Below are 70,519 nucleotides of genomic sequence, written 5' to 3'. Positions count from 1 at the left end.
AAGTGAGAAAAAGATATTTAGTAAGTTCAACTGGCAGAGCGCCTGATTAGCACGTACCGCTACAGGTACCATACTCTTATGCCGGTAGCAAATTGTTTATTTGATTTTGAATTTTTTTTTCATGTACAGTAAAAGCTTTAAACACTATCAGGAGCGCTTTGTATGATCCAATGAATAAGCTAAGTAATTGGAATAAAGGAGATCCTTGCACATCAAACTGGACTGGTATTTTTTGTGAGTCGGTAACAAATGACAACTACCTTCACATAACTGAAATGTATGTACAGTACTTTCTATTTGTTAAATAACCATAACAAACTTTTTTCGTTTATGTTTTAAAATAATTTATTATTCTTTTGCTTTTTGTAGACAGTTGTTTAAGATGAATCTTTCTGGAACTTTGTCACCTCAGCTCAGCAGTCTGTCACACATGAAAATACTGTATGCTGTAAATACGAGAAATACTGATCTATACTAATGAGTGAGGCTATGGTACTATGCATAGCGTGGCTTGGTCCGTACTATGGATCAATGTTTTTGTTTTCAATGTCCAAACAGTCGATCTGAGCCGTTCTACATGATCTCCATATAAATTTGTACCTACAGACTAAATTTTATATTTTTTAGATAGGTAGAAAATCACTATTTTTGAATGCTCTAGAATCTTTAGATCAAGTGATTTTCTACCTATCTATAAAAATAGTAAAAAGTTTCTAAAAAATGTAAAATTTGATCTACAAGTACATTTTCATATGGAGATCATGTTAAATGATTCACGTCCATTTTTTGAACTTTGAAAATGAAGATATGAATCCATAGTACAGACCAATATGTGCTATGCATAGTACCATGGCCTCACTCTATATGAATTATTGTATGGCTTCTTTACTAATGTAGCTGTTGTTCGCTGTATGAAGGAGTTTTATGTGGAACAACATAAGCGGAACCATTCCAAAGGAGATAGGCAGCATCCCGTCCCTAAAGCTTTTGTCAGTACTTTTGCTTAATATAAAAAAAGATGAACTTATTTATTTTATTTTTCTTTTTGTTGTTGTTAACACTAAGAACCATATATTCTTCCCTTTTTCTTTGTAGACTTTTGAATGGAAACAAACTGTCTGGATCTTTGCCAGATGAAATCGGGAATCTTCAGAACTTAAATCGATTACAAATTGACGAGAACCAAATCTCTGGTCCAATACCAACATCTTTTGCCAATTTAACCAGCGTCAAACATCTGTCAGTATTTTTTCACTTTTTTAATATAGGGTTTTTTTGACAAATATGTCACTATTATAAGTTTTTAAATGATGATACTTTCTTCCAGACACATGAATAATAACTCATTAAGCAGTCAAATCCCGGCAGAGCTTTCCAAACTACCGATTCTCCTACACTTGTAAGTGAACATGGTCCAATTTTCTCTATTTTCTTTTACATATTATAAAATTAAAACAGGTAAAAGAAAAAAAAGATGATATATTTGAAATTCGAATTTAACAGGCTTGTGGATAATAACAATTTGTCTGGACATCTTCCCCAAGAGTTTTCTGATATGCAGAATATACATATTCTGTATGTACTTTTCCTTCTTCTTTTTAATTGGAAAAATTCCCTGTATTTTGTTCTTTAGTACAAAGGCATGCCTGTAATAATAACAAAATAATGAATTATTTTTTCTATGCAGTCAGTTTGATAACAATAATTTCAGTGGCACATCCATCCCTGCTTCATATGCAAATATCTCCACGTTATTGAAATTGTGAGTTTAGTTTTACACATCTAACAAGTACACAAAAAATTCACGTTGTTAAGTCTATTTAAGATTCTATAAGAAGAAAATTATGAAAAACAATCCTGAAAAGAAAGGCAGAGGAAAAATGAGATATTATTCAGAATGCAATTCATATTTATATGCCTATTTTTAATTTTTAATTTTTATTATATGTGCAGGAGTGTTCGGAATTGTAGCTTACAAGGAAGTATACCCGATGTGACTCAGATACCTAAACTGGAATTTATGTATGTTTTAAGTACAAAATGTGTGAAATACTTGTATACATTGAAATTTAAAAATGCATATTCTAGTTAGCATTTTTATTTGGAATATCATTTCAGAGATCTTAGTTGGAACCAGCTGACAGGGCCCCTACCTACCAACAAGTTCTCTACCAATATTACAACCATGTAAGCGCATTTATTTATTTTGTTTCATTTTGTATTTTTGTTATTTCTATTTTCATGTATTAACTAAATTTTTTCCTTTTTTCTTTTTAGTGATGTGTCACATAATAAGCTCAATGGCACAATTCCTGAATTTTCTGGCCTCCCTAACCTACAGCTCTTGTAAGATCAGACTTTTTTAATTTAATTGAAGAACTAATCATTCGTTTATCTGAAAGATGTATTAATATGGATTTTAACTACTCCCAGGGCATTAGAGGATAACTTGTTTGAAGGCTCTGTTCCCTCGAACATATGGGAAAATATGACACATTCCGCAAACAAGAGTGTTATCTTGTATGATCCTATGAATAAATTTATTATTGTTTGTACTTCTTACCTTCGTTATATAAGATTCTTATAATATATCTTTGTTTACAATTTAGGGATTTTCAAAATAATTTGCTGACAAATATCCCTGCAGATTTTGACCCCCCGACAAACGTCTCTGTTTTGTATGTCTTTTTCTCTTTTTTTTTAGTCATTTATTTTCTTTTCAATATTGTTTAAGAATTAACTTGTAAAAAGATAAATATAAATTCTTACATTTTTTACAGATTGTCAGGAAATCCGTTATGTTCAAACACTACATTGTCAACTCCAACCGGATCATGCCAATATGAAACAATAACCCAGGTTTCTGGATCTGTACAAAACTCTTCGGCAAATTGCCAACAATGCCCGTCAGATCTAGATTACGAATATAACCCTTCATCCACACTCTCTTGTTTTTGTGCGGTCCCACTTGGGGTCGGGATGCGATTAAAGACCCCTGGAATTTCTGATTTTCGCCCGTACTTGACAACTTTCGAGAAAGATTTGACTGGCTTGCTCGACCTCTATGTGTACCAGTTGTACATTGAACGGTACATATGGGAAAAAGGTCCTAGGTTGAATATGCAACTGAAGTTATTCCCAGGTAATACGAGTTTGTTTAATACAAGTGAGATAAATCGGGTGAGGCGCATGCTTGCCGGATGGGAAATTACATTGTTGGATATTTTTGGGCCTTATGAGCTCTTGAACTTCACACTCGGGTCTTATGCTGGTATATTCCTAATTGTAATATTCAATTGTTTATTGCCGGTTGTTAATTGCTGTTACTTGCAATCAAATTCTTTGTAATTGTTCATATTTTGCACTTTTTACTCTTCTCATGAAAATTTCTTTTCCTTTTATTATTTTGTCACATTGATCTGTTATATAATTTTGTATAGAATTATCAAGTGGCTCGCGTTCAGGATTAAGCACAGGTGCAATTGTTGGTATTTCAATTGGTGCAGCTGCAGTTGCAACTGCTGTTTCTGTACTCGCCACCATTTTCATACTAAGGCGTCGCTGGAGATACACCTATTTGTCAAAACGTAGCTCGCGTAAGCTGCTTTACCCTCCTTCTGAACTCATGTTTATTTGAATCTAATAATAACAACCTAAACTGTTAGACTCTTCTTTTACAGTGTCAAGATTTTCAATGAAAATTGATGGTGTGAAATGCTTCACGTTCAAAGAAATGTCCAAAGCTACTAACAATTTTAGTGAGTCAAATGTAGTCGGTCAAGGGGGTTATGGGAAGGTTTATAAAGGAGTTATGGATGATGGTATAATAGTTGCTATAAAGCGGGCTCATGAAGAGTCGCTACAGGGCTCAAAAGAGTTTTGCACAGAAATCGAGCTGCTTTCAAGATTACATCACCGCAACCTCGTCTCATTGGTTGGATTTTGTGATGAATTGGATGAGCAGGTTTTTACTTCACCCAAATAATTTTGATCAATGTTTATTTTACCATATTATGTCTGACTTTTTTACTATTTGATATTTTTTGGCAGATGCTTGTTTATGAGTTCATGCCAAATGGTACTTTGCGTGATCACCTTTCTGGTAATTATACTTCTTACTTCTTTGCATATGAAGATTTTATTTTTCTGTCCATATTTAGAAAATATTTTCTCCTATGCAACAGTTAAGGGCAACGAGCCTTTGAGTTTTCTTAGAAGACTACACATAGCACTGGGGTCTTCTAAGGGAATATTATATTTGCACACTGAAGCAGACCCGCCTATATTTCACCGAGATATTAAAGCAAGTAATATTTTGTTGGATTCCAAATTTGTACCAAAGGTGGCTGATTTTGGTCTCTCGAGGCTTGCACCCGTACCAGATATTGAAGGAACCTTACCCGGTCACGTCTCAACTGTTGTTAAGGGAACCCCTGTAAGTGACAATTTATCTTTTTCCTTTTGAATTTAATGCACCAAATTTAACTAAGTATATTCTTTTTTTATTAACATTTTTTTCTTCCTTTTTCAGGGATACCTTGATCCAGAGTATTTCCTGACGCATAAACTAACAGACAAGAGTGATGTGTACAGCCTCGGAGTCGTTTTTCTTGAGCTATTAACTGGGATGAGACCAATTGCTCATGGGAAAAACATTGTTAGAGAAGTAAGTTACTATTTTCATAAATTCTTCAAAATTTAGGAATGACTAGTAGAGGAGGGTTCAAATGCCTCTATTTTTAAAACTACAATGACTTAAAATTTAAATCGTGAATGTCAAAGCTAGATATGATCTATATCATTTTCTCTATGCACACGTAAGGATCACGACATTTTGATTTTGTTTAGATTAGTGTCAAGAATTTGCAAAAAATACACCGATGTGATAAATCCTGGACCTTAATTTTACAACATATTGATTCATATTAAAATCAAAATTGAAAAGCGATAATTTTTTACGTGCATGTAAAAATAATAATATAGATCACATCTAGATGTTTTATTTTGACATATAAATTTTAGAATTTTTGTTATTAAAAAATTAAAAGCTGGAGGCATTTGAACCCTCCTCTGATTAGTATGCTGTCACATAATAAAAGGAAGATGTATTTTATTTTATGCGGAGGAAACTTGTAAATCTAAACAAGTGACATCACAATTTTGGAATTATAGGTGAGTTTGAAGTGCCAATCAGGCAATACACTGGAAGTAGTCGACAACCGCATGGACCCATATTCAATAGAGTGTATTCAAGAATTCATCTCTCTTGCGCTTAGATGCTGCAAGGACGAGCCTGATTCTCGTCCCTCCATGTCAGAGGTTGTCAGGGAATTAGAGGCGATCTGGCGGATGATGCCTGATGCACATTCATTGACCACAGATGACTCGTCAGATCTGAACCCCAAAAAGATGTTACATTCTAATTCATCGGCCTCGTCAGTGATGGGCAACACCTTCCTCTCATCCAATGAGGCGAGTAGTGAAAACACAGAGAGCGGGTTGCATAATATCACTCCTCGGTGAATCTGTAGACTTTAGTTCTTTTTTTTCATAGGAGGATAGTTTGCTTGTGTGTTTTGATGACAGTGCATGTAAAATGGATGTACATTCTGTTGATTAGGTCTGTTCTAGTGACTGGTGCGGATATAGAATTTTGTACAATAGATAAAAGATGTATCATCATAGAAATTGAGTTTTGAAAATACAGGTTGTAATGTGCTAAAATTTCAGAGAAAACATTCTTGGTTCAAAAGATTCTTATACAATACAGAATTCTATTTGGTATTCTATCTACAAGGACAATTTTTTGATGTTATTGCCAGCATATCGAGAAATTCATTGTTTATAAGCGCATCCGAGAATGTGCACATAAGAATCTGTGGCTTGGAGCTAAATAAATTGAAAGAGATTAAATTTTAGAATATTACATATCAAGGGCCTCAAGGCCAGCAAAGAAAACCCGTATTATTAATACAGTGAAACTTCAGCAATGATTAGATCCTCTCCGTTTCCAGCCAAGCTAAGCAACATGGGTACAGATAACGACAGAGTAGTTTTCGCTTCATGCAGCCCCCCAAACTATAGAGTCAAAACAGCATTACATATGATTCGTACTTTGTATGAAGGAAAAACTGATTTGTCGATATCTTTACCTGTAACATGGTTGAAAGATCAGTCTTCTTTCAAAGAGATACCAGATATCAAAGATCAGTCATTGTATCCGATCAAAATTAAACATTTACATTGATCCGGTCGTGTCATGTTACAGGTTAAACTATTGTCTTCTGATTTTGATCATATGTTACTCTTATTTTAGTATCCTCTGGAAACAGAATATTAAAATATGCCCCTTCTGGAACTGGGGAAACTGAGAAATGCGTTAGCTATCTTCCAGCTGATGCTTTGTTAACAAAATCTGTTAGTAAAATATGGAGTTATACAATTAATATAAATCTTCAAGAATTACTGCAGACAAAACAAACAAACAAACAAATTATGCCAATTAATTAATTAACCAAAACTGAAAATTCTCACTAGCTTATTATTCAAGTAATACAAACATCTCGTTCTCAGTTCTTTTTAGATAGCACTTAAATAACAAAGAAAGAAAGATGAAGAAGAAAAAAATAAATTGAATGTCTTGAGTTATGTAACATTACAGCGCTGCATTCGGTCAAGTCAAGTCTCGTCTGTAAACACTCAAAGGTACAGATAAATAGAAGAAGAAAGTCCGACGAAAAATTATATTATTATAATTATTTAGCGACCTGTTTTAGCCCTTTTCATGCCTCCGTTATCACCAAAAGGACAAACACTACCACTCGGTTGGTGCGGGCTCTCTTCTCTTAGAGAAGAATTTAACATGGCCAATTCTCTCAGCTGTTGTCTCTTGTAGAAATCCTGCGACTCATCCTTGAAAATAATCATACAACATGTTAACTATACAGAAAAGATGATGTACTACTAAACTGGAATTATATTTACCAATGTGCCAGGTTGCATTGCATTTCCAGTTGTTGGTACCCGGGTAAAATGGTACTCAACTATAGGATTAAAATCGAATTGTGGGACAATAGTTAAAAAAATGAGAGAATTAATTCCTGAGCCCTTATGGGTACCTATTGGTACAGCCCAAAAACCTCAACAGCATCCCTAAAAGCAACATTTTGAAAGAACATGCATCCTAGTTCCTAGGTAACAAAAAGAGAACGCAAAATATAACAAAAATAATTTATAAACATATAGTGTCAAGTGTCAAGATGTATCATTATAAAATAGTGTAATTGAATTCCTCATCAACAAATAATTAATAAAAGATAAAATTACCTTAAGTTTTGATAATGTTGTGTTAATATCATTGTTTTTTAATCTGTTTACCTACCTCTACCCAAAATGAACACGGTTGAATACGGATTAATAGTTAATTGAGACATGTTGACAAAACATTTCAGGGCACAAAAAGCAATAAAGTTTCAAATCTTTCCACATTGAGAGAAGAGTCCGCATTGTCTGCATTAACTCAAACGAGCATCTTTTGAGTTAATACATATCAGCCGTCCAATTATAAACGGAGTTCATCCGTTCTCCGTCTAAACTCTAAAACATAGAGGTTTTTTAACATTAGTGTGGATCTAATTCACACAAATTTTGAAAATGATCGGACGGTCCAGATGCATTAACTCAAAAGATTCTTTTTTGAGTTTTTTTTTTTTTTTTTTAAGCCTAGCAGAGGCTGCTAGGAAGATTCTTTTTTGAGTTAATGCAGAGGATACGAATTCTTGAGGAGAGAAGTGGTCGTAAGCTCTGTTCAAAGCCACAAAGGTCATTTTCGAAAAAATAAAGGTCTCTTTAGGACTTTTCAACAGACAACCTCGTGCTCAGTGCTCACAGCTCATCCCATATCCACTTAACTTTTGCAACTTCACAAATTTTCAACAACACGAACCGTACCTCTCCCGCTCTCTTTCTCTCAGTCTCTCTCACCTCACAATCTAACATCATTTGGTCTCTGCTTTTGCTTTCCCTCGCTAGACGCGCCAAATTTTCATTTATTGTGTGGTTACAAATTCTTCCTGGATCTTGACTGTATCGGGCTTGTTTTGGCCTCTCGTTCGTCACTCTCTCGCTACTTATTACTCTCGGAAGGGAGGCTAAATCTTGTTTTCACGCGCTAGAATTGGTTCTCTTCTCTTCTCTTCTGCATTTGTGCCTGGCGGCTGGAGGTATGTAATTCGTTTAATTTCCAACTTGCTTATACTTGATGCCCTCAATTAGTTGTACTTTTTTTTAATTCTTGAAGTTTCACTTTGAAGCTGATATTCTTTTCTTTTTCTTGTTTTGTTCGCGTGTAAATTGAGCAGGATGCTTATGTTGTGGGGTGTTAACTGATAAGCTATCGATAATTCGTCTTGTTTTTGAACTGTGGATAGTTGCAAAATAAGATATGACGAAAGCTGAAATATTTCTTGCAATCTTCACTTTAATCTTTGCATTTTCATCCAAAGTTTTTGTTTATGGAGCGCCCAGTACTGACCCAATTGAAGGTAATATCTCTGTTTTAGTTTTTTTTTTTTTTTTTTAAAAAAGGCTTTTGCTTGCTCTGTAATATAATCTATCGTTACTATTTGTTTATAGAATATTCGGGCCCATTTTAAAATTTGTACTTATTTTTTTCTTGGGCTTTGTGTTCACATGGGACCAAACTAGAACGATACCAACCCCTGATTTCATTTCTCAAATTAAGAAATAATTTATGTATATAATAAACTGGAACGGTACCAACCAATGGTTAGCAACCACCTCTCTCCACCATCCAAAACAGTAAAGAAACATATATATGTAACTTAAAAACTAATACAAAATATTATGTTTTCATTAATAAAATATCATTAGAATTTTTTTTGTTTATTAATATTATTATTAACATTAAATAATAAAAAAATACTCATACTCATACTAATATTAATAATAAATAAATAGAAGAAGAAGATAAAAGTGAGAAAAAGATATTTAATAAGTTCAACTGGTAGAACGCCTGATTAGCACGTACTGCTACAGGTACCGATACTCTTATGCTGACAGCAAATTGTTTATTTGATTTTGAATTATTTTTTTATGTACAGTAAAAGCTTTAAACACTATCAGGAGCGCTTTGTATGATCCAATGAATAAGCTAAGTAATTGGAATAAAGGAGATCCTTGCACATCAAACTGGATTGGTATTTGGTGTGATTCGGTATCAAATGACAACTACCTTCACATAACTGAAATGTATGTACAGTACTTTCTATTTGTTAAATAACCATAAAAAAAATTTCGTTATTTTTTAAAATAATTTATTATTCTTTTGCTTTTTGTAGACAGTTGTTTCAGATGAATCTTTCTGGAACTTTGTCACCTCAGTTCAGCAGTCTGTCACATTTGAAAATACTGTATGCTGTAAATACGAGAAATACTGATCTATACTAGTGACTAGTGAGTGAGGCTATGATACTATGCATAGCGTGGATTGGTCCGTACTATGGATCAATGTTTTTGTTTTCAAAGTCCAAACAATCAATCTGAGCCGTTCAACATGATCTCCATGTAAATTTGTCCCTGCAGGCTAAATTTTATATTTTTTAGATAGGTAGAAAATCACTATTTTTCAATACTCTAGAATCTTAGTATCAAGTGATTTTCTACCTATCTATAAAAATAGTAAAAAAATTCTAAAAAATGTAAAATTTGATCTACAAGCACATTTACATATGGAGATCATGTTAAATGATTCATGTCCATTTTTTGAACTTTGAAAATGGAGATATTAATCCATAGCACAAACCAATATGTGCTATGCATAGTACTGGCCTCACTCTATATGAATTACTGTATGACTTCTTTACTAATGTAGCTGTTGTTCGCTGTATGAAGGAGTTTTATGTGGAACAACATAAGCGGAACCATTCCAAAGGAGATAGGCAACATCCCGTCCCTAAAGCTTTTGTGAGTACTTTTGCTTAATATAAAAAAAGATGAACTTATTTATTTTATTTTTCTTTTTGTTGATGTTAACACTGAGAACCTTATATTCTTCCTTTTTTCTTTGTAGACTTTTGAATGGAAACAAACTGTCTGGATCTTTGCCAGATGAAATCGGGAATCTTCAGAACTTAAATCGATTACAAATTGACCTGAACCAAATCTCTGGTCCAATACCAACATCTTTTGCGAATTTAACCAGCATCAAACATCTGTCAGTATTTTTTCACTTTTTTAATATAGAGTTTTTTGACAAATATGTCACTATTATAAGTTTTTAAATGATGATACTTTCTTCCAGACACATGAATAATAACTCATTAAGCAGTCAAATCCCGGCAGAGCTTTCCAAACTACCGATTCTCCTACACTTGTAAGTGAACATGGTCCAATTTTCTCTATTTTCTTTTACATATTATAAACTTAAAACAGGTAAAAGAAAAAAATTGATATATTTGAATTCGAATTTAACAGGCTTGTGGATAATAACAATTTGTCCGGACATCTTCCCCAAGAGTTTTCTGAGATGCAGAATATACATATTCTGTATGCACTTTTCCTTCTTCTTTTTAATTGGAAAAACTGCAATATTTTCCCTGTATTTTGTTTTTTAGTACAAAGGCATGCCTGTAATAATAACAAAATAATAAATTAATTTTTCTATGCAGTCAGTTTGATAACAATAATTTCAGTGGCACATCCATCCCTGCTTCATATGCAAATATCTCCACGTTATTGAAATTGTGAGTTCAGTTTTACACATCTAACAAGTACATATTTTACCAACTTTAATTTTCTTTTACTTTGCAAAAATTTCACGTTGTAAAGTTTATTTAAGATTCTATAAGAAGAAAATTATGAAAAACAATCCTGAAAAGAAAGGCAGAAGAAAAATAATATATTATTCAGAATGCAATTCATATTTATGTGCCTATTTTTAATTTTAAATATTTATTATATGTGCAGGAGTGTTCGGAATTGTAGTTTACAAGGAAGTATACCCGATATGACTCAGATACCTCAGCTGGGATATATGTATGTTTTAAGCACAAAATGTGTGAAATACTTGTATACATTGAAATTTAAAAATGCATATTCTAGTTAGCATTTTTATTTGGAATATCATTTCAGAGATCTTAGTTGGAACCAGCTGACAGGGCCCCTACCTACAAACAAGTTCTCTACTAATATTACAACCATGTAAGCACATTTATTTATTTTGTTCAATTTTATGTTTTTATAATTTTTATTTTCATGTATTAACAAAAAATTTTACCTTTTCTTTTTAGTGATGTGTCACATAATAAGCTCAATGGCACAATTCCTGAATTTTCTGGCCTCCCTTACCTACAGCTCTTGTAAGATCAGACTTTTTTAATTTAATTTTTTATTTAATTGAAGGACTAATCATTCGTTCATCTGAAAGATGTATTAATATGGATTTTAACTACTCCCAGGGCATTAGAGGATAACTTGTTTGAAGGCTCTGTTCCCTCAAACATATGGGAAAATATGACATATTCCGCAAACGAGAGTGTTGTCTTGTACGATCCTATCAAAAAAATTATTATTGTTTGTACTTCTTACCTTCTTTATATAAGATTCTTATAATATCTCTTTGTTTACAATTTAGGGATTTTCAAAATAATTCGCTGACAAATATCCCTGCAGATTTTGATCCCCCGAGAAACGTCTCTGTTTTGTATGTCTTTTTCTCGTTTTTTTAGTCATTTATTTTCTTTTCAATAGTGGTGTAAGAATTAACTTGTAAAAAGATAAATATAAATTCTTACATTTTTTACAGATTGTCAGGAAATCCGTTATGTTCAAACACTACATTGTCAACTCCAACCGGATCATGCCAATATAAAACAATAACCAAGGTCTCTGGATCTGTACAAAACGCTTCGGCAAATTGCCAACAATGCCCGTCAGATCTAGATTACGAATATAACCCTTCATCCACACTCTCTTGTTTTTGTTCGGTCCCAGTTGGGGTCGGGATGCGATTAAAGAGCCCTGGAATTTCTGATTTTCGCCCGTACTTGACAACTTTCGAGAAAGATTTGACTGGCTTGCTCGACCTCTATGTGTACCAGTTGTACATTGAACGGTACATATGGGAAAAAGGTCCTAGGTTGAATATGCAACTGAAGTTATTCCCAAGTAATACGAGTTTGTTTAATACAAGTGAGATAAATCGGGTGAGGCGCATGCTTGCCGGATGGGAAATTAAATTGTTGGATATTTTTGGGCCTTATGAGCTCTTGAACTTCACACTTGGGTCTTATGCTGGTATATTCCTAATTGTAATATTCAATTGTTTATTGCCGGTTGTTAATTGCTGTTACTTGCAATCAAATTCTTTGTAATTGTTCATATTTTTGCACTCATGAAAATTTCTTTTCCTTTTATTATTTTGTCACATCGATCTGTTATATAATTTTGTATAGAATTATCAAGTGGCTCGCGTTCAGGATTAAGCACAGGTGCAATTGTTGGTATTTCAATTGGTGCAGTTGCAGTTGCAACTGCTGTTTCTGTACTCGCCACCTTTTTCATACTAAGGCGTCGCTGGAGAAACACCTATGTGTCAAAACGTAGCTCGCGTAAGCTGCTTTACCCTCCTTCTGAACTCATGTTTATTTGAATCTAATAATAACAACCTAAACTGTTAGACTCTTCTTTTACAGTGTCAAGATTTTCAATGAAAATTGATGGTGTGAAATGCTTCACGTTCGAAGAAATGTCCAAAGCTACTAACAATTTTAGTGAGTCAAATGTAGTCGGTCAAGGGGGTTATGGGAAGGTTTATAAAGGAGTTATGGATGATGGTATAATAGTTGCTATAAAGCGGGCTCATGAAGAGTCGCTACAGGGCTCAACAGAGTTTTGCACGGAAATCGAGCTGCTTTCAAGATTACATCACCGCAACCTCGTCTCATTGGTTGGATTTTGTGATGAAATGGATGAGCAGGTTTTTACTTAACCCAAATAATTTTGATCAATGTTTATTTTATCATATTATGTGTGACTTTTTTACTATTTGATATTTTTTTGGTAGATGTTGGTTTATGAGTTCATGCCAAATGGTACTTTGCGTGATCACCTTTCTGGTAATTATACTTCTTACTTCTTTGCATATGAAAATTTTATTTTTCTGTCCATATTTAGAAAATATTTTCTCCTATGCAACAGTTAAGGGCAACGAGCCTTTGAGTTTTCTTAGAAGACTACACATAGCACTGGGGTCTTCTAAGGGAATATTATATTTGCACACTGAAGCAGACCCGCCTATATTTCACCGAGATATTAAAGCAAGTAATATTTTGTTGGATTCCAAATTTGTACCAAAGGTGGCTGATTTTGGTCTCTCAAGGCTTGCACCCGTACCAGATATTGAAGGAACCTTACCCGGTCACGTCTCAACTGTTGTTAAGGGAACCCCTGTAAGTGACAATTTATCTTTTTCCTTTTGAATTTAATGCGCCAAAATTAACTAAGTATATTCTTTTTAATTAACTTTTTTTTTCCTTTTTCAGGGATACCTTGATCCAGAGTATTTCCTGACTCATAAGCTAACAGACAAGAGTGATGTGTACAGCCTTGGAGTCGTTTTTCTTGAGCTATTAACTGGGATGAGACCAATTGCTCATGGGAAAAACATTGTTAGAGAAGTAAGTTACTATTTTCATAAATTCTTCAAAATTAAGGAATAACTAGTAGAGGAAGGTTCAAATGCCTCTATTTTTAGTGCCTCCATTTTTAAAACTACGATGACTTAAAAATTTAAATCTTGAATGTCAAAGCTGGATATGATCTATATTATTTTCTCTATGCATATGTAAGGATCACGATATTTTGATTTTGTTTTGATTAGTATCGAGAATTTGCAAAAATACACCGATGTGGATAAATCCTGGACCTTAATTTTACAACATATTGATTCATATTAAAATCAAAATTGAAAAGCGATATTTTTTTTACGTGCATGTAAAAATAATAATATAGATCACATCTAGCTGTTTTATTTTGATATATAAATTTTAGAATTTTTGTTATTAAAAAATAAAAAGCTGGAGGCACAAAAAATGGAGGCATTTGAACCCTCCTTTGATTAGTGATTAGTATGCTGTCACATAATAAAAGGAAGATGTATTTTATATTATGCGGAGGAAACTTGTAAATCTAAACATGTGACATCACAATTTTGGAATTATAGGTGAGTTTGAAGTGCCGATCAGGCAATACACTGGAAGTAGTCGACAGCCGCATGGACCCATATTCAACAGAGTGCATTCAAGAATTCATCTCTCTTGCGCTTAGATGCTGCAAGGACGAGCCTGATTCGCGTCCCTCCATGTCAGAGGTTGTCAGGGAATTAGAGGCGATCTGGCGGATGATGCCTGATGCACATTCATTGACCACAGATGACTCATCAGATCTGAACCCCAAAAAGATGTTACATAGTAATTCATCGGCCTCGTCAGTGATGGGGAACACCTTCCTCTCATCCAATGGGATGAGTAGTGAAAACACAGAGAGCGGGTTGCATAATATCACTCCTCGGTGAATCTGTAGACTTCAGTTGTTGTTTTGTTTCATAGGAGGATAGTTTGCTTGTGTGTTTTGATGACAGTGCATGTAAAATGGATGTACATTCTGTTGATTAGGTCTGTTCTAGTGACTGGTGCGGATATAGAATTTTGTACAGTAGATAAAAGATGTATCATCATAGAAATTGAGTTTTGAAAATACAGGTTGTAATGTGCTAAAATTTCAGAGAAAACATTCTTGGTTCAAAAGATTCTTTATACAATACAGAATTCTATTTGGTATTCTATCTACATGGACAATTTTTTGATGTTATTGCCAGCATATCGAGAAATTCATTGTTTATAAGCATCCGAGAATGTGCACATAAGAATAATCTGTGGCTTGGAGCAAAATAAATTGAAAGAGATGAAATTTTAAAATATTACATATCAAGGGCCTCAAGGCCCGCAAATAAGGCCCGTATTATTAGTACTGTCTGAAATTTCAGCAATGATTAGATCCGCTCCGTTTCCAGCCAAGATAAGAAACATGGGGTAAACATAACGACAAGAGTAGTTTTCGCTTCATGGAGCGCCCCAGACTATCGAGTCAAAACAGCATTACACATAATTCGTGCTCTGTATGAAGTAAAACTGATTTGTCAATATCTTTACCTGTAACATGGTTGAAAGATCTATTCTTCTTTCAAAGATCAGTCAATGTATCCGATCAAAATTAAACATTTACATTGATCCGGTCGTGTCATGTTACAGGTTAAACTATTGTCTTCTGATTTTGATCACATGTTACTCTTATTTTAGTATCCTCTGGAAACAGGAATATTAAAATATGCCCCTTTTGGAATTGGGGAAACTGAGAAATGTGTTAGCCACCGACCAGCTGATGCTTTATTTTGTTAACAAACTCTGTTAGTAAAATATGGAGTTAAACAATTAATAGAAATCTTCAAGAATTACTGCAGACAACAAACAAACAAACAAATTATACCAATTAATTAATTAACCAAAACTGAAAATTCTCACTAGCTTATTATTCAAGTAATACAAACATCTCGTTCTCAGTTCTTTTTAGATAGCACTTAAATAACAAAGAAAGAAAGATGAAGAAAAAAATAAATTGAATGTCTTGAGTTATGTAACATTACAGCGCTGCATTCGGTCAAGTCAAGTCTCGTCTGTCAGAACTCAAAGGTACAGATAAATAGAAGAAGAAAGTCCGACGAAAAATTATATTATTATAATTATTTAGCGACCTGTTTTAGCCCTTTTCATGCCTCCGTTATCACCAAAAGGAGAAACACTACCGCTCGGTGGGTGCGGGCTCTCTTCTCTTAGAGAAGAATTTAACATGGCCAATTCTCTCAGCTGTTGTCTCTTGTAGAAATCCTGCGACTCATCCTTGAAAATAATCATACAACATGTTAACTATACAGAAAAGATGATGTACTACTAAACTGGAATTATATTTACCAATGTGCCAGGTTGCATTGCATTTCTAGTTGTTGGTACCCAGGTAAAATGGTACTCAACTATAGGATTAAAGTCGAATTGTGGAACATCAGAAGAAAAAAAAATGAGAGAATTAATTCCTGAGCCCTTATGGGTACCTATTGGTACAGCCCCAAAAAACTCAACAGCATCCCTAAAAGCAACATTTTGAAAGAACATGCATCCTAGGTAACAAAAAGAGAACACAAAATATACCACAGGCTTGAGTAACTCCTCAATTATTTCTTGAGCATGTCTCAATCTCGCATCTATAACATTTGATGGTAACTCAGCTTCAATCAATATATGCAATGGATCATCTAAATGCTCATACCCTGGTCTCCCCTTAAGTTTCTCCTCCTGAATCAAAATAAAAAGTAAAAATAGAAACATAACACCTTTTTAGCTTGATCTATTTATAATTGGAATGATCCTATAAAATCATATGTTATTTTATTTACCTTATCAGGGTCCTTAATTGAGCCTTTTCCTCTGATGTAAACACGACAACCTGTCGAAGCCTCCACCCGTTTTAGTGAATTCCCCCTTGGACCGAGAAGTCGTCCAACAAAATTGAACTAAATCCAAATAAAAAGAAAAATTAAAATCTCAACACAAAAGGCATTTCAGTTCAGAGGGAGGGAAACTGTTTCTTTTACATAAGACTATTAAACAGTTCACCACACAATAAGTCTTTTCTCGAACAACTATGAGATCGACATTTGAAAAATGTAAGTGGAATTATGAGCAAGATAGAATCTTAAATAAAAAAGTTTAAAAAAGAAAAGAAAAAAGATAACATACATTTGGGTAAGTATCAACTGGTATTTCCAGACGCAAAATTTTCTTGACAATGTAAGAATTAGGGCTTGGTGGTGCTCCTTGCCAGTCCATACCCATTCCTTGAGGAAACCCTAATCTCTGTTAAAGCAAATAATGCATATTCAATTAACCAAATATTCACAATTAATAATCAGGAGTTAAAAAATTTAAATAGAAATGATGTTTATGTTAACAATTGCTTGAATACCTCTGGCTGGGGCCCACCCCACACACCAAAACCAGTTCCACCAAGACTAGAGAGCCGATTGAAAGGAGAAGAAACAGGGCTTGGGCTTCCATTGAGGATCCGATCGTAATCGCCAACTCCATTATTTGGTAGCATGTTTGTTACTCTCATTAGTTCTGCACAAATACAATTTCAATTAATCAATTAAATAACTTGGCAATTTTTTTTACTGTCTGCTCAGATAAAACAGAAATATCATTAGCATACTGCATTGTTACATCTCTAAATAGAACGGAAGTGTTAATTGGTACTAATATTAACAATTGTCTGATTTTGATTAATAGTTTGATCAGCTACCGCTCTAGTTTAGTACCAAAGCAATAATCATACTTGATAGAGGATAGTTTTATTATTCTATATAGTACCATTTTCTCTGGTAAAAAAGAATGTGGTGCCAGTACTAATAGTATCTCTCATTATGGCATAAGTTAACTATGCCATTATGTCTTAACAGAAACAAATTAATGTTAAAGTTTCAGCAACTAGCAATCTGCTTTCAGGTAATGAGCTAGCCACTCTCTGATCAAATAAAAATATGATTAGCATAAAACTCAGATTATTCCTGATAAAATAAATTCAATTAGGATATATTGCTTCCTTCAGTGCTAATCTGGCAAATAGCTATTTCATTGCAAAGAGGATAATTATTAGTAGTGATTTATGTGAAATCAAATAGAATGAGCTTCAAAGGCATACAGAATCAAGATTTGATTATCAATTAAGAAAGGAAATAATGAACAGAGCACCAATGATATAATCTATAAAAAAGTTTGTTTATAAATCGATAGAACAATATGGAGCAAGATTTGATTAGGACAGCGACAAGAATTAATCACGGTAATATCAATTATGCAATTTATGGTAATTAAAAATTGCATTAAAAAGAAGTACCTTGACTCAACAACCGACTACAAATCGGAAGAACTTGCATAAAAGGACCCAGCTTTTGATGCTCCGCTAATAGCTCTGCCAAGTATTGACTAGACGAATAAAGAGAAAATATGCAAATGTTAAACCCAACATTTAAAAATCAAATCAAGTCAAAGATTTCATCTTTGCTCCAAGAAAACGATATTTTTTCATCTCTAAGACTACCTTCCGATATCAGGGGTGGCTCTAATCTGTGGCGATAGGGTTCTCGCCGGAGAGAAGTTGGGGGTGGATAACCCTGACATGGTTTTTCTATAGAGAAAGAGGGGAGAGGGAGAGAGAAAAGGCAAGATTGGGATTAGACAGAGGCAGTAGCAAAAGCTGCTATTTTCGATGCTTTTTCTTTGTTTCTCTTTCTCAATGTAGGAACGACTTGATTTGTAGAGACTGTACAAATTTGCTCATACAAAATGAATAGGAAAGACCCAAAGAGGTAGTAGGAGTAGTAAATGGTGACAATAAAAATGTGTGGTTTGTTTTAGCTTTTAGGTTTTCGCTGTGCGTGGAGGCTATTAGGGATTTTGAGGAGGCGAAGTGTTGGTCTTTCGTAGACTTTTCACACTGTCACTGTGTGTGTGCGTGAGAGAGAGAGAGAGAGAGGGAGAGAGAGGGCTTAAGAGTTATTGCTCATTATGCCTAGACCCATTCCAAACCCTACCATTAGTAGTACGAATTCATATAACCTAAGATAACATAATATTTGAATTTTGATCTGGACCGTCCGATATGTTTTTGCACGAAAATTAAAGAGCTTCTGTGTATTACATTTACATCTGAGTAGGATTGGTTCAGATTTTAATTAGATTATCCGGATTCAAACTCTAAATTTGTGTTACCTCATAGGATCTGGAAAAAATATTTTTCTTTCACCAGGAAGCAAAATAAAGCTATATACACTCTTATAAAGTCAGGCTAGTATAACATCGTTGTCATACGATATTAATTTTAAAATTGATTGAATAGATTTCAAACGACTAATTTAAACCGTTCAAATCGATTTACTTTATGAGTGATACGTTTACGTGCAAAAATTTATATTTTCGAGTTATTTTAGTATCAAATCAAGCGGTAAAAATATTGAAAAATGAATATATTCAAATTAACTTAAGAACTCACGCATTTGACTGCTTAATTTGATACTAAATAAATTAAAAAATATATAAATTTTGCATGTAAACATACAACTAATGAAGTACATTGATTTGAACAGTTTGGATTTACCGTTTGAAGTCGATTCGATAGGTTTTGGAGTTGATGTTATAGAGTAGGGCTGGGCAAAAAAACTCAAACTCGTAACTCGCTCATTTACAGCTCGTTTAACTCGGCTCATTTACAACTCAGCTCATTTACAACTCGAGTTGGCCAACTCGTTTAATAAATAAGCTGAGTTCGAGTTGGCCCCAACTCGCTTATTTATAACTTGAGTTACATAAAATTACATAGTATTGGTCACAATAAATCCCAAAATAATCAAACCCGAATCTCTAGACTGTTATATGTGCTTTGAGATTCGTGTAAAATATGTTTGAACTTGTATTGTAATACTATCACTGGTTAAACGAGTTGTGAGCCAACTCGAGTTGATAACGAGCTGAGTTTAAACTTGTGTTGTAATACTATCACTGGTTAAACGAGTTGTGAGCCAACTCGAGTTGATAACGAGCTGAGTTTGAACTTGTGTTGTAATACTATCATTGGTTAAACGAGTTATAAACGAGTTGTGAGCCAACTCGAGTTGATAACGAGCTGAGTTCGAGTTGGTTCTACAACTCGTTATTATCATCTCAACTTGAGTTGGCTTGCTCATTTATTAAACGAGCTGAGTTCGAGTTGGGGGTAATTCGCTTAAATTTGGCTCATTTACAGCCTTATTATAGAGACTAAAATAACACTGATGTTATACTAGCCAGACTTTATACTATATGTGTATATTTTGACAACAATGATTCTAAAGTATATAAGATTAACGATATTCTCCAAATTAAGTAAAAGGATTTCTTAAGAATAAATTGAAGTTTGTTGGCAGGTTATTATTGTACATGTATATTATTATATATTTTTCCAGTTTCATTCGATATTCTATTTTAAAAACGATTGAATATGAACAGTTACAAAATTAGAATCATTTAATGAGCAATAAATTTATATTAAATTTGATAATTTTCGTGTATAAAATATATATTTCATATGCATCGCATTAAAATGTCAAATATTATGATGACCTCGTAAGAAAAACCCATTAAATCTGTATTAGCTTTAATAAAAGACTACTAAATTTGTGGGTATCACACGCTGATGATAAGTAATCACCTAAATTAAAATATGGAAGTGATAACAACCGATTGAATGTGCAATTCAAAGAAATTAAATTTAGTAGTCATCCTAATTTTTTATTTTCAAAGTCCAAATAGTCGATCTGCGTGATTCAACATGATCTCCATATTAAAATATTTTTTTTTTTAAACCTTGCCAGTGGCTGTCAGGTATAATTTTTATTAATTAAAACGTAAAATACATCCATTGTTCTATATCCAAAACATCATCCAAACTACATCAACATCTAAAAAAAAACATCCACATCTAAACATCACATCTAACAACACAAACAACTAAAACAACAAAAGAAAAAAACCTATCCTTTAGTGGTAGACATCGATAACCTTCAGTATTGGCTGGCTAGCAACCAAAGAAAAGAAGACATCTTTTTTTTTTCTTCTTGTTTTCTATTTGGGTTATGGGCGGAGAAGGTAGGGTGCCACGGTGGTGGGAGTGCAAAGAGAGAGGAGAGCCGACGACTAGGGCTATTACCGCCAACTGTCCTTAGTTCTCCCAACAATGGTGAAGGAATAGAAGGTGTCTATAGACAAGAGAGATGATGACTAGGGCTATTATCGTCAACTTTCAATTTTCCCGATGGATAGGTGCTGGGGTAGGGGGCAAGAACGAGTAGCGTTTGCTAGCGGCTAAGATTTTTTGAAGAAAAAACGGGGTGGACGAGAGTAGAAGAGGGCGCACGAGGTAATGGAGAAGGTAGAGAAGAAGAGGAGGAAGAGAAGAGGCTTGCTGGTGGAGAGATGGGAGGAAAGAGATGGACGAAACTGAGGAGGCTTGCGCCGCAAGATGGAAGAAAGGAGAAAACAAAGGCGGCTAGGGTTTTCTTCTTTATAACAACACTCCATATTAAAATATATACTTAGAGACCAAATTTTATATTCTTTTGAAATTATGTTTTGCTATTTTTTAAATAGGCACAAAAAAAAAAATTAATGGTCCAAAATCTTCAAAAAAGCAGTGATTTATGCAAGAATAATCTGAATTATTCAATTTAACTCTCAGAATAGCAATGTCACAATAAAAAACAATATATGATGCAAGTTTAATTAAGTTTCTACATCTACGTACTTAATAATCTAATTCTTACCCTCAAAATAGTATTTAATTTGAATGAAAATTAATAAATAGGTGATTGAATGTTCAGCATAACATTTCAATAGCTACTTTTTTCGTTTTTTAGAGAAAAAGAATCAAGCCATTCAAATTTCAATATACATAATGAATTATATATTCAGATTTCCAACCGTAACTTCTCACATAAAAAATATTATTCTTTACTTCTAAATCAAAAACTTTTTCTCTCCATAATTATTTTGAGGACTTTTAGAAATTATTTTCAAAATTATCGGATTTCACACAACCGAATCTGGGGTTCTTGTCAAAATTGCAGAGAGCTGGAGAATCCTGTCAGTGTCGGCACACAAATCTTAACCTTGTTTAAAAAATATCAAAACATTGTTTTGTCTATTTCGTATTTTAAAAGAACAGCATAAAAAACTTTCGGTTTTAAAAAGTTTAACAAATCTATATTAGAATTTTTTATTAAATATGATTGAGATAATTTAAATATTTTGTTAGCACGAGATGAAAGAGCATTAGAACAACGTGACAAGCTTTTGTTTTAAGTTGAAATGTAAATGTAAAAATATGAACAATCCTATCATAAACCTAAGCACACACACACAGAGATAGATAGATAGAGAGAGAGAGGGGCTAATATACAAACGTTTGTTTTTGGACTCGGGAATAAACGGTTCGGTTCTCCGATTTCTAAAGTTCAAACAGTTAAATATTCAATCTATATTAAAATGTTCTTAGAGACCAAATTTTACATTTTTTGAATTTATTTTACTATTTATTAAGATGATTTAAAAATCGTTATTTTTATTAAAATTTTGCACCATTTGAAAACAATTATTTTCAAACCATCTTAATAAATAGAAATTTTTTTTCAAAAAAACGTAAATTTAGTCTCCAAGCACATTTTAATATATATTGAATATCGAACAGTTTGGATCGACTGTTTGGACTTTAAAAATCAGAGAACCGAACTGTTTTTTCCTGAGTCCAGAAACAAATGTTTGTATATTAGCCCCCCTCTCTCTCTATATATATATATATATGAACAATCCTATCAGCTTAAATTAATGGTGACACTGAAGGAAACTCATGTGCAGCACCACAGTGCGTATGTGGTAAATTTTCAAAATTACATAAATTAATGATAAAATAAGAATTTTGAAGTATTGAGGTGGTAACTAAAAAGTTTTAAACTCTTTGGATGCGTTTAGATGAGTGAAGAATAGTAACTAACTCGGGTTACCACTATTCTGAGCTACTCCTGTGCGTTTGAGTGTGTTTGACTTAGTAAATATTAACTATTCTTTATTTTTTTCTTGTGGATTTTCTCACTGTTCTTTATTTATAGCAGCTAGGTGAACAGCATGTATGTTTAATACAAGGAGTGACTGTTTATTCAAGAATAGACAGTGTTGTGATGGGAAAGTTTGTTCTGTGACTTATTCTAGAATAGGCCATTTGTTAAGTTTCTGGTTGCTACAGTCGCATAGATCTGACTGGACATATTAGCAAATAATTGAATTCGGATCTGGTTATCTGGTACATGACATAATCAAATTAGATCTCAACTGTTTAGTACAAATCTGTACGAATCTTAAAGCGAAATTCATAAGTTCCTATTATGACATTTGATTTAATTTTAATGAAAAATAAAATTTTAAAAAACAACATATAGTAGATTATTATGAATATTTGATGCTAATCAAAATACCACTGAAATATAAATTTTTATGTGTCAAAAATTGCTACACAGTAACACAAACGGCATATAATAGTTTTCTAATGATATCTGAGTTTCAGATTTTAAATCATGAAAGCTTTAAAATTTATAATACAATGAAAATATTAAAGATGGAGCATTTGATATTTTCTTATTATTGTATGAGGCCGCTTGACAATTTTTTTTTATTTTTATTCTTCTCAAAATCAAGAGATACATTAAAATAAATTACAAAAACAACAACTTGCCTTTTTAAAACAATTTGGAAATTTCAGAAGGAAATATATATAGACCTTAAAGCAATTCATTTCATCCCACCTGCGCTGCAAACGAGTGCGTATCCTCTGAGATATCTCAACTTTTGCGTGACCGACGTGTCCGGTGCCTATTCGGGGATGATGTAGGGGTTAGTATTATGTGTGCTTTGAGATTCGTGCAGAACGCAGTTAAACGGTTGGAATTTTCCATAAAGTCACGCAAAGTTTGAGATATCTCAGAGGATACGAATTCGCTGCAAACTTGGATAGAGATTTTAACAAAGCAGTTTTGGCTTCATACAGCGCAAAAACCATATACATAGTTGTTTTTCTATATTCCATTTGCTGCGTGAAGCCAAAACTACTCTGTTAATATGTTCACCCAAATTTGGCAGTAATATGTCATCTCCTATAAATATGGTACGTAGATGTGGCCATCAATGGCCATGTAGCCATGAACAGTAGCTTGAAAATTAAACAGAAAAAGGCAAAATGGGTCCAGTAACTGGAGATAGAGAAACTCGAGTTGCATTGCTTTCCATGTTCAAGCAAAAGAGCGAGAGGTGGAGCCCAGTAATTAGACATCTTGGTGTATTTTTAGGCAATCTTTTGGTGGGTCTTTTTGCTGTCCTTTTCTCCAGCAGCATGAATAAATCTAATTTTGGTATCAACGAAAGATGAAAGATGAACATTTCTTAATTTATTATATTTTCTGAAAATTATCATATCTTTCAGGTTCATACAAAAAAAAATCAGGAACTTGTTAATTGTAGCATTTTTTTTCTTTAAATAAAACTGGAACCTGTCCGCACCGCTTACGTCTATGCGGTCTCGAATGGTGCACAAACACCGCTGAGTTTTCGCTTTAGCCTTTTCTAGCATTAACTGCGCTACACAGTACACACCGTAGGAAATGGTGGACCAGGTGCAGTGACATTTTATTTGTAGTACATTTTACTTTTGTTCTTTTCCGGAAAGAATGCCATTGTAACCGACATTTTTATTTTTACTCCATTAAAAAATTATTTTAATAATAATAACCAAAATTTAACAAAAGTTTTAAAAATACCCCACCCGTGGAAATTAATTTCCACGGACTGGAATTTTATTCCCTTTTTTTTATATAAAACAGAAATTTGTTTTTATTTTTTATTTTTTGTATTGAAATATTAGAAATGTTGGATATATTTCTTTAAAAATAGATGGAATACAATATAATTTGATTTATTAGAAAGACTGTAACAAATAACCCGGGTCAATATTTTTCAGGTCGGATTTTTCGCGGCTGTAAGAAAAATTAATATATTTCTGTATGTGTTATTGGAAAAAAATAAAAATGCTTAGATTCTGAGTTATTGATCTCGGTTCAAAAGTCACTTCTATGTAATCTAGAAAATATTGTGATCCTTCTAGGACATTTAATTTATAAAAAGTTGTATCTATTTTGAGAATTCTTTTTGAATAATAATTATTAAATAACTTAAAGTTTTTGTTTTTTTTCAAAAATAGATACAACTTTCCATAAATTAAATGTCCTAAAAGGATCACAATATTTTCTAGATTACATAGAAGTGACTTTTGAACCGGGATCAATAACTCAGAATCTAAGCATTTTTATTTTTTTCCAATAACACATACATAAATATATTAATTTTTCTTACAGCCGCGAAAAATCCGACATGAAAAATATTGATCTGGGTTATTTGTTACAGTATTTCTAATAAATCAAATTATATTGTATTCCATCTATTTTCAAAGAAATATATCCAACATTTCTAATATTTCAATACAAAAAATAAAAACAAATTTCTGTTTTATAAAAAAAAAAAAAATTAAAATTCCAGCCCGTGAAAAATTTCCACGGGTGGGGTATTTTTAAAACTTTTGCTAAACTTTGGTTATTATTATTAAAATAATTTTTGAATGGGGTAAAAATAAAAATGTCGGCCATTGTAATGTTGTATGGATTCTAATGTAATTTATAAAAAAAATATATAATTTTTTTTTATGTTATATTTCAAATATTTTTATTTGTCTATTATTATTTCTCCTTTTCTCTCTTATTTATTTTGATAGAGGAGCCTCTAAAGTTCAATGAAAAATTTTAGAAGTAATGCATTTATTTTTATATTTATCTATACTTAGAGCATCTACATCACATCAATTCAAATGAGTTTTTAAATAACTGTTAACTACTTTTAAAAAATTAAGGGCTCTAAAGTTTTTAACTTTCATAACTCTGAAATTAATTTTAGAATTTCTATTAAGTCACGTCAGCAATAAATTAAAAATAAAAAATTATTTGAGTCAATTATTTAGTCATCATGGAGTTCATAAACAATTTCTTAATAATAAATTTTCCTACATAGTTTCTAAATAAGAAAATCTCACACATCTCTGAAACTGGATTATAAACTGCCACATCAAATTAAAAACTCTCATTATACCAGCATGTAGCTGCTTTTAGTGTACAGTTCATCGTATTAATTTTTATTTTACAGGTTTACAATATGTGGAAAAGATATTTGTTTGCGTTCAAAATTTGCTATACAGGATATTTTTTTTATATAAAATTGTCTCATTGCAAAAATTCATTTTTTTCCAATAAACATTTATTTTGGAGCAAAGTCCGAAAAAACAACCCTAGTCTGTTTCATTATCAAAACAAGCTATGGAAACAAATAGAAAATTAATTTCAGGTGCATTGTATATATTATCCTAGAAACTTATATTTTTTATTTTCTTATTCTTATTTTTATTGACAATCATTACTGCTTATGTGAATTCCCAATTTATCGTAATAGTTAGGAAGACATGATTAAAATATTCTGCTGTTCGAGATTAATCAATACATTACAATAAAATTAAAAAAACTAAACTAAATAATATCTTTAAAAATTATAGTTAAGGAGTTGAGAACCAATCTTTAGTCTAATAAAAATGCAATATCCATTAGTTGAAAAGCAATCACATGACCACGTTTATTGAGAAGCAACACTTAGGTTGCGCTCCACAAAATAACAAAATAGTGGTGAAACCTCATTAATGGAAAGGAAAGGGAGGTGAACGACGCTATTTCATCTCGTCTCCACTCCAATTTAGGAGTAAAGGATTTCGCCAAATCAATGCAGTGTTTCCCTCCGCACAATGTCGTTCTCCTCCGCTCGCTCTCCATTTTCAGCTCTTCTGGAGCAGGTGTACCGCCCAATCAGACGTGGTCTGGTGAAATCTCTACTCTGTATAGTGAATTTTGCTTCTCCTCCGTACCCCCAATTGGCGTAGGCTCTTAAGAAATATTCATATTGTGAGAAGTCACATGTTCAAAACTCAGATAGAGGATCCCTAGTGATTATTAAAAACAGTTAGTTGTCTTGATCTCAACTTTACTCAAAAAAATTATAATTAAGGACTCTATTATAATTAAACAAAATGCTATAAAAAATAAGTGATGAAATTTATTACTAATATTCAAAAACTATGAAGTGTTTATTCAATGAAAATGCGCGAAGGCTAAATTTAAAAATTATGAAGTGTTGGTAAACAATAAAAGGAATGATTAAATAAATAAAAAATTCACCTTAAAGACTTCAAATTGAGTTCGAGTTATTTCATGTTACCGATCAGTGCACTGTGCACCGAATTACCAATGTTGTGATCATGCATCTTGAAAAAAAGTTAAGAGGTGGGACCCATTAAAAGATTTGACAAACCAAATGTATCACGAGAATGGTTCAAATACCTTCATTTTTTGTGCCTCCATCATATCTTCATTTTTAAAAACTTTAATAACTCAAAATTTAAATCTTAAAATTCAAAATAAAACCATTGGATATGAACTACATCATTTTATCTATGTACGTGTAAAAAATTATGACATTTCAACTTTGTTTTGATTATTATGTTGAGCTTGTAAATATGTATACTAATGTGGATAATTTATAGACGTTGATTTTTCAACTTATTGATTCATATAAAAGCAAAATCAAAATGTGATAATTTTTTATTGACGCATAGAGAAAATAATATAGATCACATCTAACGGTTTTATTTTGACATTTAAGTTTTAAATTTTGAGTTATTAAAGTTTTCAAAAATGAAGGCATGATGGAGGCACAAAAAATGAAAGCATTTGAACCCTTCTCATGTATCATAGGATATAAATTCTAATAAGCTGAAATTATCATGAAATTTCACAGCGGTGAACCCAAAAGAAGCAAAAGAAGCAGCCGACTAAAAAAAAAAAAATCTGACAGAAAGAGTTTACTTACTCTATAAGTGAAAAACTTAACGTGGAAGAGGAACGGAAAGAAGAGAGGATGAACTTCTTTCAGAAACTTTCTTATTTTGTTCATCTCGATATGATGTACATGTAGAGAGAGTGTAGGAAATTTTTTTATCTATAAACATATTATATTGAGACGTATGAAAATAGAAAGAGTATCTTGTTTTCAACAAATATAAAAAAAAAAAATTGACTTATTGAGTCCGATCTAAAATTTTGGATCAGACTCAATATGGTTGTCACAGGAAATTAGGTGAGAATTGGATCTACTTGATTGGATCCGATCCAAGTTAGTTTTTTTCTTAACTGCAAAAATGTGGAAATGACTGAATTTAAAAAAAAAAAAAATTAGATCGAACTCATTGAGTCTGATTCACTTCTGACTTGATTAAATGTGGCACTCATATTCTCATTTTCTAATGTTTACAAAAAAAAAAAGGTGACAGTGGATCTAAACTATTGAGTCAGATTCAAAATTTTGAATCGGACTCAATAAATTAAATCTTTCCATATTTATTGAAAACGAGGTACTCCTTTTATTTTTGTAGTCTCAATTTAATAATTTCTATGGATAAAAATTTTCCAAAGTGTAACTCGATTTCTTCTCTTTCCTTCTTTTTTTTGAAGTAGGTTTCCTTCTTCTTTTATTACACAATCTTTTTGTAGAGCATATCTAAAGGTTAATTCTCAACAACTTTTAAGAAAAACTTTTGTTGTCAAATACTAGAAACTAGAAAGCAAAGGTACTATTATTATTATTTAAAAAATCAGAAATGACAGAAAATATCAACAATGTCAATTTTATAGCTAAAGCAGATTGCAGCTTTACAATTTTGTACGAAAGAGAGGTCGATGTCTAAATTAGGTGCATTTACAATATATATTTTGAAAGGAACGTAAATTTAATAATTTGTACCACATCTTTTTCTTTTGTCATAAATGTCCCCTGATCTCTGATCTCATAAAATCAATTTGTCTAATTTATTTTTTTATGATAGTTTATTTAGTTGAATTCTACATGTGTAATCTTTCATATGATGTTTTGGCCTAACATATATATCTTTTGTCCGTATGCTGAATATCAAAAGACAATCCTAAATAAGTAAGAATTAATTTTTGATAGAATGATAAAGATAATGTTTTATGTGTGAGATATTTTATAGATATTAAATATTTAAGTAATTTCACCTTTGATTCTTTACTTGAAATAAAAGACCCAAGTAGAATTAGGTCTTAGGAATTCAGTCATGCCTGAATTTTGTTTTACTTTTATTAATTTTGCCTTTTTGGTCACACAAAAAGTTTTTTTTTTTTACTCATTTTACCTTTTTGGGCACACAGAAGATAATTTGAATTCAGATTATATTAACAATGAATTCATATAACAACCGTGATCAAAATTATCACTAGGAGAAATTAAGAAATGGTTTGCTTATTATTACTATGATTTTTTTTTTTTGTTGCTCCCTGCTCGCTCATGGTACGAATCATGTATAGAAGTATAAGTTATGTACAAATTATTCTGATAAAGATAGAAGTATACATATAATTTAAGTTTGCATAGAATTGACATTATATATAATAAATGATGAAAAATGAAAAATTTATAGTTTGTAATTTTTTTTTTTAAGAATTGCATTGTATCCTAACCATATCAAATACATATATTTTAAATAAGAGAATAAAGAGAATCATTCTTTGATCTCAGTGACAAAGACAATACTATATGAATAAGAAAACTTTTTGTAAATAATTAAATATTATAATTGAGTAGCTTAACTTTCAATCTTTACTAAAAATGAAAAATAAAACATAACACGAGAGCCATCTCGTAAAATTAAGTAAGAAGAGAAAAAAAAAAATACACAGATAAAACCATAAATTCACCAAACCATCCCACCTACTACTAAAATCACATTCGACTTTATAGTTCCGTCTCATATGAAATTCTTTTCTGAATAAGACGCAATCTAACAACATATCATTAAATTAGATTACATCTTGTATTATTAGGGGTGTTCATCACATTTAGTTTAATCGGTTTTAAATTGAATCGAGAGAGTTCGGTTTAAACAATTTTATTTTTTTTTTTTTTTCTGGTTGTATAAATCAGTTTGGTTTAGTTTAGAAATTTTAAAACTGATTAGACTGAATTGACCCAAATTTTTAAACTTGTCTCTGTCAAACATTAAAAAAATTCAAAATTAAAACATAATGTATATTATTTGGTTCAACTTAAAAGCAGTTAAACCGAACCAAACAAAATTTTAAATCCATGTTAAAAAGAATCATAAAATTAACAAACATATTTTTATTTTTATGATTAATCTTCTTATTTCGGTTCAGCCGAACAAATTAAAATCTAATTTGATTTGTTCGGTTCGGTTTTAATTTGATTAGCAAGTTTATTTCGTTCAGTTAGATTTTATTTCATTTCGGTTAATTCGGTTATATTTTATTTCGGTTTATCCGAACCGAACTGATGCACACCCTATTTGTATTTGTATTGCTTACTATAATCGCAAGGCGTGGTCATATTTTATTTACCGTACGTATATTTAGATCGGCCAACAAAATTTTAATGCATGTTAAATAAGTAAATATACATGAGAGTACTTTATAATCCTATAATTAATATTTTATAAGTTATTATCTTGTAAGATGTGTTATTAATGATATGCTATTTTTTAAATTATGAAAAAACCATTTAACTTTTTCTATAATTTTTGAATTTTTTTACAATGTTTTCAGATAAAATATCACTGTTTTTAGATGATCCAGAATATTATTATTTTTTTTTTTTGAAAGAGAAACATGGGGGTCTAGCCCCCAGATTCCATTAAAATGGACACCAGAGGTGTCAAAAGGTTGAATATTATGAATCAGCAGATTTTCTACCAATCTAAAGCAAAGTAAAAAAAATCTAAAAAATATATATAAAATTTGGTCTCCACATAAATGAATACAGATACAAAAATGTCTCCATCCATCCACCCGATTTGTACCTTTTGCATTGATTTTAGGAGTCTTTTGAAACTCTTCTTCATGAATTGTCTGTGCTGCTTTATTTTCACTGAATCATTTATGCAATAGGGACTGAGTTAGACTTCTGAATTATAAAAATCAAATAGATCAATTATATAAAATTTTCATATTAAAAATAGAAGTTAATTTACAGTATTCATGATAATTTATTTTAAATTATATAGAAAATCATACGTAAAAAGAATATTAAAAAAAATAGGAGTCAATCATATGATCTATCCACCTCTGTTTGCCAAGATTTAACTTTGGTTGATCCGCTTCCGTGGCCGTGCACATGCTGTCCCTTATAAATGTGCATACTTAGTGTATATATATATAACTACCAATGAGAGAGAAACACAACATAGGATTCTCTCTCTCTCTAGAAAGACAATAGAGAGAGAAAATGGGCAAATTGCACGTTGAGTTAGGCAGAGACAGATAGAGGTTGAGAGGGTCTCTGGCCAAACCAACACAAAAGCCTCCGTTGTGTTCCCCTCGTACCTTTGTGCATCATCATTTTACAACAACAATTTTTCTTTTATTCTTTCCACCTTTCAATAAGGTGAAATTAAATAAGTGTCACGTAATTATATTTTACGAGAGAACTACTACTAATAGTTTTATAGAACTCAAAAAAATTTAAGGATAATTTTTTTCTTTCTTATTCTGCTTTTTTGCCCCTAGGTGAAATAATATCTTGCTTTCTTTTATTATACATAACCTCTTATGATTTGAATATTAGTTCATATAACATAACTATTAAAGAAGTAATTAATTATCAATTTGCTTGCTAACAACTGGTTCATGTTTTTTTTTTTTTATTTATTAATTTTCTGAATTTTGGCCCTTCGTTATGAGCTTTCTCTATTCAGTACTTAGTTTAAGAACCAATTTTTGTTTGGATTTTAGTGTTCACATTTAACAACTGTAAGAGTACCTTAATCATAATTATGTAATTAACCTCTAAATATTAATAAATATATAACCTAAGAGGAGGGCTCAAATGCCCCACTTGTACCCTAACATCTTTATTTTCAATTTCAAAGTTCAAGCAGACAATTCGAACCGCTCAACATGATATCCACATTAAAATATGATTGGAGACCAAATTTTATATATTTTTTTAAAATAGTTTACTATTTTTTAAGATACAAAATTATTATTTATCAGAAAATTGTAGACCATCTAAAAACAATGAATTTGTACTTATTTAAAAAAATAGTAAAAAATTTCAAAAAAAATAAATTTTGGTCTCCAATTATATTTTGACATGGATATCATATTGAGCGGTTCATATCGTCTATTTGAACTTTGAAATTAAAGATAAAAATATTGGAGTACAATTGGAGCATGAAGCAATGGGGCATTTGAGCCCTCGTCATAACGTAAATACTAATTCAACCAAACTACTTACGACAACAATGACATCATCATCATCATCATCATCATCATCATAATAATAATAATAATAATAATAATAATAATAATAATAATAATGCATATTTAAAAATGAAATTATACAACATTTATTTATCCAACTCTTCTATCTAAACTTTTTAGTTTCGCTTTTGTATAACATAGTGCTTGTGTGATGAGTTTTGAAATTGTAACTATATTCAAACATACTTGTTTGTATAGCGTTCGTTAGTAAATACTAAATAATACCATTCTATACAAACAACCTATTCAATGCGAAGTTTAAGTTGAGACTCATCTTGATCATTAGTTTCCTTCAAATCATCAAATGCATATTGTATGCCAATCAATCATGCTTAATTGCTTATTCATTCAATATTCTTATTTCTCTATTTTTTTTTATAGTTATTCAATTATTCCAATTACATAGCCCACAAAATTCAGGTAGATTTGTCCTTATTCGCTACTATTTGGACGGGACACGTGGAACTATAATTCGGTGGAACAATCCACATTATTCATAACTTGGGGGTGTTCGCAATACACGAGAGATTAAATTTCAAGTGGAGTTAAGAAACACTTGTTTGATAGAATTGGATTAAGAAAAAGGTGTTGAGTAGACAAAAAAAAATGCTAAAAAAAATTAATTCAAAAGAAATGATGCTTTAAAAATTGAGGTAAAAGGGACTTAAACTTAAGAATTTTGATAAAATGAGCAAAAGTTAATCCTCACTAAGGAGAGGTCGTTCAGAAGGATTAAGCTTCTAAGGAGTTTAAAGGAAGTCTAAGGAGTCTTAAGAAGGAATTGCCGAACACCCGATGTTATACTATGGTAACTTTTTCCGAAATTTTTATTTATACTGTATTAAAAAAACATATTTTTTGAGAATTTAGAAAAAATACCCGGGCCACTCAATGCCCTTGCGGTCTCTAGACTGAGGCCGCAGAGGTATTGGGCAGCCTTCAGTTTTTGAGGCCGCAGGAGCATTGGGCAGTATGAATATTTTTCTAAATCTCCAGAAAATGTGGTATTTTATTTTTTTTCTTTTATTATGGTATAAATAAAAATTTCAATATTTTGTTAGATATTTTTGACGGTAATTAAATATGCATCTCTTCGTAAAGAAATAAAATTCGTAGTTGTACTAAAGTCTGCAGTTGATATTCTCAATACTATATTAGTTATACATTTAATTTTAATTATTAAATATGTCCTATAGAAATAGTCTTCAGATTGCCCTCGTAAATATAATATATTTTATGATGAGCAGGACCACAAATTGTTTATTCGGACCGAACTAATGTGCAGTATATTATTTATTTTCGTTCTACAAATGAAAATTTGCTTTTACATATTGGGATTATTTCCTACATAACACAATCAGACAGCATCAAACAAGAAATCATGCTCTAAACCAGTAGTCTTCTGAGATGCTTAACAAGGTGCATATACTTGATTGACGAATTCTAGAGTCCGGCTAGTATGACATTGGTGCCATATGACACCAATTACAAAATTGATTGGATAGACTTCAAATGACTAATTCAAACCGTTCAAACCGATTTACTTTATGAGTGATGCGTTTACATGCAATTTTTTTTTTTATATTTTCTAGTTATTTTAGTATCAAATCAAGCAGTCAAAAATGTTGAAAAATGAATGCATTAAAATTAGCTTAAAAACTCCCACATTTGACAGCTTGACTTGATACTAAATAAATTCGAAAAATTATAAATTTTGCATGTAACACACAACTAATGAAATAGAAATGTTTGAACGGTTTGGATTCACCGTTTGAAGTCGATTCGATAGGTTTTGGAGTTGGTGTTATATATGCTAAAATGACACTGATGTCATACTAGCCAAACTCACGAATACTGTTCTTTAAATTAGCATTAATTGACACGAAGGATTGTAACAACAATATTTAATAAAATAAGGATGTTTTTGCAAATAATTTATTTTCAAGGATGATAGTGAAAAAATGAACAACAGAAAAAACCCACGAGTCCACACGACCTACTATACTAGACTAGTTTATCTAGTTGTCATCACCTTACATGGTAAAACCACCATCTCTGTCGTATTAATTACTTTAATATTTTAGAGATTTTGGTGCCTATTAAAATAATATATTTAGGCACTAATCCAGGAGCTTTTGTCACATTGAAAGTCTTCGGGAGGATCCTCTATGGTCTATCTCCAATGACAAATGATGCTGTCGAACTTACATCTCTGCATTACAAACAATAAAAAATCGAGAGTTCGAGCCTGCTCATGATTAAATAAAAAAAAATCACAAAAGAAAAAAACGCATGTATACATTTCATAGGTGTTATATGAAATCATATTATGCAATAGCCAAAACAAGCTATTTTCCTTGATATTTAACTGATTATTAACGTGAAGCGACTCGCTATACGGATTGTTACAAGAATATAATAATAGAAATTTCTGAGACTTTTGCCTCATGCATGATGCATGTAGCCCCCAAATCAGCAGACCCAACGCTGCGGAAGTTACTTTGCTCCGGAGTCTGGTATATCTAACAATTTTATAGTTGCTTTTTTTTTTTTTTTTTTTTTTTTGGGGGGGGGGGGCGGGGGGGGGGGGGGGGGGGGGGGGGGGGGGGGGGGTCTCTGGATTCATGTATCAAAATTTATTACCCAACTTACAGTATCTATCAAAATAATAAAAAGAGAGAATTTCATGAATACCCTTCAAAAATCTTAAAATTAAGTATATCCTCTAAAATTCATTATGTCATATTCACCCTTCTAAATTTCAAAAAGTCACAAAGCTACCTAATTTATTGAATTTTCTTAGCAAAACTCTTTTTAAATTTATAAAGTAACTATTTTACTATTTATTACAAAAAAAAAAAAATATGTAACATGTTCAAGAGAAATATTTAGTCTATAAATTTTTAATTGATCGGTTGTGAGAGAAGATGGTTCATTTTCTTACTTATAGTGCGCACAAGCATATTCTTAAAGGTCATTGTGTATGCGTCACAAGTAGAGAAACAAACATTTACTTTCAGATATCAACTATTTACAAGACGAAACATTTTTTTATATAGACTGCATTTTTTATTTTTTAATAAAGGGAATGGGTAATTTATAAACTTAAAGTGAATTTTGTTGAAAAAAGTCAATAAATTGAGTAGATTTGTGAATTTTTACATTTTATAAAAATAAATATGTTAGTATGAATTTTAGAGGAGAAAATTCATAAGTTTGAACTTTTGAATACATAAATTTTTCCAAAGAAAAAACAAAGTGAGAAAGATACTAATGACTCGTGCAAGATGATTTTCTACATCCAAATTAGATCTTCTATGATATGGCTTCGAATACATAATATGCTGTAAGATCGCCTGTTTGATTTGATGAATGATGATAGTTTTCCATATTTTCAGACTTGAAATATTTATATTGATTTAATCAAACAAAATATATGTCTCTTGTTCTCATTGAAATAGTATTATTTACAGATCATCAAAATAAAATAAAAAAATCAACCATGAATGTCTTATCCGGAGAATATTAAAGGTTTAAATAGCGATTATCGCATCAGAGCGGAATGGTAAAAAAAACAACGCTATTGTCATATTGTACTACTATAACGTGCTATTTAAAACTCTCAAAAATATTGCTTATCTGAAATTTATAGTTTGATAAATGTTCTCTGATATGTTCATTAAGCATAGATGCCGTGGGATTGGAGGTATCCCACCTCATACGCGCCTTTCCTTGTAATATGAAGGAAACATTTGATTTAAATTTGGTTGTTTCTTACAGAGGCGAAGGGATTTAGAGGAAATGATATTGTAAAATTTATCTCTATTTTTAATAAAAAAAAATTATATGATTGACTATCATATATTTTTTTATCTTTATAGTTTGAAAATCTAGCTTTGTTTCTAGTTTCTTCCCACAGAGTTGGGACTTTGTGCTCTCCCTTTAATGCATGTTTTAATGAGTGATTTAATGTGTAATTAATAAGAGGCTAAAATTGAGTCATCCCTACATCTTGTATACCTTTTAACTAGCTTGACTATTGCCTACTTAATTCTAATTTATTATACCTGGCAGCCTCTGCATGGTTTTGTTTAAGAAAAATCTAATTTATTAGTGAAATATTATGTCCCTTAGGAGTTTTTTAAAAAAAATTTAAACAGTCGCCTAAATATCACTCTAAAATCAATTATCTTAGTAATGTTCCCTTTATTATAATATCAATTGTTGAATCCCCAAATTGTTATTTGTAAGTTGTTTCATTATTATAAGAAGATCAGCATTAATTGCTACCAAATTTAAAAAACAAAAAGATAAAGCATTTTTTTTTTTTTTTTGCAATAGCTTCAACGATGTAACTGAACAAATATAATTTTGCAACTATTTCTGTACAATATGTAGACTTGAAATTTTATCAATTACTTTCTGAGATCCTAGAGCATGATATGATATCACATTTCTTGTAGTTCGGTGACAATAAATTCTGATGGAATTCAATTTCGGGGATACTTAATTTATTTAGAGTAAAGATGTTGTCCCCCTTGAATCTGTTTCCTATCTGTCTCCCTAACAACCTTCCTTTTTTGTTCCCTCACGTGGTCAAAATTCATCATTTTCAATCTTCTCTTCGAAAGAAAAAAAAAATTCAACATAACTCAAAACTCACCCTGTTCTTCTCCTCTACTGCTCGCCACCATCTACCCACGCCGACAGTTGTGATGGCGATCAAGATCCGGCGAGGCGAGCGTGGTGCACCGTCGAGATCCGGTGAGGAGAGCGTGGTGCACCGTCGAGATCCGACGAGGAGAGCGTGGTGCACCGTCGAGATCCGACGAGGAGAGCGTGGTGCATCGTCCAGATTCGGCGGGGAGAGCGTGGTGCACCATTGGAGGGGGTCCATGCTAGTCCAGCGAAGGTTGTCACAGTGCAACATATAAATATTTTATTAGTTAGATATGAATACTTCAGTTGTTAGATATGCATACTTCATGTTACATATGAATACTTCTTAGAAGAGGTGGGATGAGAGAGATGAATCTGACTTTGAATTTTGAATTGTATAAATTATTTTGAACATGTATGAATACTTCGTAATCGTCAGTATGAATAATTATTTAGTTAGATATGAATACTTCATTGTTTTAGATATGCATACTAGTCTGTTGAGAATATTTCTTGGTCCCAATCTGGGCAGGTGTGAATATTATTAGTGTCAGATGTGAATATTGTTAGTGTCATGTGTTAATACTTCATTAGTTAGATATGAATAGTTATATATATGAATATTTCATTTGTTAGATATTGAGTACTTTATTAGTTAGATATGAATATTTCATTTGTTAGATGTGCATACTTAATGTTAGATATGAATACTTCTTGGAAGAGGTGGGTGAGAGAGATGAATTTGACAATGAATTTTGAATTGTATAAATTATTTCGAACATGTATGAATACTTCGTAATTGTCAGTATGAATACTTCTTGGAAGAGGTGGGGTGAGAGAGATGAATCTGACTTTGAATTTTGAATTGTGTAAATTATTTCAAACATGTATGAATATTTCGTAATCGTCAGTATGAATACTTCATTTGTTTAGATATGAATACTTCTTTATTTAGATATGAATAATATATAGATTCGCTGTAGTGGTCCCCAATCTTGGCAAATATCGTTTTCAGACGATTGCGGTCCCCAATCCAGGCTGTCACAAGACGTCAGCGGTCCCTCTGGTCGTTACTGGTCCCCTCCAGCTTGTGTTTACATATGACGAATGGTTCTGATAATAAGTATGAATACTATAAATTTGTAGGTATGAATACTATACGTTTTGATTATTAATAAAATAACATTAATTTTGCTCTTTGGTGGTAGTTAGCACGTTTTAACTATTTTTTTGTCTTTTAGTACGGGGAACAGATAGGGGACTGAAGTAGGGAGACTGTTAGTCGATCCCATTTATTTATTATGAGATAAAATGCTTTTTTTGGATTGCTAGATTCAATGTTAGTCTCAACTGGTAAAATCTATAGTGCTATATCTGTATCAACTTCTTGTGGTGAACCGATGTAGGTATCAAAAGATGGAATTAAACCCCACACATCTAGCGCATTATTTGCACGTTGTTCATGGCTAATTGGACCAAACTCTTTATTTATTCTTATTTTCATTGCTAATCTTTTAGTCATTGTATCTTTCTATAAAAGCCCATTGATTCGTCTTTTCAAGAAGAAAATTTTTTATTCATGGAAGTTATTAAATCCAGACGTACGTAAATAGAAAGAATATTTTGTTTTCAACAAATATAGAAAGATCTGACTCATTGAGTCCGATTTAAAATATATAGATCTGACTCAATGGTCCATATTCAAATATTATACTTTTTTGGAATCATTTGTGGATCAGCGTTTGATTTTCCACTAATAGAACGGTCCAGATCCAAACTAAAAAAAAATGGACATGAATCATTGAGTCCGATTCAAGGTTCTAAATAGCATGCTATAGCGTCGCTATAGCGTTTTTAGACCATAAAGGCTATAGCGCTATCAATGCTATAGCGGCGCTATTTGGGAATAACGCTATTTTTTTAATCAATTTGCTATGACGCGATAAACACTATTTAAACCTTTGGTCCGATTTACAATATATAAATTAGACTCAATAAGTCACACCTTTCTCTATTTATTGGACACGATACACTCTTCTCATTTTCGAACATCTGATTTAAATAGTTGTACATATAAAAAAAATTCCTTCCAAGAATGACCAACAAACCTCAATTTTGCCTATATATAAATAACATTGAGAAATGTTCTGGTACCCCGAGCCATCAAACTCGAGCGCGTCCTCCAAGTAGTTTAACAGAAAAAACTTTCAATGTTGTCTAACTTCCATTTCCAGCGCTAATATCAAAACATTTAAAACTATGTTTATAACATTTTACAATGCTACTCATAAGCATGTAAACCTCCGTCTGAAAGCATTAAAATTCTAAATCTGCATAGTTTTAACTCCTAACTAATTTTGTCTTCAAGTCAAAAGCGGAAAGATTCCTTTCACCCACTCTTTTTTATTTTTTCTCTGATCATTATAATTTTTTTTTTCCGATGATCCGTGATGAATTTTACGAATCTAAAAATACAAACGTTTTCTATTCGATTTTATCTTTCAAATAAGATCAATGAAGAAATGCTTTTGAGTAATTTTAAAGTTATTATTTTTTTTAAAGTAAAACTCATGAGTACTTTAAATTTTCAAGTTTTTAAATCTCAGTCTACAACCATTAAAATTTTCAAGGCTTTGTACATGAGGTTTATATGCTTTGTAAATGCAGTGTTATTGTTGAGGTTTATATGCTTTGAAATGTTATTGTTGAGATTTTAATTATTTGTACATGAGCTTTATACACTTTGTAAATGAGCTTTGTAAATGCAGTGTTACTGTTGAGGTTTATATGCTTTGAAATGTTATTGTTGAGGTTTTAATTCTTTGTACATGAGGTTTATATGTTTTATTCTAGAGATTTAAAGTGTTATTAATGAGGTTTATATGCTTGTACATGAGGTTTAAATTATTTTGAAGCAAAATTAAAAAAAAAGTCACAAAGATTTAAAGTGGCAAAAAAAATTACGACACAAATATAACTCGAAAGTTATTCTTCATTGATCTTATTTGAAAGAGAAAATTGGATAAAAAACATTCATATTTTTAGATTCGCAAAATTTATCACGGATCGTCGAGCAAATGGATGAGAATGATCAGAGAAAAAATAAAAAAAAATGGGTGAAATGAATATTTCCGTTTTTGGCTTGAAAAAAAAAGTAGTTAGGAGTTAAAACTATACATATTTAGAATTTTAATGCTTGCAGACATAGGTTTAAATGCTTGCGAGTAACATTGTAAAATGTTATAAACAGAGCTTTAAATATTTGGATATTAGTGCTGGAAATTAAAATTAGATAACATTGAAACTTTTTTTTTATTAAACTACTTGGGGGACACGCTAAGGGCTTGTTCGGCATTTTTACTGTTTTTGTGTGAAAATAAAAATTCAATTCAACTGAATTTTTTTTTCCCCAGAGAAACAGTAAAAATCACTTCAAATCCTGTGCCCATACCCATTTCCGATGGTGCGCCGAACAGGCCCTAAGGGCCCATTCGGCCACATACTATTCACCGTGGGAAAAAAAAATTGCTCAGAGCTAAGTTTTTATTCCCACAGTGAACAGTAAAATTCAGTTCAAAATTTTTGATTCCCGCACCCATTCCTATTCCCTATTGAGTTGCCGAACTGGCCTAAGAGATTTTGTTTGAACGTAGAATTATCGAGCAACAGATAACATTATATATACGATCCTCCACGTCAGACTCTATACCTCCTTCTTCTTTTTGTTTTTTTTTATTTGGATATTTATGCTTTTGAATACTCGACAAGTCTGATCTTGGGTGTTGTGCATAAAAATAGTAGAATATTAGCTTCAAACTTAAAAAAGCAAAACATTTTTGCTTTTGCTCAGTACTGCTTTATTTGAAATATTTGGAATCTAAATTTTAATTATTTTTTAACTAGTTATATTAACAAAGATAGTTATTGGACAGTACTCTAAAAGGCAGAGGTAAAAAAAAAGGTCGACCCTTTTCGTTCAAGAGTTTCTCTACACATAATTAATCAAAATTTGATTAGATATATGTCGAGCAGGTTCAAATATTTTCTGTCTTTTATGTTTCATTTGTAACTCGTGTTCTTATTTTCGTTTCAAATTTAAATAAACGATCCGAATTGTTCAACATAATTTCTATACTAAAATATACCTAAAGACTAAATTTTATATATTTTTTAAAAATTATTTACTATTTTTTTAAGATAGATACAAAATTAATTTCAGAAAATAGGAACCATCTAAAAATAATAATTTTGTATATATCCAGTAGAATAGTAAAACAAAGTTCCAGAAGAAAATGGTCTTCAAATACATTTTATTATTTTAATATATAAATCATGTTGAATAGTTTAGATTGACTGTCTGAATTTTAAAAACAAAAATAAAAACACAAGTTATGAATTAACATCTCAAACCTTCTCAAATACGTAATAAGTTGCCAAAAAATATTATTTTAGGGACGTGCTTATCTCTAGCTAAACGAATCGATCATTCCTCATTTTAGCTATTGATTAGTGGGAAGGCAAATTTATTTATAAACTGGACATTCTAATGATCGCCGAATCTAAAGACGTAAAATTCTAGAATGTTTACTATAACTTAGACACTCTTTTAATTAATTTGGTGCATTTGAAAATCATTTAAAAACTAATCGACTTTTAAATTAAACTAAATGTACTACATAACTTATTTAAATTATATATAAGATATTATAAGTTACTCTTTTTTATTATAATAGTTGTTCCGTCCATATCATGGTTTTAAATTAATTTTGTTGTCAATATAATCTTTCATTCAATAGTACTTCACATTTATTAATTTAGAACTTTATGTTGTATACAGGGGCAGAGGTTGAGAGAAGGTATGGGATCAATCACCTCCATTTTATTAATTTTTTATATTTATATATGATATTCTATATAATTCAGAGTAAAATATAAAAAAGGTAAAATTGGTTTCTATTCTCTGGACAAAAGTTTTATATAATTGATTCCTAATATATTTGACCTCTACCGTGTTAAAGTCTGACTTCGCTCTTGATTGCAGAAATATTTTAGCAAATTAGTTAATCTCCATGTTCTCCATCTAATCTTTGGTTGAGAGCGTCACCATCGTCTACAATTATGATCATAGACTAATATGAGAAACATTTATTATGCTTCGGTTGATAAGATCCCACTCAATTAATGCCATACAATTTTACAATGAAAGACCAAATTTCATCCAATGCGGTATAATTAAAAATTTAAAATCACGATCCTGATTTAGTTTAATACCATGCTAATATTGACACCAACCCAAATAATGTGAAGAAAAATCTCAAGTCATGGTTTTTCATAAAGGGAAACAAAAGGAAATAAATAATCCATGCAATATTTTTCATGAATTATAACTCCTTTTCCTCTAAACGGCTATACCTCAAAAAAAAAAAAAAAAAAAAAAAAACTTTTTTTTTCTTGCTATATAACTTTTTTAAAATAAATCATTAACTGATACCACACTGCCGACAAAAGAAGCAGTTTTTTGGCATTCGGTGCTGAGACCGAGAATATGCCATTCGAGCTCCTCTATGGCTTGGTCAGTGGTTCCATCCATACGGCTACCTCCGGTAGCCATAGTGACAAATGAATTATTCTGGTTCGGTTCGGTTCGGGGAGGTCAAAAATTCGTGATTTGAGAATAATTCGGGTATAATTTGGGAATGATTCGGAATTATTTGGATTAGAAATCTCAGTTCTGCAAGAGAACAAACAAAAACCAAAAAAAAAATTGTTTTGGGAAAAATTCGCTAATAATTCGGGAAAAGTTCGTAAAATTCGTGAATTATTCGGGTTTAATTCGGTCAAAGTTTGGTCAACTAAATAATTCGGCGTTTGGTTCGGCATTATCCAAAAAATTTTATTCTGATATAATTTGGGTATAATTCGGATATAATTCACGAATCTTGTGACGCTGGTAGCTGCTCCATGGACACAGCATACTTTACTACAGAAAAATGAGCCACAGAAACAATGATCATAGTAACCGAGGGCCACGTGGATCCGTTGGCTTCGCGTAGACCTGCGCACGAGCGGCGAGCCGCTCCTCTTTTCTTTTCACTGGTTGCACAAGTGTTCTAATACTCGGGCGGGTACGGGTACCCCGGGTATACCCGACTCGGGTACGGGTACAACTCGGGTACGGGTATACTCGGGTAGAAGGGTATTCGGGTACGGGTATGGCGGGTATAGTTTTCAAAAACCATACCCTACCCGCCCTATACCCTTACCCGTGTACCCTTGACGGGTAAGGCGGGTACGGGTACGGGTAGGGCGGGTACGGGTATTTATTTTATTTTTATTTTTTTGCTGTTTTTTTTTCTGGTTTTTTTGTTTTTTTTGGTTTTTTTTGGTTTTTTTCTGGTTTTTTTCTGGTTTTTTCCTTTTTTTCTGGTTTTTTTTGTTGGTTTGGGGGGGAAAAAATCAGAATTTTTGAATTTTGAAATGGGATGAACAGTAACTCGGGTATACGGGTACGGGTTTAGTCGGGTACGGGTAAACTCGGGTAGGGTATGGTCGGGTATTGGTCCAAAATAACGGGTCCGGTCCGATTTTTGCCCGTACCCGCATACCCGAGTACCCGACCCATACCCGGGCTCGGGCACGGGTACCCTAGCTGGCGGGTACGGGCGGGTACGGGCGGGTATACCCTTAACGGGTTTTATTCATACACTTGCACTTGGTTATTTTACATTTTACAATACGTGGACCGTACGGTCGAAACAGCGGGTAGGTGCGCATAGCAACAACAGGTTGACCTACTGTTTGATACCCAAAACAAAGGGCCAGCCCAAATTGAGTCCAATTAATTTTAAAGCTAGATTTCACAAATTACAGATTTACCCTTCTTGAATTTACGGGCCGAATTTCGTAGCCTTAAATAAGATCAGCCCGGGAATGAGTGTAAATATGGGCTTTGACACTGTCATCTCCTGGCCCACAAAGATCCAAAGTCGAAATCTACCAATTTGACACTTTTAGCCTCGTGGATTTTCTCATTTTACACCCCGAAGCCACAACAACCCTCAATTGCCATCTCTCTCGAACAAGCTCGATCGGTATTTGTTTACTCTTGAACCGCGAAATTAATGGCGAGACTTCACTGGCTGGAGGCGGTGCTCCCGCTTGCCATCATCGCTGGTATGTTGAACGTCATGGGGAACGCGCAGTACTACATCCATCGCGCCGCGCATGGACGGGTCAGATCTCTTTCTTCTGTCGAAATAATTGCAAGGAATCGTCTAAACTAAAGTTAATCGATTTTGCTAGGGACCAAGAAAGTTTTTCGTTTTACATGAAGATCACTTGACTCTTTTTCCTCTCTTTCAAATTGAGCCAAATACTGTTAAATCGAAGTTGAAACCCTGATACTGTTGCATCTGAAGATCCACCTTCTGATTTATTTGGAAAAAATAGCTACGTAGAATTGTTTGGCACTCAACTAGAAGTAATTGGTAGGGTTTTTACAGCTAACCAAAGTTCTCATCTCATGCAATGGACTTCTCAAACTTTGGTGTTTTGCAGTATCTTTGGATTGGAGTAGATCAGCGAAAGTACATCTTAGTTAAAAAAAAACTTAATAACCCCTTGTTTATGTCTAGTGTAACAGTGGTTTCATAACTATGCTGGTTGAATGTAAGCCTTTTTCGATGTTGAAAAGTTTTCAACATATGTTAGCCGTTTGCTTAAATTTGGAGTCCATGTATTGGGTTAATCATTTGTTGTGTGTTCTTACTTTCTTTTTGTTCAAATTGATGGAATGATTGTGACTTGGGTTTTAATTTTTTCTTTTGGTGGTAAAATGACAGCCAAAGCATATTGGAAATGACATGTGGGATGTTGCTATGGAGAGGAGGGACAAGAAGCTTGCTGACCAGGGTGGCAATTAACTTTTTCTTTATGGTAATTGCTATTTACTTTTTTATATGCTTATTGCTTGATTTAATAAACCCTTTCAGCTCATGAATATTCGATTTAATGCTATCTATTTGTGAACATGCAGCTAACTTTCTTAAATCTACATAATTGTGACTGCATTGTAGTTCGTTAATTACAATATGCTTTACCAGTGTTAACCTTTGATGACCTAGTATGATGGAATGTTGTTGAACAACAGTTTAGGAACACTTTTATAGTGTTATGAAAAAGTGCATGAATGCCACGCTCATTGTTTTATATATTGTTAAATGGGCAAGTTCATGAAAAGAAAATATAATAAACTATGATCTCAATTCTCATGCAAGATGAAAATGCACGCCCTCATATTGATGCATACTTATTCTTTTAATGAAGAAACTGATAAAGTTTTACCATTTTCCTTTACTAATTGAAATCTCACACCACATTCAAAAAAATTCAAACTAAAACCTCTGACAATCTTAGGCTAAGAAGGGTCATTTTTGTGGTCTCAGCTATCTATTTATCATAACAACACTTCTGCAATAAGCAGTGTTATTAGAACCAGATCGGACCGTTCAGTTGGACCATAACCTGGAAGTCGTTCCGGTTTGGTCTATAAAAAAGACTACTTGTAAGGTAACCGGTTGAAACAAGGTTAATTAATTGGGTTTTGATAAAAAAAAAATATCAAGTTAACCGTTTAGAAAAAACCCAGATTCTTTATGGCAATGGATGGGGCTTTTCAAATGTATTTACAATCTTTTTTGCTGAATATCTCTTATTTTCAAACTTTTTCTCTCTTCTTCTCCCATAAGATTGGATTAACCAAAATATACGATTATTAGAAAATTAAACGAAATTTGAGAAAGTTTGTGGTTCTGTCTCTAAACTGCACTCCACAAGCATGGCAATAGCTTAGCTTAACATTCAGTGTTCAAGCAAAACAAGTTGAAGCTCTGTTGGTCCGAATTCTCAACCAAAAACCTCTAGATGCAAGTATCTCATGTACTTGGTGAATTTGTGTTGGGAATTGATGATTGGAAGGCCAATATTTGAGTTACACTTATTTAATGGTGAATTTTCTCAAGGTGTTTGATAAAATGCTCAAACCAAACTCTTCCTTCTGATTTATGGGATAATGGGTTTATTATGAGTGCAAACACTGACCACCTGATCACATAATTAGAAGAGCGCTGGAAAGTAAGGTCATTAGTGCAATTCAGCTTCCTCAATTGGTATATTATACCTTTAAAACAACTCGCACAGGTTTTTCCATTAAAGCTAACATATTTCACCTTACACCAATGGACACAGCCTTTCTGAGCATCCATAGATTACAGAGAATAACAACTTCAGTTAACATTTCTCTCCTATAATATTTCTTTTCTAAACAATTGAAACAAATAAGAACAATAGCTTGGTGGCTCTGCTAATAACAAACACGTCAGATATGGAATTACACCAGTTTTAAGAACGACAGATATTATACTTGAGAAGTTTATTTTACATCTTTTGGGCTTGTACATGGTACAACAACAACAACAACCAAGCCTTTAGTCCCAAACAAGTTGGGGTAGGCTAGAAATGAAACCCAATCGGAGTCTCAAAACCAAGGTAGAGAGTAATAAAAATAAAAATAATAATGAATGTAAGAATGTTACATCCTACTTGGTTGTTCTTATATAAGCATCAAGATGGTACAAGCATTTTCATGAGAAGTATATATTGTTTTGAATGCCGTAGAGCATGCTACGAGTATCACACGTTTTTTTTCTCCAAAACCAAATTCATTGTAAAAAAAATATGTCATATAATACATAAACGTGGCCTCAAACAAGTTACTTATCTGGACAGCAGCAAAGGAATAAAATTTTTTGAGGATAAACATTGAATTTTATACGGTACTTGCCTTATCGGGTTTGTACCATGTGGTACCGGACCTGATAAGATATTCGTTGAACTTTTGCAATATAACCATTGATCAAATGGACCTTCATTTTATTTATAAGTTTGATTTTAGTATATAAATTTTAACCAAATTCATGTATAAATATAATTATTTTGATATATATAAATGTTTTAAAAAATCAGCGGTTGAACCGGTCGACTCACCGGTCTCACCAGTGAACCGTTTACCCTAAGCTTTACCTGGTCAATGCCTGATCCGGTTTTGATAACATTGGCAATAAATGTGTCATGACCTAATATTTTCTTAGCCACATGTTAATACAGGATACTTAAGCTAAGTAGATTGTTAAATTTGTAGCCTCCGATTTTGGTGGCAGCCTCTCCTCTGTTGTACCCTTTCCATCCCTTCCTTTCCCTTCCCCTCTAATTCTGGGTTTTGGAGCCGACCCTTAATGGTGCTGTAGGCACATTGTTCATCCTAATATTTGCCTTGTATTTATTTCTAAAATGTGCTGAATGATAGTCATTCAAAGCTTAGAATATGGTTCAATGAAAGTTACTCAAATGTCTGCAAAATTTTGCACTATTACTCATTTCGCATTTTGGTCCCTAAAAGTTCACATCGTAATTTGGTCCTTAAGTTTCAAGTTTTAACACGTTGGACTTTACCATTAACATCTGAATATTCTGATGATGTTGATGCTTGCATTAGCATCCACAGCATTGGACTTTTAAGTAAAAAGATAATTTCAATCCATTTCACCAGACAAATCATGATGATGTTGATTCTGAGGTTTGTTTTCATTCACTTTTGTAACAAATGCCAAATATTGTGCCAAATTGCTGCAAATTGGAAACGTCAAGGACCAAAATGAACACTTTGAAACGTCAGGGACCAAAATGGGTGGGGAAGGAGAGGACTATTCATGTATTTGACTCTTTCTATGATCGGAAGGATCTTACTTAACCTTTATTTGCTACCAGTTTTTTTACGGAGCAGTGTAAACCTCCAAGTTTACACTGACAAGTCAATGGAAAATTTTGAATTTGGAGTTATTTCTTATTTTCCTGTGCAGGTAGAGAGAGGGTGCTTTGTCAGTGGATGGAAATAAATGCTCTTTGAAGACGTTTAGAAACTTTAATGTCATCTTTTCTGCACTTTTACAAGTTTTAAAACCAGAAGCAATTCTTCGGATTGTTGGTTTCTTTTTATACAACTCATTTGAAGCTATCTCAAATTTGTGTTTATCTTGCTTGTTGAGCTACATAAAGGACAATAACATAACATGCCTTGAAATTCAAGGTCGATTTGCTCTTGTAATTGTGTTAGCAGAAGTTCATTTCCATGCTTCAGTAGATTGTCGGACTTTATTGATCCTTAAATAGGGGAGCAGAGTGGGTACACTCATGACTGGGAGTCTGGGACTATTTGATTGAACCATTAGATTAACTGAATGCTTTGAGATTCTCACAAGTTGATTAATGGACCCAATTCTCACTTAACTACAAACACTTGTTTTAAAGGGAAACAATCTATGTTTTGTCTCAAAAGCATTCACTTGCTTAAATAAAAGAACCATAATAATGGCTACCTGTTGTGCAGTTGTGCTTACTTTTTTTTATTTGACTGCTGCATAGAAAAATCTGTGGGATTTATGCGCATTATACTTTGTTACTTCTATATTTCTGACAAACCGGATAGAACGCATATAGCTTGTAATAAATTGTACAATCTAATGGCTTCTTAGTAAGAGCTTATCAACTCACATAAAAGGCAGTAGGATATTAAACTGAAATGTAACCATCGGGAAGATGCATCACTTGTTTGCTTGTCTCTGTGATTCATTTTGCTTCTTTGCAGTTTATATTGAAAATCAACTTACAAAGAGTTTTAAAACACCAAATTTAGAGGTAGCATTAGAGCAAATGATCACAAAAACATTGGATTTTGTAATGCTTGAAAAAATAATTTGCAGTGAATGCCTTTTTATTTTATTAACAAAATATAAAAAAAACATTGGATTTTGTAATGCTGTGTTGAGTTATACGGTTATACCTCTTCTGTATCCCAATTGTTGGATTGAATAATAAAATAAGATACATGTGATAACATACCAGATAGCAAGACTTACCAAGAAGTGCTATATTTTGATATATTTGAAGCTGCTTAGTAGGATCACCCATGTTATGATATTTATATCAATGACTATTATTGTCCATAAAGTTTGTACCCATCTTTTTTTAAGGGATTGCGAAAACGAGTGAAGAGAGATATCGGTGGATGAAAAGACCATCGGAAGAAATTGATTCTAGGTACTGACCTTTGAGCATCTCTAAGAAAAAAACATCAAGTCTGTCTAAAAGAAGTGCTGTAGTTAGAGGTGCTATCGGGTCGGGTAGGGTCCGAATACTATTATATTTGGACTCGTATTCTATCAGTGTTCGGGTCTGAATTTCGATTCATATACTTATTAGTTTCAAATCGGGTTGGATTTAGATCTGGATACCTATCTATCCGTAGATATTTCGGATTCAGTCTTTCAAATCCGGGTAGACAAATACCTATAACTTGTTTGTGGATTATTGGATCCGGTTCAGATCCGGGGCGGATCCGAATTCGGAGCAGGTACATGTCGCAACTCACAAGCATTTGAGAAACCCTTCACGTTTAAATATAATTATAATTTATTAAACATCTCACATAATATATCATATAATATAAATTAAAATCTGCTCCAAAATATTGAAGGTGAGATAATTTTTGAAAGTAAAATATTAGAGATGGTGATTCATTCTGCGGTTCCAAAAATCCATGAATAAAATATTAATACCAATTTATTTCAATCAACAAAGAGAGCAATAAATTTCAATAATATGTGCAAAAAGACAAATATATGGTAGACAAAGAGATCAAGAAAATAATTAATTAGCTTCAAAAATATTATAATTGACAAAAAGTAAACATGACATTTGATTTCAATGATCTATACGAAAAGAGAAAAAAAATTTAATTCAAGAAATTAAAAAATACTACAAATGATTGTCTGTCATAGTTATTAATATATATTTTTATATTAAATAACAACAATAACCAAGCCTTTAGTCCCAAACAAGTTGGGGTAGGCTAGAAATGAAACCCAATCACAATCATAAAATAAAGATAAGTAGTAATAAAGTAGTAATAAAATAAAAATAAAAAAAATAAAAGTGAAAGTGATAGTAATAACACTAATACTTATATCAACTATATTCTACCTAAATTATCAATTGTAGGGGTCAAAGTCCTAAGCTTATATCATTGACACCAAATTCCTAGTCCTATGACCTAAGACTTATAATACTATCCCTAACTACCACTAGGTCATGGTTTTGGTACGTGGATCGCTAGCTTCCATGCACTCTTATCCGAAGCCCACTCCTTAGGTACATTCTACTCCTTCAAGTCCCTTTTTAATGCTTCATTCCATGTTAATCGTGGCCGACCTCTGCCTCTCCTTGTGTTTTCGATACGCCTTATAATTTCAGTATGCACCGGTGCTTCAGGAGGCCTCCTTTGGAGATGTCCAAACCATCTCAAATGGTGTTGGATGATCATCTCTTTGATGGGCGCTACCCTAAGTCTGTCACGTATATCATCATTTCTAATGCAGTCCCGCCTTGTATGACCACAACTCCACCGCAACATGCGCATCTCTGTTATACTTATCTTGAACATGTTGTCTTTTAGTAGCCCAACATTATGCACCATATAACATCGCAGGTCTGATAGCCGTCCTGTAGAACTTGCCTTTGAGTTTTTGTGGGACTTTTCTATCACATAGGATGCAAGATGCCTGTCGCCATTTGATCCACCTTGCTCGTACCCTATGGCTAACATCTTCACCAATCTCACCATCACTCTGCAACATCAACCCCAAATATCGAAATGTGTCATTCCTAGGCACTACTTGTCCAGCCAAAGTGACATCTCCATCATCTGACCTGACACCGCTGAACTCGCACCTCATATAGTTGGTTTTAGTCCTACTAAGTCTAAAACCCTTCGATTCTAGAGTCTGTCTCTACAACTTTAGTTGCCTATCAACTCCTATCCTACTCTCGTCGACTAGCACCACATCATCAGCAAAGATGGCATCATTTTATTGGGTATTTATATGGTATCGGGTCGGATTCGGTTATGGATCAGATAATTAAATCAAACTCATATCCTATCCATTACAGTATCAGTTCTGGTTCGAATCTGATTCGGATATTAAATTATTAATTTTTTAACCGTATCCATAACTTAACCAGTTATATTTTTTAAACCATACTCTATCCAAATTAATTAGATCCAGGTTGGTTCCATATCGGATTCAGATAATCGAGTAAAAGTAGCACCTCTAGCAGTAGTTATTTGAATTGTTTCCATTAATCTACTTGCTAGAATCTTAAAGGAGTCATTTAATTTAGTAGCTAGAAATGCAAGTGCATAATCAAATAGTTTACTCGTGAGTGTACTAACCCTGTTCCCCTCAGAGAGGCAGTTCTTCTTTCCATGTCAGATGACAAAAATATTATACTTTTTTTTAATGTTATCAGATGGTACCATTATTTGGGTTGTAACTGCACATACAATCTCGCAAGTTGGTTGTACTACTAAACCAGATTTTGCTTAGCTGTAATTAATGTTACTGGCACTAATACCAGGGGTATATTGTAATGGTGCAAAACAACTGCCAATGCAATTGATGTTGGAAACTAGTTATTGCAAGCGTCTCTGTAGTGAGAGAGAGAGAGAGCAAGTTTAGCAAGAACTCCAGTATATTTCTTTTCAAGAATGACATACACAAAGTTAATCCATACATAATGTACAAAAAATAATGTGGGATTCTGTATAATGACGATGACACAAAATTGACAAGGAACACAAATTACAACAATCAAATACAAAATGAACACACCTAACAATTCTTCTGGTTTTTTTTTTTTTTGTGAGAGAAAGAGTTTCGTTTGATCTTATATGCATTAGTTGAAAACTATGTAATCACGCTGAAGAAAAATCAAGAATCTACAAAATACACACCACATCAAGTGATCAAGCTGGTAAAATAGGAGATGGTGATGGTTCCTCTCTCTCCACAACTGGTGTCTCTACATCATACCGATCTAAAGAATTTGCAGTAACCTCACTGTTGGATTCTGGGTTTTGACTTTCGGCAACTGTAGTTAGTTCAGAAGAAAATGGTTCTTGGAAATGGGAAGGCAATTCAAGGTCAATATCGTCATTATCCTCTTCAAAATCCCCTTGCAAAGAGACCACATCATCTGAATTGAATTGATGGAACTCCACAATTTCCCGTAGAAACCGATTTTCCCTTGCGTAAACAGAGTTTTCATGCGCCAATCTTGCCTTCTCAGCTAGTAATGTTTCTAATTGTACCCGTATCTGATTTATCAAAAAAACAAAATAATTAAAATAACAAAGGGCTTAGAACTTCAAAATGTATGATTAGAGGGTTTGTCCTACATAAACCCGAGAAATGATATATAACCTATAACACTAAAACCATTCTTCACCAATAATTACACTTTCTTTCCCAAATTGTGCAAACTGCCTCTGTTCCCAAAATGCATGTTTCTGAAGAAGTATGGAGAGGAAGGACAAGGGCATATTTACATTAATTCTCACTCTGTAGGGGCATACATGAAATTTTGAGGTCTTAAAAGGACCAAATTTTGAAAAAAAAAAATTTGAAGTAAAGATGTGCTATTTACTGAGCATACCAGATCTTCATCCTCACTGGTTTTCCCCTTGTCACGGCCCTCGCGTAATACTCTGTTCTCTTCTTCCAACTGAGAGCACCGCAATTTTGCAAATGCCAGGTCAGCTTTTACTGTTTTCAGCTCTCTCAACAGAAGCTTTGCTTTGGCAGCCATTACATTAGCCATCTAACAAATTAATCAGACCAAACTAAAATTACATATTTTCATACTTCTATTTATTTGGACCTAAATATTAAGCATTGTTTTGTTTCTCCTTTTCTGGGAGAAGCTAGCTTTCTTTTTATTTTTCTTTCTTGAAACTTGAAGAATGGTATTGAAAAAATAATAATAATAATAACAATGTGAGTCCTTATTTTTTGAAATAGAACACTATGTTTACGCTAATAAACTAGATTGCTACCTTTTGATTTTGTAAAGAACAAAAGGAATTTGATGAAGCAACAATAAAAGTGGATTCAGATTCCTAGTATCTCTTGCTACCTTTGAGGAACAATTAGTATTATTTTTGTCTTTCCCATAGCTGGAGGAACAGTTTTAAATACTAATGGAAAGCTAACTTACCATAAGCACCCTTACCAAGTTCTAATATCAAAAGGAAATATGATAAAGTAATAATAAAATATTGGTCCACATCGGAATCAAAACCAACACAAAAGAGGGCACCTTACGTCTCGAGAGGCTTTGAGCTGATTCTCTTTCTCTGCTGGGCTCATAGGTGAATTTAAATTCCCTGAGCTTGAATCTACATTTTGTAAATTTAAATTCCCTCCTTTTCTTCTGATTTGGAGCTTCTTTGTTTCTTGAATTATATCAGCTGTCCTATTCTCTACTATCGTCAGTCCCCCCTGAGAGGATATATACAAAATATACAACTTATAAACATCCAATATGGAAAAGAGAAATCTTGCTTATATGCCCATGAAATTTGTATATTTGCTCCCCATACACCTTTGCACTTGTAATTTAAAAGTACGATCTAAAATACTGCCATGACAGGGAGAAGTATAAGATTTAGATAACAACAATACATTATTATAATATTTGCAATTACCTCTAGAGCATTCTTTATTTTTCCACCTATGTCTTTCAGTGCTTCAGAGCCTTTCTGAAAAGCCGGGTTATCTTGCTTCTTTAATCTTTCATACGACCAGCGTGACTGAGATGGCTGAAATGTTTTACAAAACAAACAAATCCTCTAAGTAAATTTCTATAAAATCTCTGTCAAACCTTTTTTTTTTTGATCAATATATCAGATAAGAAACCAGGTTTTAATCTCCATTCCTAACAATTTCGGTAATTGTAAATTTACTCATGGAAGCTCAAACAGAGGTGCAACACAAACTATCATATTTCTGAAACTAATAAAATCACACCTGAGTGGAGTCATCGACCGGCTGAGGTAGGTCATCATCCTTTTGCGGATTCCCATTTTCGTCCAGCATGGATTTAGCTTTTCTAGCCAAAACACCCCAAAATCCATTCTTTTGCTCATTGTCGTTCAAACTTTTTATTGAAGTGTATTCATGTGTATTAACAGCTTGCACCTAATTATTGCATGTATTTTAGTACAATGAGAGATCACGTAATCTTAATTTTTTTATGATGACATCAAACTAAAAAATGTTCAACCTTTATTCCAGCATCCAATGTTTTTAAAATGTAACAAATACAAATTAAATGTTACTAAATTCTATTCCATATCCAACAAAAAAACATCTAAACATGTATCTACGCCCCAATTGACCTGATTATCAATGCCAAGGCAGAGCATTCACATAGCAGTCCGCTTAACATTTCGTCAAAAAAATAAACTTGAATAATCGACGTTGACTAAAAGTACTTTCGAAAAAAATGTTAAGATTAATGGTACCTGGTTTTGATTAATCCCGCGATCAGAGGAGGCTGTGAACGCGGCGTCAGCGTAAGCCGAAGAGAGGGATGAATCACGGTGCAAGGCGGAGGCGCGGATAGCCTGAGCGGCGAGCGATGACGTGGACGAATCGCTATCGTCCGTACGATCTCTGTACGATCGATAATCGTCGACGAAAGTGGCCGATCGCGTCATCACTTGCTTCCTTCGGTACGCCATGGATTCAATTTAATTGAATTAAACTAATTTAATTTTCGTCGATTATTTCCTCTTGGTTCGTTGGAAAATCTTCGCGCAAAATTTGGATGTTAAAAATGTGTCTAATTTTTCCCTTGTTTTTCTTTTCCTAATTTTTTGAGTAATCAACGGTTTGCTGTTTTTTTTTCTTATTCCTTGGTTGCATCTCCCCGCTTTCTTTGCAATCAATTTATTTTGCATACTCTTGGAGCACAGATGTATAGAAAAAGAGAATAAAACAGCAAAGCATACGGTTCAATGGTTTGTGAGGAACAAGGTGCTATGTTCCGAGTGCAGGTAATCTGTTGCTACTTTGTTTAGCTCGAGTTTGCGTGGTGGCGTACTTTGTCCAGGTCAGAGGAGAGCCACATTTTTTTTTTTTTTTTAATGAACAGAGACATTTGATTGCGATACCATTGCATTAACAGTAGTCAATATATTTAACGACCGTACGATCTATCTGGCTTAATTGAGATCGTACGATTTGATAAGGGGTGAATTTCTGATTTAATAGCAACCGTTCGAATTTTATCCATCTACGAGATCAAATAATTGCACATATCAAGTTTTTCTTTATAGCATATTAGCATAGCTTTTAACAGGCCGACAAAATATTTTTTTCATTTACTTAAAGCACGTATATATACACTTTATAGAAATTTTAGAATAACTAGTAAAATTATAACCATTATGGAAGGTTAATTTTTCATAATTTTATAAATATGTGTTTTTATCTTGTGTTCCATTTTAATGGATATTTAAGAAAATAGTTTTTCTAGAGTATGTTCCATTGTATTTGTGGACTTGAAGTGAATATAAAAATGATTACAAAAGGACTTTAATCAAATAAAATATGTTTACTAGAGGTTATGTTATTTTCAAAAGTAATACTAAACTTGAAGTATATATAACTGCTAGCTTAGTGATTTAATCACTTGAATTTACAACATACTTTTAGAATGCATGGAACAAGTTGTAAATTAAATATTTAATGTTATATATGATGCATAAAATCGATATATATTTTCGAAATTTATCTAACAAAATATTTATACACATATGAAATTAACTCACCTCTTATATTATGTATGTAAATGTCCTGATCTGCCAACGGCTGCAATTGTTATTTTATGTGACAATGTATTGACTTTAATTATGTTGGAGTCTGTATTTAATCCTCTGAACACTCACTACACTATTTTTTTTTCTTTACAATTTCTTTATATGAATGTTGCCATAAAAAATTAATTAATAATATTTCTTTCTTTCTTTTTATGTTATTTATTACAACCAAATAAGAAAGTAATTAGCATGTTTGTTCACTAAATATGGATTACCTTCCTATTCAACAGAGTGGCAAAAGACAAAATAGTTCATTTCATCATAATAAAAAAAATTATAAAAAAAAAAATATTGTTAAAGATGAAAATATTTGATTTAATTTGTTTCTATTTTTTATATTTACTATTTGAATTTTGAAACTGTAACAAAGCACAAACAAAATACTAGTATTTAAAATATAACTGTTAATTTCATTTAATTCTTTTAAATGAGTTCAGAGTTAATTATAAAATTAATCAGTTATAGATGCATACATACAATATGGTATCAAATTCTATGCTCGTATTTGGGTTCTACTTCTCTAGAAACTCTGACATTAATAATTCTATATGAGCCGCCGCGCTATGGCCTGATCTAATCTATCTAAGCAGTCTCTATTTCTTCTCCTTCATACTTTCCTCCTACTACCACTCACCATATCTCGATCTCTACCCCTTCCACAACTCTCCCCCTATCAAATTCAGATACTGTTTTCTTCACAGTTGAGAAAAGGATCTGACGCCACAGACTATGTATGAAGACTTAATTTCAACCTGCGTCAGGGAATCCATCATTTTGAGTCTAAACTGATTCGTGCCTGATTCAACCATGGATTTGATTCATTGCTAGCCGGTGACTCGTACTATTGGTAAGTTGCGGTGTAAATCTTGCTCATCATTAGATCGAACCAACGCCAAAACCCCCATGAAGACTGGTTGACACCTCAGCAGAACTCAAAGAACCTCGCGCGGAATCTCACCATCAATCTTAGGCATTTCTCTTCACCACCTCTTCCTCTCCGTGCCCTCGATCTGGACCAGCCACAAGGGGCCGATCTGTCAAGTTCTAAGACGAACTCCATTCGGTTGCTCTCAGCTGAGTAATTTCCTTGCAATATTTACAACAACTAAATGATTTCAGTATACTGTTAAAAACTTAAAAGCTGACACATATCTATGAGTTTTGCTTCTGTTTTGTTTCCACTTTCCAGTTCTCTACAAACTAGCTAGTCTTGCTTTTTCCAATTTCCACAGTTAGTTCCATTATAAATCAAGATTGGACTTTGATTCAGGCTTCCTAAAGTTGTATATTTCATTTTTTCCTCCAAAAAAAAAAAAAAATCATGTCTCTTTTTTATATGCATCTGTAGCTTTCATCTTACTTCTCACCTGTATTATTTCTTGTTATATATCTATTTCCTTGTATTCTTTACCATTAGGCAAGCTCTCCTTAGTTTTGTCTATTTTTTTGTCATTTAGAGTCAACAAATGGTGCAAGGGGCTGGGGCTTCTAATATAAATTGTTGTTGTAGCATTTATGGAGACAGTGAGGGAAGCTAGAGTGAGCTTCCTTCAGCCCACTCATGGATGTGTGTTGGATTTGAATTAGCTGCCGACTCATTGATTCAAACACTCAGTAAAAAGAAGCAAACTTTTTAGCTATAGCAATGCTGAGTGAATGAGTGAATGATGCGGGAGCAAATTCTCTCCTTCCCATTCTATGCTTGGACTGAAGGGAGCTCCCTCTTTCTTTTTCATTTTTTTTTTCATTCTTTAATGATTAAAAAAAATATGACTTATCTATTTAATTTGTAGAAAGAATAAAATTTCTATCCCAAACAAGCACCAAAAATAGAAGAACAGAAGTAAATTATTGAGAAAGCTAGTCAGTAATAGTACATAATATTATTGACACTTCAAAGAAAAAGTAGCCTTCTTTAATTTGCATTTACTCTTCTGGATCCTGCTTTGAATTAATTGTAATATCTCTTTTTCTTTTTTATGATTTATAGTTGCCATTTTGTTCTTTCCATTATACACAGGTCACAGGATATATAATTGATTATATCTTCATTATTTATGTATGATTGGATGCCTTCAAAGATAGTGGTAAGATAGTTCTATTAAGGAAACAATTTAGCCATTAATGAGCGGCTGGAAATAATCTTGTTGAGGAAGAAAATAACCTAATTTTGTTTCTTTTCATGAGTTGCCACAATTTCTTTTTTTGGCTCTTTTTCAGATAGTTTTTGTTTCATGATTTCTGGAGGCACTTTATACGGGGTAGGCATATGGACAATTTTAACCTTCTTTAAATGTTTTGCTGATTACCATAATTTTCTATAATATAATTAATGCAGTGATTATTTATCAAATTATTTGATTTCCATATTTGTTAGATATTGTTTTCCTTTTTTTTTAATTTATTTTATATTGAGGTAATCTTTTTCTGCTTCATATTTTCTCATAAAAACTATATATAACTACAAATTTTACAAGAAAACTATCAAATTAATTGAACTTTTAAGCACTGAGTCGTCCATTAATTTCCACTCAAACCATATTAATTCAAGGTATGTATTTATTTTTTTGTATAAATTTTTTTTATTATGATAAACTCTCTTTAATTTTGATACTTTTTATCTACGAAAAAGAAGACACCTACTGGATCGTATTACATATTTCGCTTTACATTTGCTTTAATTTTTAAACTTTATAACTAATTTTGATATTTATTATCTATAGTCTATTTTGATTAAAATTGCTTATTGATGTTTCGTAATTAATTTATATTTGCACAAAGAATGGATAAAACGTTAAGTGACAAAACAATTTTTTTATAGTAGATCATTAAAAAATTGTGAAGTTATAATAAAAAATTCGATATATACAATATGATACATTTTAATAATATAATACAACCATTCACTGTTGTAGTTTTCTTTAAAAAAATCTTAAAGATTCAATTAATGAAAATGAATATAGAATATTTATTATGTTAATCTAACTTCTAAGAAAATAAATCATATAATAATATATGACAGAGATAACTTCTAAGGAAATAAATCATATAATAATATATGTTAATCTATATAGATTTTGAACAAAATAACTTGCTTTATAAAATATAACTTTTAAGGAAAAAAGTTATGTGATAATAGAGAGAGAATCAGTTTTTAATTAATAGAAATACTTAATGAAGGATAAAAATGTCTATATCTTAATATATTTTAATTTTATTGTGTTAATAAAACTTTTTATTGTTTTAATATCATCACCCTTTATACGGTGATTTGTTGAACATTTTGTTCCATCTTTAGGTTTTTCTATATACGTTATCATATGTTGCCACGACCATTTGACATTATATAAGTCTGTATATGAAAAAGATATTTGCCTGATCACCCATGTTTTTCTTTTAATTTATCAAATTTTGTTCAGATTTCCTATGGCTGAAATTGATTTCCTCGACCGTGTTACTAATTTTATTTCGGTCTGATCAAATATTTACAAATAAAAAAAAGGTTACATAAAGGTCCTCCAATTTCACATGCATTATGTGAAGTTGATTTGTAAATCAAGGTTTCCCAAGGTTCTTGAATTCTAAATGAATTATCAAAGGTCTCAACTAGTACTACTATTTAGAACATTTCAAAATTTATCCAAATTGAGAATTCAGATAGATATATATATAGTTTGGCAACCTCGGGTGAAACTAGCTAGCACTATTATTTATTTATAATCTTTTTAAATATATCCTGTGTCATGCATAAATTAATTAAACTTTTCTTTTTGAAATGTATTTAGTTTAATTTCTCTTTAGTTAGAAAGCAAGGATAACTTTAATTTCTCTTTGCAGATATATCATTTTACTGGTCCCTCAGTCTCTCTCATTGTGTGGTATTTTTCCTTTGTTAGTACATGTGATATCTTGCCTACTAATTAGTTTCTTTCTCAATCTGTTGCTTCTGTCCACTAAAAAATTAGCTACAAAAAAAAATTGTAGGCCTATGTATAGCCTTTTTGGTACTTTGATCTGAGAAGCTTCAGTAAGGACACATGATTCCGCTGCTTTTTAATAGTGAAAGTACAAGCCTAAAAGCCTTTCTTTTCTGAAGAAAAAGGGTACAACACGTTAATATTATAATGGAAAATGTGTTGAATCCATTAAGTCTTCATCTTATCCACAAGTCTAAATGTGCTAATATCTAGTTTTTTTTAACAAATATTTTATACATGTAACCATTTATTAGTTATTTTCAACATATAATATAATAATAAAAAAATGACCATATATGACTATGTGTTTTTAACTTCAAATACATAAATATTATTCTTGTAAACAATTAGCAACTTTCTTTTAATATATTTTTTTATTATGTTTAAAATGTATATATATATTTATAATTTTCAAGACATGCTTGTTAATGATATAAAAGTGCAATGATGATCGACTTCCGTGTACATATATGTCTTGAGATATATATGTGAATATGTGTTAAAGGAAATTAGCTAATTAAGTGTTCATAAGAAATTTTTGTGGAAAGTAACTCTTTCAACATTTTTTAAATACACAATCAAATGACCATATTTGGGGTGGGGGCACTCATTTGTGGTCATATATATGAACATCTTATGGATGGATGGTTCTCTCAGTGCTTAAAGTTTCACATGCGCTGCCATAAAAACTATGGCAAAATTCAAATTTTTCCATAGCCGTTGGATCAAGATCTAACAATTGATATTATAATGGAATCTGTTAAAAGCTATCTGGGCCCTTCAAATTTGAATCTGGACTCCTACAGTTGCTGTATCATTTCTTTATAGATTTGTTTTCATCACAGTTCCCTATATATGCCTTTCCTTTAAGACATTGAACTTGAAAATAGTAGACCTTGTATTATCTTATATTAGAATTTCCCGCTTATTAATAGATTACTCATTTCTCAATGCAAACAATATTGTGCAAGTACCAACAATGTTGTTATTTAATACCTACTTTTTAGGGTTTATTGGAAATGATTCCATAAATAGCATAGTATAATATTTTCTTTTTTTCTAACAGAGGATCTTGACTTAAAATACTCAACATATCACATGCTTTGCTAAGGTCCTTAGACCTTACCAAATATAGCACAATCCTTGTAAGTCCATGTGTCTGACACGAAGACTATACCCCATTTCTGGAAAAAAAATTCATACCCATACCCTATGTGTATTATCGTGGTCTATCCTTTCTGGTATAAATGCGCGCACATTAGACTCTTTACTATATTGTATAACATATGTTTTCTCTGCTTATTGTAATCTTATTTGAAATTTTAGGTTTTCCTTTTCATGTGGACAGTATATACTTCATGAAGAGTTTGTACTGTAGAGAAAACCCAATATATAGAGATACTTCTCATGATTCTGTCATAGAGATACTCTCAAATGGTTCTTGTACTATTATCTTTTAATAGAAAAGGGAGAGAAATGATTGCTCTAGTTTTATGTTTGGTATCAGATGTACTTATTGTTCGCCTTAGTTAACACCTTATAATGGGATTAATCTACAGTTAGGCGTGAGGGTTTGGCTATAACTTTATAATATATAGAGTTGTGCGCTTTACAAAAGAAAGAAAAAAAAAACTAGACAAGATTTGGTGGGTGTCACTTTCTTGTGTTCAAATCTAAAGGTGAGACAAATAAAGGTTGTAACATCCAATCAGTTCCTTAAAGCACTTTTTCTCTCTAATTCTTTTTTCAAGTTGTAGAACACAGTATGTTCTTGTTACATTTTGCAAGTTTGTTTTGATTTTGTGTTTCCCATGTCATGCAGTAAGTGACTAGGTGTCTGCCAATCTAGGGCTAATATATATTTGCTAGAAATGCTTTAATGAGAAAAGCAACCCCTCGAGTAGAAAATATATATATTTATGTAAAGATAATTGCTAACATATAATATATGCATAGGAGTAGAACTAGAGTGTTCTTAAGTTCACCAAACCTCTTTGTAACTCATCTCTAAAATCTATCGAATTAGAGTTTCAAACAACGAATATAAATGTTGAAAGCCACCTACGTTACGAGTGACGTATGCACATTAAAAAAATTTAAACTTTTGAATTAATTTTATATAAAGTAAAGTGGTAAAAAATGTTCAAAAAATGAATGTATTAAAATTAATTTATAAACTTTTTAATTTTGACTGCATGACTTAGTTAGTTAATTTTAAAGTTTAAATTTTTGTTTGTAGATGCATCACTCGTAAGGTAGATGAGTTTTAACAGTTAAGATTTGTCGTTTGAAGCCAAGTTGATATATTTTTAGAATTGAGTTCACATAGAAGCTCGGTGAACTCAAGAACACCCTAGTTCTAACTCTACAATGCGTTGCTTTGTAAAATTGGAGTGATATTGAGATATGATCGTTTTTGTAAAATAGCATTTGTAAATAATTTTTTTATTAATATATTGTTAGTGGCGTAATGTCATCTAGCCTTTAAGAAAAAAGATAATAATATATGCACATTTTGAGTAAACTAGGATGTTTTTAAGGTCACTAAGTTCTTTGGTGAGCTTAACTTTAAAATTTATCGGAATGACTTAAAACAACGAAATTCAAACCGTTGAAACCGATTTATTTTATGAGTGATGCATTTACATGTAAATTTATAAATTTTTTATTTAATTTAGTATAAAGTTATGCAGTAAAAAAAGAAGATTTATAAATTAATTTTAATGTGTTCATTTTTCATCAATTTTTGACTGTTTGACGTCTTTATATACTAAATTAATTTAAAATCTTGTAAATTTGACATATAAACTCATCACTTGTGAAGTAGATATCATTTTCAACGACTTAGATTCATCGTTTGAAGTCAATACGATATGTTTTGAAGTTAAACTCACAAAGAACTTGGTGATCTTAAGAACACCCTAGTTTTACTCTGCATATATATTTACAAGAATATATTGATAACAATATATAAATACATGTTTAATTGTATATAAAAACATTTTGATAATAATATATTTGAACAACCTTCCCGCTACTCAATAAAAGACCCATGTTAATTCCAACAAACATTAAAATAGTGAATCGGTTGATACACTAACACTGGCACCATCAAACCCAGATGGGTAATTGGTATTAGATATAAAATCATCTCCAAATATCATAGCACCGGCAGCTAATGCTCCAGCACCTAGACCCATGCCCAAACCAGGCCTGCTATTCGTCCCGGTAGGTCTACTCGGTGCCACATTTATGTAACTTTCAGGTACCGCAGCTGGTCCCTGGTACGATGGACCTGTTGTACCAGCATTATATGGTGGCGTTTGAAATGGAGGCTGGTAACACGTTTGAAATGGATGAGTTGGTTGCTTTGGGATGTTATGCGGGGCTGATGTTTGCACGCTTGTGTGTGGTTGCGACGGGTACGTGTAGACCGGGCCATCTTCTATTGCTAGTGTTATGCCAACTTGATCTGAGTGTGTAATGCCTTCTATTGGACCTGTAATTCTGTGCTAAAATTTGTTAAAAATTTGTACACTTATTCTTTGTTTTAGAAGTTAGCTACGCGATTGATTAATTGATGTATTACAACAAGTTTTGAGGCATGGCAATTTTAACTTGAGATTGAAGTATTACATCTAGGTTCTTTGCATTAGTTCCAAAATATCTGCTAAAGAACTCTGTTAGTTTATTCTAAGGAAGACTTTTGCTTAGTATATATCTTCTGTTTTTATTTTTCCTATTAATTAAATTATTAATAAAATTAGCAAACCACATGCACAAACACTGCAATTATAGTATTAATTTAATTATAAAATTTAAATTTTATGACCTGAATTGAAGGTAGTGTCCGGTTCTTTACTAGAAATTCGAACAGAAACATCAACAAACCCTTTAGGCTTTCCAGAGTTTCTCTCTCTTAACTGAAAGCTTGCGGTTTCTTCAAATTCAGATCTTGTTTTATCTCTATCATGTGTATATTTATCCAGGAACTCTTGCATCTTAACAGTTGCAACTCCATGTAGCCGCTCTCTTAAAAATATAGGCTCTCTTTTGTACACCTCGATTGTCAGTATCATTCGTTCCAATTTAGTATCGGTTTGGTCGACCGAAATTGAAAATTTGGTTTTCCATGTAGGGTTTGGGCTTCCTGAGACATCGATCTTTGTGCAGTATTTGTTGTCAGGCTCCAACCAGCCAACTGAAAACCACTGGGGTTTGAGAAGAGAGGATTTTCGACTGAGACCGCGTGCAGATATGATGCAAATTTCAATGAAGATTTTTTTCATGGTTTTTTGTTTACTCTTTTCAAAGATCAACTGATCTGTTAGCGTTTTGCTTTTCTCTTTTTTGTTCTTGTCTTTCAAGTTTCAAGAATGAGAATAAAAGTTTAAAACAAGGGTATATGAGAAGGATTGCTTTACTTGGAGAAAGGAGATTCTGTGCCATCAATGGATAATTAAAGCTATCTTAAAGGAATATGAAAGCATTGAAGGTTTCATAAATCATAAAGCAAAGTACATAGAATCTTGGTTAATTGACAAGTGCGGTTCAATTTAAAATAGCTCTATAAACAGTGGCGGAGCAATCAGGGTAGGCAACATGAATTTTGAAAACCGAAAATATATAGGTCTATGTATAATAATTATTATCTGATTTTGAAGAAAATTTTGTATCTGAATTAATTAATTCACTGCAGTATGCAACCGGCCGCTATTGTATCAGTAGAATATTTTGCCTACTCCTAATTCTGACTACACCCTTGTCTATAAAGCTTAATTTTACAAACAGCTGAAACAATTGTTTTTATTTTGAGCAGAAGCATAATAATAATAGAAATAAACTGATAATTATAAGGTAATTATCTCGGTTCACAAACGGAAAGAAATTCTACCTACAATCAGTAGCATAAGAAACAGAGCAACAGTAAATAATTTACTTGGAATATTAAAGCCCAAGACCATTTTGAAACTCATCAAAAGATCCGGTCCCAATACCGCAACTCGGTAATATTAATTTAATTTTTGTGGGGAAAAATTCCTGTAGGTTTTTCAATTGGATAAAAAAATCATTGCATGAATTGCCTTTGGAATAGGGATGTAAACGGATCGGATATTATTCGAATTCAGAAAATTACTCGTGATCTGATTTGTATCCGAAAAATTATATAATGTATAAGAATATAATTTGATCACTAACTATCTGTATCTGATCCGTTTACACCTCTGGACCACAATAAATGCACTCTTTGTTTTTAAAGTATTGATTTGTTAAACTGCATATACATTTCATAATTTATAACTTGTATTTTCTTGTCATACCAATAATTTATTATTTGTATTTTTATCATACCAATTATTTATTGCTTGTATTTTTTTTTTTAATCATAATCTTGTTGAAGATGTAGAAGCAGAAGATGCAACTGATTCAAAAGAAAGATGAAAAAAATATGAATGAGCCGCCTGAACAACCAAAGAAATTTAATCTCATTTTGATTCAAATCTCATCTATTATCACAGAAAATTGAATTTGTATCCTCTGCATTAACTCAAAAAAGAATCTTTTGAGTTAATACATATGAAACGTCGATCAGCTTTAAGATGAGTGCAGATTAGATTTACATTAATATTAAAGAGCTTCTGAAATTATAAGCTGCGGTCAGATTAACTTTGTTTAAAATCAAACCGACAAAATGAGTTAACTCAAAAGATGCTCTTTTGAGTTAATGCAGACGATGCGGACTCGAGAAAATTTGACATCCAAACATATTCTTAAAAGAGTACAAGTGGGGGTCCGGTGCTCAGTCAAAATTGTTCCATCCGTATCAAAATTCAAAAGTACACTTACCCCCTATTTGGATGGAGAGTAAAGGAAGGAAGGGTATTTGAATAATAGAAGGGAATGTAATGGAATAGAAAGGAAAATTAACATATTTAATATTTTCGTGTTTGGATTATTAATGAGAGAAAATAAATTTAACTTTTCTTTCCGTCTTATTTCTTGTTTGGTTGATTAAAATTTAGAAGATAAATGAGAAATTTGGTGACTATTGTAGGTTTGTGATAAAAAAACTTGTATGAAAATTATATTGGTAAGATATAGAGTTAGACATTTGTGTTATTTTTTCTGAAAATATTTGAAACAATTTTTTTTTCCATCCGTTACACTCCAAATTGCAAGAGAAACCGATTCTAGTAATTACAATAATACAAAATTAAACTTTTCACCTCCAACATAATTTTGTCAACCAAACACAATTTGACAAAAAAAATTATTTTCTTTCTATTCCCTCCCTTCCTCTACTCTCCATCCAAACAAGGTGTTACTCGATTCAAATTTTAAAATTCTCTGTGTAAATTTAAATGACGACTTTAGCTTGAAAGGGGAGGTAGCACAATTGGCTAGAAAAATATCCTAGAGTTGTTATACCCAAAGATCGAGAGTTCGATTTCCCCTCATGAATCTTGGTAGCTATTACCAAGTTTTCAAAAAAGACTTTAGCTTGATATAGGACCGAATTTAATGACAACCTAGAATTCCCAGAGAACAACCTATTACCTATCGGAAGATGTTTAACATAGGCCTTAGTACCTCAGTAAAATCTACAGATCACCACCAAGTAGGCCCTCAAATAGGTGTTCAGGCCCAAAAGTAATTTCTAAAATCGAAACCCAATCTGTTTCTTTCTTCTTCGCCGTCCTCAAACCAATCTCCATTCTACTTTCCAGCTAGAAGAAAACCGGAGAGAAAACCGAAAACAAAATAAATAAATTGGAAACTGGTTCGGAAATTTTAGCGCGATTAAACCCTCAAAGTTTCCGATTTCTTCCTTTCGTAGCCCCCCTTTGTTGTTTTCAGCTCAGCCACTAAATTGCTACTCTTGCTTCACAAGCTGCATTTTTGGTACCGTCTCTCTCTACTCCCTCTCAGAGATATTTCAGCAAACACCTCTCGTGCATAAGCTCTTCACGAAATTTTCGTTATTAGGACATGGTTATTGTCACAGTGCTTGTCAAATAGATTTTCGCATTGCATTCAACAATGCTCTTGCATAGACTGGTTTGCCCAAATCATGGTGCCAGGGTAATCTTTTGTATAACCTGTGCAAACCTCGTTTCTAAAAAGGTAATTGGGTCTGGCTTCATCTTTCAATAAATATGTTTTATTTTTATTTTATTGAAGTAATGCACAGTATGTAAAATATGATTCTGTGTTGGGTATGTTTAAATGTAATAATTTTGGACAACAGAGATGCTAAATGACTTTATATTATACATTTGTGTTCTATGTATTGTTTCTTATATTTCAAACCATAAAATGCAGAGTCCCATGATCTACTCTCCGTTCCGGGAAACTTTGCATATGCCGCCAACTGTTGTAAGGCTTAATTTCATAAGAATTTCTTCTAATTTTTGGTCTAATATGACCAAAGCTGATAATCAGGAGGTTTGCAAGGAGTTAAATCTTTCCAAGGTTACGGATTTTGAAATGGGTATTGATTCAATTGAGAGGCTTTGCAAAATTGGAAACATTTCTGCTGCAGTTTGTCTGCTGAGAGAATTGACTGACAAGCAAGCCTACATTTGTGTTAGTATATATAACCATCTTCTAAATTCAGCAATTGAAGCGAATGATTTCAATCTTTTCACAGAAGTGTTCAAATATTTACTGCTTTCTAGATCACCCCCAAATATAAATTCCTATACATGTGTTGCCAAGGCTTTTCAAGTGGTGCCGGATTCAGAAAAGATATTAAATTTTATCAGGGATGTTTGTGAAATTACAAAGGATAGAGAACCTACTGTGATGAATCAAATTATTTTTTCCATGGCTGATTCAGGACAGATGGACAAAGCAATGCTTGTATTTGGAGAATTGAAGAAGATGAATTCAAATTTTGATTTGGTCACATTTAACACAGTATTGGGTATTTTGGGAAAGGCAGGTTTGGTGGATCAGATGCTATCAGAATTTGAAGCAATGAAGGGTTTGGGTTTCTCTCCTGATGCTATAACCTATAACACAATAATTAATTCTTTTAGTAGATTAGGGAAGTTCGATATGTGCAAAGAATTTGCAAGGGAAATGTCTGAAAAAGAGATTGATATGGATTTGAGAACATACACTGCTCTAATTGACAGTTTTGGTAGAGCTGGTCGGATAAAAGATGCCATTAATTTTTTCGAGGAAATGAAAAGGTATCAGAGGCCTTCGGTTTATGTGTATCGTGCTTTGATTAGCAATTTGAAAAAGGCAGGAAATTTTGAGTTAGCTCTGAAAATGTCTGCTGAGATGGAGTTGAGTTTTCCAGAGCTTCTTGGACCAAGGGACTTCAAAGCAAATTGGACAGGTAGAAGAGGCAAATGTAGGAAATAAACAGATAATTATTGTAAAGTTGTTTTGAACTTGCAGTAGAAGAGGCAAATGTAGGAAATAAACAGATAATTGTTGTAAAGTTGTTTTGACCTTGCAGTGGAACAACAGAAATGTAAAGTTGCATGAGCATATTTTTTCCTCGGGTTTGGATTGGAGCGACTTACAAGGGGCATCAGATCAAGAAGTTAGGGGTGCAAATGGATCAGACATTATCCGTCAGTATTCGAATCCATATTCAAATTTTTGTGGATTCGGATAGTTTGTGAATACAGGGATGGATATGATTTATGCAGATACGGGTACGGTTATGGGTACGGTTTCAGTAAATGGGTATGGATAGGAGCACAGATAATTATCTGTATCCGTATTTTTTATATTTTTTGGATATCCGTTTGTGCGGATACAGATATGTATATGTATTTGTATCAGTGTTCTAAATACCTAGCTATAGTTTTTCTGGACCATAAACGCTAAGCTATGAAATAAAAGTGCGCTAACTCAGCTACAACCGCTATAGATATAATAGCTGACCGCTATTACCGCTATAGCTACCGTTATGCTACATTGACTTTTTTTTGCAATTTATATAAACTTCAATACTTCTATTATTATTTCTAATGCTACATGGTCTTCTACGATAAGTATGCTAAACCAAACTATGTGCTTCTGTTTTTATTTGTGATTTATTCTCTCATTCTATATCGGGAAATATTCAAATATTAATTCTTCATTTTGATTGCTCTTCGCATAGTATTCATTTGTAAAATTATTATCGTTCGTTTCAATTGAAAGTTGATTTTGATTATTATTATTATTATTATAATATATCAAATGTTTAAATATGTATATTGACTTCATTTATCTTATAAAATTAATTGCTCTTTGTCTATTATAATATGTAATACTCTGAAGTATGAACTATTAAATAATGTTACTTTTTAGACTTTTTTTCTTCTTATTTACGTAATTGATAAAAAATATAGACTTAAATTAGTTGTCATTTAGTTGTTACATCAATTCTCTAATATTGATTATGTTGTTAATTAGTAGAAATATAGAATATAAAATTTGAAAAGGGAAAATCGCTATGTATGATAGTTTTTGCTATAGTTACGCTATTCGCAATAGTTTTTTTTTGTGTCTCCTCGTTATGTCGCTATAATTGCTATTTAGAACCTTGATTTGTATCCGTATTTTTTTATTCGTTTGTTTTAGAATCATATATGTTAGAGAGATTTTTTTTTTGTTAGTATCTTTTGATTAAAAGTATGGTTGTGTTGGTGATTAATTTTATTGAAGAAATATATAAATTTTGTAATGACATAAGAAGCTTAATACTTGAAACTTTTTTTTCACCATAATAAATAATTATTCGAAATATATCCGTAATTTATGTTATATTTTTTAATGAAAAATAATTTATTAAATAATATGTTAATTTTGTTACAGTATTTAAATTAGGTATTCGAATTATGTTTGTATTCTTTTAATATCCAATATGTACCCGAAAAATTAAAAAGGGATGCGGATAAGGATTTACCATGATCTGATCAGTATCCAATCCATTTACACCCCTAGAGAAAATTCTCTTTTCATTTGATTTGTTATTATTTATAATGAAAGATAGGATACTGGATGTAATTTGATAAATTCAAGTGAAATAAAATAAATTAAGCGAAGCCACGTGTACGGCTTTTGTCAAGTTTTGTGCATAGCTTAGCTCATTGCAATATGAAATATAATTTAGATGTTTCATTCCCTAGCATAAATGACAAAGAAGATATTAGATACTATTTTGTAAGTTTCGTATCTTATTCTAAATTTTTTTTCTGCGTTCTCTAACCAGGTAAACTTGTTTTCATAATTTTACTTTTATTTGGCAATCTGGCATTCTCTGTGATTCTCACTATACTTCTTGTAACATGCATATGTACAAGCAGAAGTTTAGCAGCTAATTGCTAAATAGTTTGGGCGTTCATATACGTTTTAACTGTTCACTTGTTCTGTGTACTGAATTCATATCACCCACAGTAATATAATATTTCTGTTTAGATCCGGACAATCTGATCAGAATCCACACAAATACTAAAAGAGCCAAATGCATTCCACCTCGGACTTGATTGGTCCAGATTCTGATCTGATGGTCCAGATCTAAAGAAAAATATTCTATTACCTCAGATGATATGTACTCCTGTGTACAAGCTGGACAAGGGAAGTTTTCATAGTAGTATCAACAGCTGTGACAACATTTTCAATAAGATATGGAGAAAATTTGAGGGCATAAACAGATAATAATTGGCTATAATTACTGAGGGCATTACTATAATATACAACAGTAAAGTTCCTACGTATAATTTGAAGCTCAGAAAGAAAACAAGATCTCAGCGCTTGAACGAATGAATTAATGATTGCACATGGCACGTTCTCTCAACTCAAAATGAGCTTCTACCATGTGAGAAACAAATCACC

At 32.2% G+C, this 70,519-nt stretch overlaps 8 protein-coding genes and 1 long non-coding RNA gene across 16 annotated transcripts in view; 4 read left to right on the top strand and 5 right to left on the bottom strand.

The window, feature by feature from the left end:
* The window catches only part of LOC144574712 (putative LRR receptor-like serine/threonine-protein kinase At1g06840), a 6,856-nt gene extending 1,120 nt beyond the window's left edge, over positions 1–5,736 (top strand). Inside the window, exons 3-21 of one of the 3 annotated variants that reach the window (XM_078324752.1) lie at positions 130–277; positions 370–441; positions 918–989; positions 1,096–1,239; positions 1,328–1,399; positions 1,504–1,575; positions 1,688–1,762; positions 1,954–2,022; positions 2,119–2,187; positions 2,278–2,346; positions 2,434–2,520; positions 2,610–2,678; positions 2,781–3,271; positions 3,441–3,587; positions 3,666–3,964; positions 4,051–4,102; positions 4,185–4,435; positions 4,532–4,666; positions 5,173–5,736. In XM_078324752.1, the coding sequence (XP_078180878.1) occupies positions 130–277; positions 370–441; positions 918–989; positions 1,096–1,239; positions 1,328–1,399; positions 1,504–1,575; positions 1,688–1,762; positions 1,954–2,022; positions 2,119–2,187; positions 2,278–2,346; positions 2,434–2,520; positions 2,610–2,678; positions 2,781–3,271; positions 3,441–3,587; positions 3,666–3,964; positions 4,051–4,102; positions 4,185–4,435; positions 4,532–4,666; positions 5,173–5,523 (2,744 nt within the window). In that variant the 3' untranslated portion in view covers positions 5,524–5,736. Of the gene's footprint in view, positions 1–129; positions 278–369; positions 442–917; positions 990–1,095; positions 1,240–1,327; positions 1,400–1,503; positions 1,576–1,687; positions 1,763–1,953; positions 2,023–2,118; positions 2,188–2,277; positions 2,347–2,433; positions 2,521–2,609; positions 2,679–2,780; positions 3,272–3,440; positions 3,597–3,665; positions 3,965–4,050; positions 4,103–4,184; positions 4,436–4,531; positions 4,667–5,172 lie in introns of those variants that run through there. The other 2 variants (XM_078324760.1, XM_078324767.1) reach the window with 2 other exon arrangements.
* Positions 5,534–7,211, bottom strand: LOC144574734 (uncharacterized). The gene is made up of 2 exons (XR_013518289.1): positions 6,768–7,211; positions 5,534–6,152 (listed from the first exon to the last, which is right to left on the bottom strand). It is a non-coding gene; the product is annotated as an uncharacterized LOC144574734 (long non-coding RNA).
* Positions 7,212–8,057: 846 nt separating this feature from the next.
* LOC144574690 (putative LRR receptor-like serine/threonine-protein kinase At1g06840) lies at positions 8,058–14,809 on the top strand. Of its 4 annotated transcripts, none has more exons than XM_078324718.1 (21): positions 8,058–8,222; positions 8,361–8,543; positions 9,123–9,270; positions 9,360–9,431; positions 9,913–9,984; positions 10,091–10,234; positions 10,322–10,393; positions 10,495–10,566; positions 10,689–10,763; positions 10,987–11,055; positions 11,152–11,220; positions 11,310–11,378; positions 11,478–11,564; positions 11,654–11,722; positions 11,825–12,315; positions 12,474–12,620; positions 12,699–12,997; positions 13,085–13,136; positions 13,219–13,469; positions 13,563–13,697; positions 14,243–14,809. In XM_078324718.1, the coding sequence occupies exons 2-21, from the start codon at positions 8,444–8,446 to the stop codon at positions 14,591–14,593; spliced, it is 2,844 nt and encodes a 947-aa protein (XP_078180844.1). In that variant the 5' UTR covers positions 8,058–8,222; positions 8,361–8,443; the 3' UTR covers positions 14,594–14,809. The 4 variants fall into 4 exon arrangements, with proteins under 4 accessions (XP_078180844.1, XP_078180849.1, XP_078180858.1 ...); XM_078324723.1 differs by having other exon boundaries at positions 12,474–12,629; positions 12,714–12,997; XM_078324732.1 differs by lacking the exon at positions 9,360–9,431.
* Positions 14,810–15,567: 758 nt separating this feature from the next.
* On the bottom strand, positions 15,568–18,673 carry LOC144574684 (RNA-binding KH domain-containing protein). Its single transcript, XM_078324704.1, has 7 exons — positions 18,229–18,673; positions 18,025–18,113; positions 17,095–17,249; positions 16,869–16,985; positions 16,526–16,642; positions 16,281–16,424; positions 15,568–15,974 (listed from the first exon to the last, which is right to left on the bottom strand). The coding sequence occupies exons 1-7, from the start codon at positions 18,306–18,308 to the stop codon at positions 15,822–15,824; spliced, it is 855 nt and encodes a 284-aa protein (XP_078180830.1). The 5' UTR covers positions 18,309–18,673; the 3' UTR covers positions 15,568–15,821.
* Positions 18,674–43,884: 25,211 nt separating this feature from the next.
* On the top strand, positions 43,885–48,058 carry LOC144574659 (NADH dehydrogenase ubiquinone 1 alpha subcomplex subunit). The gene is made up of 3 exons (XM_078324669.1): positions 43,885–44,094; positions 44,704–44,797; positions 47,779–48,058. The coding sequence occupies exons 1-2, from the start codon at positions 43,984–43,986 to the stop codon at positions 44,782–44,784; spliced, it is 192 nt and encodes a 63-aa protein (XP_078180795.1). The 5' UTR covers positions 43,885–43,983; the 3' UTR covers positions 44,785–44,797; positions 47,779–48,058.
* Positions 48,059–51,504: 3,446 nt separating this feature from the next.
* Positions 51,505–54,713, bottom strand: LOC144574653 (uncharacterized). Its single transcript, XM_078324663.1, has 6 exons — positions 54,339–54,713; positions 53,842–54,012; positions 53,520–53,633; positions 53,137–53,313; positions 52,469–52,633; positions 51,505–52,130 (listed from the first exon to the last, which is right to left on the bottom strand). Exons 1-6 carry the CDS (start codon positions 54,555–54,557, stop codon positions 51,780–51,782), a joined length of 1,197 nt encoding a protein of 398 aa, XP_078180789.1. The 5' UTR covers positions 54,558–54,713; the 3' UTR covers positions 51,505–51,779.
* Positions 54,714–62,619: 7,906 nt separating this feature from the next.
* LOC144549872 (Calcium-dependent lipid-binding (CaLB domain) family protein) lies at positions 62,620–64,121 on the bottom strand. Its single transcript, XM_078298478.1, has 2 exons — positions 63,507–64,121; positions 62,620–63,173 (listed from the first exon to the last, which is right to left on the bottom strand). Exons 1-2 carry the CDS (start codon positions 63,961–63,963, stop codon positions 62,746–62,748), a joined length of 885 nt encoding a protein of 294 aa, XP_078154604.1. The 5' UTR covers positions 63,964–64,121; the 3' UTR covers positions 62,620–62,745.
* A 2,431-nt stretch (positions 64,122–66,552) lies between these two features.
* LOC144549856 (Tetratricopeptide repeat (TPR)-like superfamily protein) lies at positions 66,553–68,357 on the top strand. The gene is made up of 2 exons (XM_078298477.1): positions 66,553–66,799; positions 66,998–68,357. The coding sequence occupies exons 1-2, from the start codon at positions 66,716–66,718 to the stop codon at positions 68,048–68,050; spliced, it is 1,137 nt and encodes a 378-aa protein (XP_078154603.1). The 5' UTR covers positions 66,553–66,715; the 3' UTR covers positions 68,051–68,357.
* Positions 68,358–70,337: 1,980 nt separating this feature from the next.
* LOC144574668 (protein PIN-LIKES 6-like) overlaps positions 70,338–70,519 on the bottom strand; it is a 5,429-nt gene continuing 5,247 nt past the window's right edge. For all 3 annotated transcript variants that reach the window (XR_013518278.1, XM_078324682.1, XM_078324688.1), the window contains exon 12: positions 70,338–70,519. This exon is cut by the window's right edge and continues 80 nt beyond it. The gene's annotated coding sequence lies outside the window, so the exon portion shown is untranslated.

The sequence above is a fragment of the Carex rostrata genome, chromosome 2 (genome assembly GCF_964058835.1).
Source record: "Carex rostrata chromosome 2, lpCarRost1.2, whole genome shotgun sequence".
Lineage (NCBI taxonomy): Eukaryota > Viridiplantae > Streptophyta > Magnoliopsida > Poales > Cyperaceae > Carex > Carex rostrata.
Note: the sequence above shows the minus strand (reverse complement) of the source record. Positions and strands in the feature narration are given on the sequence as shown.

What these genes read in the sequence shown, in the direction of transcription:
- LOC144549856 (XM_078298477.1), top strand. Translation starts at nt 66,716, where the DNA reads ATGCTCTTGCATAGACTGGTTTGCCCAAATCATGGTGCCAGGGTAATC. An exon ending in CAAACCTCGTTTCTAAAAAG is followed by an intron (nt 66,800 to 66,997) that starts GTAATTGGGTCT and finishes CATAAAATGCAG; the next exon opens with AGTCCCATGATCTACTCTCC.
- LOC144574653 (XM_078324663.1), bottom strand. Translation starts at nt 54,557, where the DNA reads ATGGCGTACCGAAGGAAGCAAGTGATGACGCGATCGGCCACTTTCGTC. An exon ending in AAATAAAGAATGCTCTAGAG is followed by an intron (nt 53,314 to 53,519) that starts GTAATTGCAAAT and finishes ATATCCTCTCAG; the next exon opens with GGGGGACTGACGATAGTAGA. An exon ending in AGCTCAAAGCCTCTCGAGAC is followed by an intron (nt 52,634 to 53,136) that starts GTAAGGTGCCCT and finishes TTAATTTGTTAG; the next exon opens with ATGGCTAATGTAATGGCTGC.
- LOC144574659 (XM_078324669.1), top strand. Translation starts at nt 43,984, where the DNA reads ATGGCGAGACTTCACTGGCTGGAGGCGGTGCTCCCGCTTGCCATCATC. An exon ending in ATCGCGCCGCGCATGGACGG is followed by an intron (nt 44,095 to 44,703) that starts GTCAGATCTCTT and finishes GTAAAATGACAG; the next exon opens with CCAAAGCATATTGGAAATGA.
- LOC144574690 (XM_078324718.1), top strand. Translation starts at nt 8,444, where the DNA reads ATGACGAAAGCTGAAATATTTCTTGCAATCTTCACTTTAATCTTTGCA. An exon ending in ATCCCGTCCCTAAAGCTTTT is followed by an intron (nt 9,985 to 10,090) that starts GTGAGTACTTTT and finishes TTTTCTTTGTAG; the next exon opens with ACTTTTGAATGGAAACAAAC. An exon ending in ATACCTCAGCTGGGATATAT is followed by an intron (nt 11,056 to 11,151) that starts GTATGTTTTAAG and finishes ATATCATTTCAG; the next exon opens with AGATCTTAGTTGGAACCAGC.
- LOC144549872 (XM_078298478.1), bottom strand. Translation starts at nt 63,963, where the DNA reads ATGAAAAAAATCTTCATTGAAATTTGCATCATATCTGCACGCGGTCTC. An exon ending in GGACACTACCTTCAATTCAG is followed by an intron (nt 63,174 to 63,506) that starts GTCATAAAATTT and finishes ACAGAATTACAG; the next exon opens with GTCCAATAGAAGGCATTACA.
- LOC144574684 (XM_078324704.1), bottom strand. Translation starts at nt 18,308, where the DNA reads ATGTCAGGGTTATCCACCCCCAACTTCTCTCCGGCGAGAACCCTATCG. An exon ending in TAGTCGGTTGTTGAGTCAAG is followed by an intron (nt 17,250 to 18,024) that starts GTACTTCTTTTT and finishes GTATTTGTGCAG; the next exon opens with AACTAATGAGAGTAACAAAC. An exon ending in AGGAGTTACTCAAGCCTGTG is followed by an intron (nt 15,975 to 16,280) that starts GTATATTTTGTG and finishes ATTATTTTCAAG; the next exon opens with GATGAGTCGCAGGATTTCTA.